Genomic DNA, 69,829 nt, shown 5'->3' with positions numbered 1-69,829 from the left:
TATATCAAATTTCAGTGTTCATAAATAAAGTCATGTTCATTCATTTATGTATTATCTGGTGATCCAAAGGCAGAGTTAGTGTTTGTGACAGACTGTGTGTCCACAAAGCCTAAAATGTTTTTCTTTACAGTTAAGTCTAAACCCACAAAAATATACACAAAAAATAGTATATTTTACTTATGTAAAAATTTTAAGGTGAATTTTAAAATGTGAAATTATAGATGCCTACATTGAATTACTACAAGCTGTACTAAAACACACTCCTTTCTATAAATGTGCTTGTCTTTTCTGATGCTCCTTATAGAGCACAAATAGTAAATAATAGGAATTCATTCCTGGCTGGGTTCTGATGTGAAAGTTTCCTGTATAAAAAAATCATACGCAACATCTCTGACCATGAAGAATCTCATTCAGGCTCCTGGACACAGGGACAGTTCTCTGGACAAGACATCTGTGGTGAAGCAGCTAATACCCCATGCACTTGTCATCAGATCAGTGACAGGGTCTGACTGGGTTTCTCTGACCGTGACTGCCCATGAACTGTATGGGGCATTTATCACACTGTCTCGGACAGACCAGCTGACCATCATGCACATGGGCCTAGGAGCCTGCCAATTAGCTCTTGTCCATTAGCCCCTGTCCAAACACTTAAATGCCCTGGCCCTAAACTGTAGTCATGATATCAGTCCCTTCAGACCCTGAAAGCGTGATCAGGCATGAGCTCCCTGTCTCCTACCATCCCTCATCTCCACTTGGACAAACTTTCAGTTAATTAATTAGCTAATGTGGGTAAAAATGCTTGAAGCTGAAGAATGGTCAGCTGGGCTATTAAAATAATCATCTGCTGAGTCCTCTCCCTTCAGTTCCTGCCCCTCCAAAGTCAGCCCACAGGAGTGTCGGTGGGAAAACTCCACAGGAAGTGGCTGAGTAGTCGTTCATGTTCCAGGCCGGAACCCCATCCCCCAGTCTCCCAATATTGATGTTCTGCATTCAGCCAACTAGTATTGTAAATCCTGAAGTCCAGAGTCTGGATTGGCTTTCTTCTTTTAGAGGAATTGGCAGCACGGCAGGTCTGGGTTCCCCCAAAGTATCAAATTTTGGCTATCTTTGATTACTTTCTTCAGCTAGATAGACCATTTAGGAAGTCAGAACAGCCTTTTGAAAAGATTATGTGGGAATCACAGCATTATTTGTCCAAGATTACAGAGCTTTCAAACTGACATTCCCCAGGGCAGAAGCTCAACTCTCCATCTTTCAGTTCAAGCTGCTCTTGGGAGCCAGGAGAAATCCCTGTTCAGAAAGTTGATCCCCACAGGGCAGAGTGATGGCTAGAGTACTCCTAGCTGCTGAAGTTCCGTGCAGTTATCAAATGCCAAAACAGGAAGGTGCCCAGGGTTGACACCCATGTTACTCCTGTCCATCTCCCCTTTCTGAAAGGTATTTCCGTGGAGTAGGAGCGAAAATAGCTGACCTCAATCTCCCAAAGCCCAGTTGCAGAAGAGTTGAGAGCACAGTTTCATTGTAGTCATATTGGGGCAGTTCCTGTCTGTTCCCTGATGATCCTTGGGGAGCAGTTAAAGTATCTTATTTCACCCTGTATCCCTATCATCCATTCTCTCCATCTCCATTCCTAAGGCCTCATCATTACTCATCAGGGCAGTTCCTACAGCCTCCTCTCTGGGTACTCCCATCACCCTCTTTGTCCATGCTGACCCTCAGCTCTCCTCCTTTGCAACAAGACAGATCATTCAAAAACACAATTGTGACTGTATCATTCCCTGAAAGTATCTGACAGCGTTATAATTTACAGGGCAAGTCCAAAATTAGCAACTTAATAACCAAATCTCTTCAAAATCTTGTCCCACTTCCAACCTATTATGCTCATCCCATACCAGGCAATTTCCCCTTCCCCACCTGTGACTTGAGCATGCCAGCCTCTGTGCCCAGGCTCACACTTTTTTTCCCTTCTGGAATGGCCTCTCCACCTCATCTCCGTCCATGATAAGACTTTTCTCAAAAGACAGCCTATGGCTTCCCTGGTGGCTCAGTGGTAAAGAATCTGCCTTCCAATGCAGAGACACAGGTTCAATCCCTGGTCCAGGAAGATCCCACATGCCATAGAGCAAGTAAGCCTGTGCACCACAAGTATTGAACCTGTGCTCTAGAGCCCGGAAACTGCAACTACTGAGCCCATGAGCTGCAGCTACAGAAGCCCGTGCACTCTTGAGCTGGTGCTCTGCAACAAGAGAAGCCACCACAATGAGAAGCCCAAGCACCACAACTAGAAAGTAAGCTCCCACTTGCTACAACTATATGTCAAGGCTGTATATTGTCACCCTGCTTATTTAACTTCTATGCAGAGTACATCATGCAAAACACTGGGCTGGATGAAGCACAAGCTGGAATCAAGATTGCTGGGAGAAATATCAATAACCTCAGATATGCAGATGACATCACCCTTATGGCAGAAAGCGAAAGTGAAAGTGAAGGTCACTCAGTCGTGTCCAATTCTTTGCGACTGGAACTGTATAGTCCATGGAATTCTCCAGGCCAGAATACTGGAGTGGGTAGCCAAAAGGGGATCTTCTCAACCCAGGGATCAAACCCAGGTCTCCCACATTGCAGGCAGGTTCTTTACCAGCTGAGCCACAAGGGAATCCCAAGAATACTGGAGTGGGTAGCCTATCCCTTCTCCAGAGGATCTTCCTGACCCAGGAATAGAACCAAGGTCTCCTGCATTGCAGGTGGATTCTTTAATAACTGAGCTATGAGGGAAGCCCCTGGCAGAAAGCAAAGAGGAACTAATGAGCCTCTTGATGAGCCTCTCCTCTTAGAGAGTGAAAAAGGGCTTAAAACTCAACATTCAAAAAATGAAGATCATGGCATCCAGTCCCATCACTTCATGGCAAATATATGGGGAAACAATGCAAACGTGACAGACTTTATTTTCTTGGGCTCCAAAACCACTCCAGAGATGGTTGCCTGGCATCACTGACTTCATAGACATGAGTCTGAGCAAACTCTAGGAGATAGTGAAGGACAGGGAAGCCTGGTGTCCTGGAGTCACAAAGAGTCGACACAAGTGAGCAACTGAACAACAATTTGCCACAATTAGAAAAAGCCTGTGCAGCAACAAAGACCCAGAACAGCCAAAAATAAATACATAAATAAGGAGACAAAACTCAGCTCAAATGCCACCTCCTCCATGAAGCTTTCCGTAGCTCACCTTTGAATTCCCAGAGCACTTTGCTAGTTATTCTCTAGGGCCTGCTCTGCTTTTTAAAACTGATGTTAACATACAGATGTACTCTCCCCCATGGGACAATAGGCATCTTAAGAAAGTCTTATCATCTAGTGTGCAGCATACAGTAGGCACTGCTAATCATTAGTTATTGATGCACAAACTGCCATAGACAGATTATAGGCTAATGAGAGCATGAATCAGAAGAAGAGAACTGGGATAGAGGGGGAACCACTAATCACTACCAAAAAAGAATGGTCAACAAGGCCAAAGGTGTAACTGTCTTAATGACAACAACTTATAAGGCCTGGGCCTTGTGCTACCCATCACATTTACTCATCATATCCACTCTGTTATATAGGTACAATTCTCATCTGAATTATTTAGATGAAAAATTGAGGCTCTGGGAGGGCAAATTCTTTTTTTCAGCCACCAACCTTTTTGTTGGTCTATAAACACATCTTACAGTGCTCACTTCGGAAGCACATATACTAAAATTGGAATAATACGGAGAAGATTAACATGGCCGCTGTGCAAGGATGACATGCAAATTCGTGAAGCATTCCATATTTTTTGTATTCTAACACATATGTATGGAATCTAGAAAAATGGTACTGAAGAATTTATTTAGAGGGCAGCAATGGAGATAGAACTGTGGTGTTGGAGAAGACTCTTGAGAGTCCCTTGGACTGCAAGGAGATCCAACCAGTCCATTCTGAAGGAGATCAGCCCTGGGATTTCTTTGGAGGGAATGATGCTGAAGCTGAAACTCCAGTACTTTGGCCACCTCACTCGAAGAGCTGACTCATTGGAAAAGACTCTGATGCTGGGAGGGATTGGGGGCAGGAGGAGAAGGGGATGGCAGAGGATGAGATGGCTGGATGGCATCACTGACTCGATGGACATGAGTCTGAGTGAACTCTGGGAGTTTGTGATGGACAGGGAGGCCTGGCATGCTGCGATTCATGGGGTCGCAAAGAGTCGGACACGACTGAGCGACTGAACTGAACTGAACTGAACTGAATGGAGATAGATGGGGAAACAGTGGAAACAGTGTCAGACTTTATTTTTTGGGGCTCCAAAATCACTGCAGATGGTGATTGCAGCCATGAAATTAAAAGACGCTTAGTCCTTGAAAGGAAAGTTATGACCAACCTAGATAGCATATTCAAAAGCAGAGACATTACTTTGCCAACAAAAATCCGTCTACTCAAGGCTATGGTTTTTCCAGTGGTCATGTATGGATGGGAGAGTTGGACCTTGAAGAAAGCTGAGTGCCAAAGAATTGATGCTTTTGAACTGTGGTGTTGGAGAAGACTCTTGAGAGTCCCTTGGACTGCAAGGAAATCCAACCAGTCCATTCTAAAGGAGATCAGCCCTAGGTGTTCTTTGGAAGGAATGATGCTGAAGCTGAAACTCCAGTACTTTGGCCACCTCATGCGAAGAGTTGACTCATTGGAAAAGACTCTGATGCTGGGAGGGATTGGGGGCAAGAGGAAAAGGGGACGACGGAGGATGAGATGGCTGGATGGCATCATTGACTCAATGGACGTGAGTCTGAGTGAACTCCGGGAGTTGGTGATGGATAGGGAGGCCTGGCGTGCTGCAATTCATGGGGTCGCAAAGAGTCGGATACGACTGAGTGACTGAACTGAACTGAACTGAATGGAGAAACAGACAGAGAATAGACTTATGGACATGGGGAGAAAGGAGGAGAGGGTGAGATGTATGGAAAGAGTAACATGGAAACTTACATTACCATGTGTAAAATAGATAGCCAACAGGAATTTGTTGTATGGCTCAAGAAACTTAAACAGGGACTCTGTATCAACCTAGAGAGGTGGGGTGGGGAGAGAGATGGGAGGGAGGTTCAAAAGGGAGGGGATATATGTATACCTGTGGCTGATTAATGTTGAGGTTTGATAGAAAATAACAAAATTCTGTAAAGCAATTATCCTTCAATTAAAAAATAAATTAATTAAAAACAAAAAACACACACCTTACATACTACCTCCTCAGAGCCTTTACACTTGTTCTACCCTCACCTGAAACATTCTTCCCCCAAGTATAAACAAGGCTTGCTGCCTCCCTTCTTACAGGTCTTTTATCAAATATCACATTATTAGGCTTCCTGTCTCCACCATATAAAAAGTGGCAAATAACTAACTCCCTGGCATTTCATCTCCCTCTCACTTGCTTTACCACCATATCACTTATTTCTATCCCTCATATTACATATTTTATTTTATTTTATTTTGTCTTATTGGCCACTCCCTGAGGCATGTGGGATCTTAGTTCCCTGACCAGGGATGGGAACTATGCCCCCTCTGCAGTGGAAGTATGGAATCTTCACCAGGGAAGTCCCTACATATTTTATTTATTTGGATATTTTCAATCTCTCCCCACTAGATTATAAATTTCAGTCACACTGGTCAGGGGCAAAGCCCAGATTCAAATCCAGTTCTGAATCCAAAACCAGATGACAAAATTATAGTCTTATGAGGTAAAGAAAACAGCTTTGGTCTTTATGGCCCTCAAAGACAAATGCCTTTGATCACAGAGGAAGCATTAAGGAGGCTGATTTCATCTTAATATGAGTACATAGTTGTTATCTGGAGTTCTCTCTACCTCTTAAGAACCAAATAAGGGAATTCCCTGGCCATCCAGTGGTTAGGACCCCATGCTTTCATTGCTGAGGGTCCAGGTTTAATCCCTTGTCAGGGAACTAAAATTCCACAGCCAACTAGCATAGTCAAAAAAGCAGAACAAACATACAAACAAACAAAAAAGAACAGATAATATTAGTCAAACCCTCATTCCCCCAAATTCCCGGAAACATTCCCAAACATTATTGGAAATCCCCAGGGCAATTACATTGCCGTAATAACCTGTCTCTGCATTCCTGCTTCCACTGTCTGAATTTAGCTTATGGATTGCCTCACATCCCCTGTGTGTTATCCTTGTCCTGCACCTGGTCCTCAATCCTTTGTCATCAAAAACAATCGCTTGCTCCAATGCTTTGTGACCAAACTTTACTGAAGATTCACGGGACAGAGAGAACTTAGCACGACTGCAGAAGACCTTTGAAATTTAGTATTAGAAATTATTGTTCTTAAAAGCCTTTCTGGTACTATGCCGTATTATTTGACTTTCCTTTCTCTTCTTTCTCTCCAGCCTTCTCTTCCTGGCCCCTTCAAATTCTCAAAAGCAAAAACAAACAAACAAAATGCCCCTTATCTTATTCACATCATTTAAGCTCCTTCCTGCCCCCAACCTCAGGTGTCTTTAACCTCTTTACTTTTTTGTTTTGACTGTGCTGGGTCTTTGTTATGGCACATGGGCTCTGCATTGCCACATGTGGGCTACTCTCCAGCTGCACTGACTGGGGAGTACTCTCCCCTCGTGGTACACAGGCTTTTTGTTACAGTGGGTTCTCTTGTTGCAGAGCATGGGCTCTAGGGCACACCAGCTCAGTAGTTCTGGCCCATAGGCTTACTTGCCCCACAGCATATGGGTTCTTAGTTCCTGGACCAGGGATCAAATCAGGGACCCCTGCATCGGCAGGCAAATTCTTAACCACTTGGCCCTCAAGGAAGTCCCTAACCTCTTCCTTTCTAAAGCCATGGATTTGGCCAAAATACTTGTGAAACCATTTACCTTAGATTGGAACTTGAACCCACAGGCTGGGACTCAAACTAGGCCAAAACCTTGCTTGGGACTTGAACCCAGCCAAAACCCACAGTCCTCCAACAGAGATCACAGACCTAGTTTCAGAACCTAATGAAGTTCAGGTTCTTGATGTCTCATCGCAGAAAAAATTCAGTGAACGACAAAATGATAGGCAAGAAGTAGCTATATTGAGAAACACACTCCACAGAGTGTGGGCCATCACAGAGAGTGAGGGTGACAGCCCCCAAATGTAGCATGGTTAGTTTTTATGGGCTGGGTAATTTCATAGGCTAGTGAGTGGGAGGATGATTTCAACTATTTTGGGGAAGGGGTGGAAATTTCCAGGAATTCGGCCACCACCAACTTTTTGATCTTTTGATGGTGCCTTAGAACTGTCATGGACTTCTCTAGTGGCTCAGAAGATAAAGAATCTGCCTGCAATGCAGGAGACCTGGGTTCGATCCCTGGGTTGGGAAAATCCCCTGGAGAAGGGAATGGCTACCCTCTTCAGTATTCTTACCTGGAGAACCCCATGGACAGAGGAGCCTGGCAGGCTACAGTCCATAGGGTCACACGCGGAGTTAGACATGATTGAACTACTAACACTTTCTTTTACTTCTTTCTTTGGAACTGTCATAGTGCCTCTGGGTGTATCATTTAGCTTGCTGATTGAGGATCAAGGTCTAGTCGAAGCTGACATGTCTGCCATCTTGGACCCATCTGATTCAAATCAGTTTATGTTTTGTCTTCAGGATATGTCATTCTTTCAAAAGTTGTCCTCTGCCCCCTTCCCTCCTGTTTCACTTGGGTCATCCGATTAGAATCTTCCCATCTTTTGTTTTAGTTTCAGTCAAAGGGAGTAATTTAGTTCTTCCAATTCATGAGAAAAAAAACTTCCCTTTGATTTTGACTCTCCAGTGATGGTGATCTTCGGTGGCCTCAGCCTACAGTGGCTTGAAGCAGGATCTCAGTTTCCCAGCCAGAGACTAAAGTCAGGCCCCAGCAATAAGAGCACTGAACCCTATCTCTAGACCATGAGGGTCAATGACAAGATCTTGGCTTGTCTGATTTGCAGAAATAAATTTCAACAAAGAGACAAGTTGTAGTGAAACAAATAAAGGCCTTATTGGGGGAAAAATTATGTGTGCATAAATATGTCACCGGATATGCAGATGACACCACCCTTATGGCAGAAAGTGAAGAAGAACTAAAGAGCCTCTTGATGAAAGTTAAAGAGGAGTGTGAAAAAATTGGCTTAAAACTCGACATTCAGAAAACTAAGATTATGGCATCTGGTCCCATCACTTCATGGCAAATAGATGGGGAAACAGTGGAAACAGTGACAGACTTTATTTTGGGGGGCTCCAAAATCACTGTAGATGGTGACTGCAGCCATGAAAGACACTTGCTTCTTGGAAGATAAAGCTATGACAAACCTAGACAGCATATTAAAAAGCAGAGACATTACTTTCCCAACAAAGGTCCGTCTAGTCAAAGCTATGGTTTTTCCAGTAGTCATGCATGGTTGTGAGAGCTGGGCTATATAGAAAGCTGAGCACCGAAGAATTGATGCTTTTGAACTGTGGTGTTGGAGAAGACTCTTGAGAGTCCCTTGGACTGCTAGGAGATCAAACCAGTCAATCCAAAAGGAAATTAGTCCTGAATATTCATTGGGAGGACTGATGCTGAAGCTGAAGCTCCAATACTTTGGCCACCTGATGCGAAGAACTGACTCATTAGAAAAGACCCTGATGCTGGGAAAGGTTGAAGGCGGGAGGAGAAAGGGACAACAGAGGATGAGGTGGTTGGATGGCATCACCGACTCAATGGACACGGGTTTGGGTGGACTCCAGGAGTTGGTGATGGACAGGGAAGCCTGGCGTGCTGCAGTCCATGGAGTCACAAAGTGTCAAACACGACTGAGTGACTGAACTGAACTGAGACCGATGTGGGTGGGTTCAGATAGAGAGTCATGCCTTTGTGGTAGTTTCAATCACTCATATGAGGTATTTCTTCTGTTTCCTCTGGCCAGTCATCGTGCTTTGCCTGGGTCTGAGTCTGTATCTGGTATATTTCTCAGTGTCCTTGCCTATGTGTACAAGTCTCTCTTAGCCAAGATGGATTCTAGCACAGAGGTGTGACATCATCTACTATGGGGTGGTGCCCCCTCCCTTTCTCGCCCCTGAGGAGACATTCTGTGCATGTGTAGTCAGGAAGGTCTTCTTGACCTCAGGAATGAGAAATATGTGGTCTCTTTTTTTTTGCTGTTCTTCTTACTAGGTTTTTTTTTTTTTTCTCTTTTACTTTTTTCTTTTTTTTAATTGGAGGAAAATGCTCCACAACACTGAATTGCTCCTTTGTCTTTTATCTCAGCTCATGCCACTATCTTATCTTGGAGTATCTGCCCACAGGGAACACATCTATCTCCCATCTCAATGGCAGATTACTTCTATAGGTAGTGAGTACCCCATCCTTGGAATTACCCAAGCAAAGGCCTGATTCAAATACTTGGAAGATTTATATTATAGAACATGAATGAAGAACACTGTAAAGATCCTTTAAATTTCAGAACCTATGATTCTGTAACAATTTGGCACTTTTTTCTGAACACCATGCAAAACCATATGACTTTTTCAATTGCATATAACAGAGAACTAGTTCAAAGTGGCTTTAAAGTGGGGAGGGGTGGATTCATTACCTCATGTAAAGTAAGGTAGCTGAATCCAAGTGCTCAAAGTCTTCAGTATATCTTCCCCATTTCTTGGCACCACTTAACTAGTCTTGGCTTCTGTCTTACATGGACTCTCCCTTGATTGGCAAAAGCCACCAGTCAGTTCCAGGCCTGCATTCTTTAGCTTCACTGCCTCTATTCCCAACTCCCTAACAGGAGAGATGGCCTCTGCCTCCCAGTTGTTCCAGTGAAAGGTTTTCATTGCCCCACTTGGATGAATTGCCCACCACTAAACCAATTCCCGCAAAATGATTGACTATGCCAGGGTCTTAATGCCCATCCCTGGAATTCAGAGGTGGACATGGCTCATTTGAATCACACTGAAACAGGAGGGAAAGGGGACAGGGCACAACCTTTAAAAGAATTAAAACTGTTTACCTCAGACTGGGTCTTGAACCTAGGTGCTGGGACTCAAACCAGGTCAAAACCCAGTTTGGGACTCTAACCCATGTGGCTGGGACTGGAACCCACAGTATTGGTTTCAGGACCTAATGAAGCTCAGGTTCTTGATGTCTCATCCCAGAAAGAATTCGGTGAGAAACAAAGTGATAGTTAAGAAGTGGATTTCTTCAGAAATACACTTCATAGACAGAATGTGGGCCATGAAGGAGGATAAGTGTGGCAGCCTTGAAATGAGGTGTGGCTAGCTTTTATGGGCTCAGTAATTTCATAGACTAATGAGTGGGAGGATTATTCCAACTATCTTGGCGAGTTCAGTTCAGCTCAGTCACTCAGTTATGTCTGACTCTTTGCAACCCCATGGACTGCAGCATGTTAGGCTTCCTTGTCCATCAACACTCCTGGAGCTTGCTCAAACTCATGTCCATTGATTTGGTGATGTCACCCAACCATCTCATCCTCTGTCATCCCCTTCTCCTCCCGCCTTCAATCTTTCCCAGCATCAGAGTCTTTTCTAGTAAGTTCTTCAAACCAAGTGGCCAAACTAATGGAGTTTCAGCTTTAGTATCAGTCCTTCCAATGAATATTCAGGACTGATTTCCTTTTGAATTGATTGGTTTGATCTCCTAGCAGTCCAAGGGACTCTCAAGAGTCTTCTCCAACACCACAGTTCAAAAGCATCAATTCTTTGGTGCTCAGCTTTCTCTATACTCCAACTCTCAAAACCATGCATGACTACTGGAAAAACCATAGCTTGGCAAAGTAATGTCTCTGCTTTTTAACATGCTGTCTAGGTTTGTCATAGCTTTTCTTCCAATGAGCAAGCGTCTTTTAATTTCATGGCCACAGTCACTATCTACAGTGATTTTGGAGCCCCCCAAAATAAAGTTTCTCATTGTTTCCATTATTTCCCCATCTATTTCCCATGAAGTGATGGGACCAGATGCCATGATCTTTGTTTTCTGAATGTTGAGCTTTAAGCCAACTTTTTCACTCTCCACTTTCACTTTCATCAAGAGGGTCTTTAGTTCCTCTTCACTTTCTGCCATAAGGGGTGGTGTCATCTGCATATCTGAGGTTATTGATATTTCTCCCAGCAATCTTGATTCCAGCTTATGCTTCATCCAGCCCAGCATTTCACATGATGTACTCTGCATATATGTTAAATAAGCAGAGTGACAATATACAGTCTTGACACACTCCTTTCCCAATTTGGAACCAGTCTGTTGTTCCATGTTCAGTTCTAACTGTTGCTTCCTGACCTGCATACAGATTTCTCAGGAGGCAGGTCAGGTGGTCTGATAGTCCCATCTCTTGAAGAACTTTCTGCAGTTTGTTGTGATCCACACAGTCAAAGGCTTTGGCATAATCAATAAAGCAGAAGTAGATGTTTTTCTGGAATTCTCGTGCTTTTTTGATGATCCAGTGGATGTTGGCAATTTGATCTCTGGTTCCTCTGCCATTTCTAAATCCAGTTTGAACATCTGGAAGTTCACAGTTCACATATTGCTGAAGCCTGGCTTGGAGAATTTTGAGCATTACCTTGCTAGCGTGTGAGATGAGTGAAATTGTACAGTAGTTTGAATATTCTTTGGCATTGCCTTTCCTTGGGATTTGAAAGAAAACTGACCTTTTCTAGTCCTGTGGCCACTGCTGAGTTTTCCAAATTTGTTGGCATATTGAGTGCAGCACTTTCACAGCATCATCCTTTAGCATTTGAAATAGCTTAACAGGAATTCCATCACCTCCACTAGCTTTGTTCCTAGTGATGCTTCCTAAGGCCCACTTGACTTCGCACTCCAGGATGTCTGGCTCTAGATGGCCTTACAAATAGCTGAGATAAGAACAGAAGCTAGAGGCAAAGGAGAAAAAGAAAGATATACCCATTTGAATGCAGAGTTCCAAAGGATAGCACGGAGAGATAAGAAAGCCTTTCTCAGTGATCAATGTAAAGAAATAGAGGAAAATAGAATGGGAAAGACTAGAGATCTCTTCAAGAAAATTAGAGATACCAAGGGAACATTTCATGCAAAGATGGGCACAATTAAGGACAGAAATGGTATGGACCTAATGGAAAGAGAAGATATTAAGAAGAGGTGGCAAGAATGCACAGAAGAACTATACAGAAAAGGTCTTCACGACCCAGATAACCACAATGGTGTGATCACTCACCTAGAGCCAGACATCCTGGAGTGTGAAGTCAAGTGGACATTAGGAAGCATCTTGGGGAAGGAGTGGAGATTTCCAGGAACTGGGCCACTCCCACTTTTTGGTCTTTTGATGGTGCCTTGGAACTGTCATCAGAGAAGGCGATGGCACCCCACTCTAGTACTCTTGCCTGGAAAATCCCATGGATGGAGGAGCCTGGTAGGCTGCAGTCCATGGAGTCGCTAAGAGTCGGACACGACTGAGCGACTTCACTTTCATTTTTCACTTTCATGCATTGGAGAAGGAAATGGCAACCCACTCCAGTGCTCTTGCCTGGAGAATCCCAGGGATGGGGGAGCCTGGTGGGCTGCCGTCTATGGGGTCGCACAGAGTCGGACACGACTGAAGCGACTTAGCAGCAGCAGGAACTGTCATGAAGGCTCTGGTTGTGTCATTTAGCTTGCTGATGAGGAAAAAGCTAACCCAAAATACAGACAAAGATATATGTACAAAGATTTTCATCACAGCATTTTTATAATAAAAAAGAAAGAAAGAGGGACTTCTCTGAAGGTCCGGTGGTTAAGAATCCACCTTCCATTGCAGGGGACATGAGTTTGATCCCTGGTCAGGGAACTAGGATCCCACATGCCATGGGGCAACTAAGCCCTCGTGACTTGACTAGACAGAAGCCTACAGGCTGCAGTGGATGGTCTTGTGTGCTGAAGCTAAGACCTGACATAACCAAAAAGATAATAAAAAATTAGTAAATATTTTAGGAAAGAAAGGAGGGAAGGAAGGGAAGAAAGAAAAGGCCTGTATGTCTAAGGATGGGAGAGTGGTAAATATATATATATACATGGTAACTCCATATACTAGAAGATTATGCAGTCATTTAAAATTTTTTTAATGGTTTTAAATCAAGAAATAGTTCTTACAATTTTATTGAATAAGAAAGCAAGACACAAAATTGTCTATGCAGTGTATTAACCATGTAAAAGAAAACTACATATGCCCAGAAATGGAAAAAAGGAAATACTTTAAAATGTTAGCAGTATTTCTCTCTTGATGGATGCTTGATCTTTTTCTTTTTTTATTTGCTTGTGTTATCTACAATTACCAAATATTATTTAAACATTTGTTTTCTTTTTTAAACTACCCCTTCTCAGCTCCTAAATTTGGCCATCCCTTACCACGGCAAGTTATTTGGACACCTGGAAAAAAAAACACTTGGTAAGTGACAGATGAAGGTTAGCAACATTTTTTTTGTGTATCTTTTTTTTTTTTTTTTTTTTATGAGGTGATATTTCATTGTGATTTTCACTTTCATTTTCTGATGATTAGTGATGTTGAACACCTTTTCATTTACTGGTTGGCCATTTGTATGTCTTCTTTGAAGAAATGTCTGTTCAGGTCCTCTACCCATTTTTTAACTGAGATTTATTTCTTTTTCTTGGTTGCTGTTGACTTGCAGGAGTTTCTTGTATATTTTAGATATTAACCCAGTATCAGATATGTGGTTTGTAAATATCTTCTCCCATTCTTTAGGTTGACTTCTCACTTTGTTTCTTTTTTCATGCAGAAGCTTTTCAGTTTGATATAGTTTCACTTTTATGTTTTTGTTGTCTGCATCAAACCCAAGAAATCATTGCCAAGACCAATGTCACAATGTTTCTCTCTCTCTTTTCTTTTAGGAGTCTTATAGCTTCAGGTCTTATATTTAAGTCTTATCCACTTTGAGTTGACTTTTTTGTTTGGTGTAAGATAAGGATCAAATTTCATTCTTTTGCATTCAGATATTCAATTTTCCCAACACCATTTGTTGAAGGGACTAGTCTTTCCTTCCTTGTGTATTTTTGGCTTTTATCAAATCAGTTGGCTTTTTACATCTGACTTTATTTGTAGACTTTGTATTCTGCTCCCTTGGTCTATATGTCTGTTTTTATGCTATACTGTTTAAGTACTGTAGCTTTTTCATTTAAAATCAGGAAGTGTGAGGCCTATACGAGGCTTCCAGCTTTGTTCTTCTTTCTTAAGATCTCTTTAGCTACTCTGAGACATTTGTGGTTCCTAATGAGTTTTAGAATTATTAAAAATTTTTGTAAAAAAGTGCTTTTGACTTCTTGATGGGAATAGCATTGAATCTGTAGATTGCTTGGGTAGAATGGACGTTTTAATAATATTGATTCTTCCAACCCATGAAGACAGATATTTTTCCACTGATTTGTGTCTTTTTCGATTTATTTCATCCATGTTTTACAACTTTCAGTGTATAAGTCTTTCACATCTTTGGTTGAGTTTATTTCTAAGTATTTTATTATGTGGTTGTAAATGGAATTGTTTTCTTAATTTCCTTTTCAGATAGTCTGTTATTAGTGTAGAGAAAAACAACTGATTTTTATTTATTTTTTTTTTCACCCTGCTTATTTATTTATTTAATTTTTTTTTCCTGAAAAATTTCACAATATAATGTTGATAGTTTACCATGAAGAAATTAAGAAAAGAGAATAGTTTCTAATGTTTATCCATGTATTGACTGTTCGTAGTGCTCTTTACTCCTTCCTGTATTTCCAAGTTTTGTTTTGATATTATCATCATTCATAAAGGACTTTATCATTTTTTATAGCTCGTGCATGCTTCCTTAGCTTTCATTTCTCTGAAGGTGTTTTCCCCCCCATTTCAAAAGATACTTTCAATGAATATCTATTACAGAATTGACAGCTTTAATTTTTCAGCACTTTATTTTTTTTTTTATTTGATAAATTTAACGCCTTTTATTGCCATACCTCATTTTACTGTGCTTTGCTTTAGTGAACTTTATAGATACATGTTTTTTTTTTTTTTTCCTTGTTAATTTTCTGTTTAGTTGATCTATCCATATTGTGTGTATCTTAAAAATTCTCCCCAACCATTCACAGAAAGATCAGGGTTTTTTTAATAGTCAGTCCTTCCTTAGAAAGAATTCATCACTTCATCACAAGAGGTTTTTTTTTAAGTAAAACAAAACCTGGGAACAGAACAGAAACTTGTGCTGAACCCTGATATGAAAATGAACAGGCTAACTAGGATTCCAGCGGCCAGTGAAGTACCAGTGCAGAAAGGATGCTCAGGTTGATGGATGCCAGAGATCGAGGTAGAAGTACCTCCATCTCAGGCCTGAAATGCCTGAAGGAATTCCAGCCTGCCAGTTTTGGGGCTCTGTGGACACATTCTGCCTAAAGGCCCCTCAGATGACAAGGTCTCCCTCACCGCAGGCAGTGGCTGATTGCCAATGACCACTGGCTGGAAAGACAGACAAGATTATGCTTCTATGACCTCACATATTGTACCATCTCCAGGAAGTTTCCCTGCCTCCTTCCTGAGTCCCCAGAACCCCTCTAGATTGCATTTCTTTCTCAAGGAGCCATGGCTGTGGTGCTTTTCCATACCCTCTTAGATCTAATGTCACCACTGATGATGTGGCAGCTGGAATTGTGAGAAGACATCACGCAGAACTTTGTTCACGTCCAAGCTCTGACTCTCAACTCCTGAGCCTCAGCTTCCTGAGCTATAAAATAGACACAGTAATCTCCACAGCACAGAGCACTGGCGCCCTCCGGGCATGCGTGCTAAGTCGCTTCAGTCGTGTCCAACTCTTTGCGACCCTATGGACTGTAGCCCACCAGGCTCCTCTGTCCTAGGGATTCTCTAGGCAAGAATACTGGAGTGGGTTGCCATGCCCTCCTCCAGAGGATCTTCCCAACCCAGGGATTGAACCCACATCTCTTATGTCTCTTGCATTGGCAGGCAGGTTCTTTACCACTAGGGCCACCTGGGAAGCCCACTGCCCCCCTCCAGGGACTCTCTATGGGAACCATTTGACAACTCAATCCTCACGTTCCTATAACATGATTGTGCCCAAAGAAACTGCTGAGCAGTCCAGAACCACAAAGGAATGCCCACTGGTAGCAGCACCCCCAACCCAGCCTCCCCACCCAGATCTCTACCCAGTTCTAGCCAAGGAACAGCCAGCCAGTAGTGCTGGAGACACCCCTCCCATCTTATGGACAGAGTAATTGCCGGGTGGGACAACAGGACCTCAATTATTGAGGGTCTGTTCAGAGGTCAAAGGCATGCTGAAAACTGAACTCAGATTCCCCTTAAATGTGTTACTCTTTCTGATCCCTTGATCTCTGTCTCAGAGAACAGCAGCACCCTGGGGACCCAAGTTAGAAATCAAGATCTGCCTCTTATTCAATCTCTCAAACCCATCCACTTCTTCCCACCCCACCGGTGCCGCATAGTTCAAGCCATTACCCTTCTCCTCACAGGTCTCCTTGCCTCCACACTGCCCCACTAGGAACCTATCTCCTCCTGCCTTTGCTGAAAACTCCTCAACAGCTCTTAAAAAGGAAACCAGCCTCAGGAACTGAGCCTCCACCTTGAACATCTGGCCCCAGCTTACCTTTCTAATCTCATCTCTTTCCACTCCCCGCCTCACACCTCCTTATTTCCCCCAAATTCACTCTCACGTTTCTCACCCACCTGCTCCTCCTCCTGCTGTCTGCTCGGTCATTAACATTCTTCCCTTCTTCCTCTTTCACCAACAAGCTGCTACTCATATTCTAAGACTCCGCTCTGATTTCCACTCTTCCAGAAGACTTTTTGCTCCCCATCCTCACCCCCAAACTAGGCTATGTTTTCACTGCTACAACTTGCTGAACACTGTTCCAAGCACCTTTGCTGTCCCAACTCATTTAATCCTCAAATCCACGGACCCTGGCCTAGGTTTTCTTCTTTTTCTTCTTGTTTTTTTAAATCTATTTGGCTGCATCAGATCTTAGTTGCAGCATGTAGGATTTTGTTGTGGCTCATGGGCTTAGTTCATGTAACTCATGTAGCTCATGCCCTGTGGCATGTGGGATCTTAGTTCCCCCACCAGGGATGACACCTGAGTCCCATGCATTGCAAGGCAGATTCTCAACCACTGGACCACAGGGAAGTCCCTGTTATTCTTAATTTTACAGATAAGAAAACTGAGGCTTGTAGAAGTTAAAGCAAATTTTCCAAGGCCAAACAGTAAGTAGGCTTTGTACGGCTGAAAACTAGGTCTACTGTTTTTTGTTTTTTAAATAAAAAGAGCTGTATTGTCCTTTTCTGATTATAAAAGTAACAAGAAAAAAGCAAACACACTCCTCTTTTTGTCAATGTGTTGAGTATCCTTGGTCAAGGATGCAGTAGTCATTCAGTAAATGCCTCTCCTTATACCTATACATACATGCTGATTTGTATGGACAGCATTTCCTATAAACTGCTCATACCATTCTGCAGGTCTGTTTCCTTAAGTTGGAGCCCAAGCACCAGGCACCCCCCACCCGCCTTGTCCTCTCTTCTGTCCTCCCCCTAGCAGTCTCAGACTCTCAAGCCTCAGATGCTTGTAACTCCAGCTTTGGTTTCCCTGCGGAACAGTGATAATTCAAATTTGGTCTTGGTGTCCAAACCACGTCTGTACCGAGACCAAGCCACGCTCAGGCTTGGGGCTGCCCCTCACAGGCCACTCACATACCCACCACGATCTCCACGGCTACACATGGTCCCGAGTCCAACACCTTCAAATCTCTCCAAAACCTCAGGCGCGGACCTGAGTTCCAGCTGCCCACCCTCCACACTCCTAGCTGGGTTCTTGGTGGTGTTCCAGACCACTGCTTCCGGCTCCACATCAGGCGTTCCGGCGCGTTAATTACAGCCCTGCTCCCACCCGCCCCCCATCCCACCCCGGGCTCCCACCGCCACCTTTATCCCAGGGCTGCCGCGGAAGGCACCCCACCCACACCCCACCCCGTTCTAGGCCCTGGCGTCCCCGGCTCAGGGCCGAGGGAGACACTCCAGTCCAGCTCTGGCGCCGGGTGCGTCCCGCTTTACGGAAGAAAGTCCGGGAATAATCCAGAGCGGATTTGCATCACAGCAACACTGGATAGGCTCACAGCCTCCAAACCCCTAAGGCCGAGAAAGTCCCTCTCCCGTCACCGCCCAGTGGCCGGATCGGAGGCTGTGAGGAAGTGCAAAGGAAGCTGCTGAAGGGAGGAGGTGTGCACACTGGCCGGGAAAGGTGTAATCGCTTCCCCTTTGCTGGGCCGGACCTCAGACTGGGCCTGGGTCCTGTCGAGGCTAGGATTAAAGGAAAAGCTGGCGCCCTGGGGTGGCGACAGTCTAGCGGCCCCCACCCCTTACTGCTAAGAGTCTCCCAGCCCTGGTCTCCTCAGATTGGCCCGCCAGCTGCTTCTGGGCCCTGTATCCCTGTGGCCTCCACCTCTGTGACTGCGCACAGAACACAAACAGCCCTGAGCCTTGTATCACTGGGCATCAGATTTCTCTTCCTCGTGGGATAATTCATTCATCCCAGGTGGCCAATCGGTGCCCCCTCCAGAGGCTGCTCTTACTTTTTCTCAACCAGGAATGTCTTTTACCCCTTTGCATCAGCTAAAACGTTGTCCTTTCTTTAAGTCCACCTTTAAAACCACCTATACTTTTTCTTTGGAGAAGGCAATGGCACCCCACTCCAGTACTCTTGCCTGGAAAATCCCATGGATGGAAGAGCCTGGTGGGCTGCAGTCCATGGAGTCGATAAGAGTCGGACACGACTGAACGACTTCACTTTCACTTTTCACTTTCATGCATTGGAGAAGGAAATGGCAACCCACTCCAGTGTTCTTGCCTGGAGAATTCCAGGGACGGGGGAGCCTGGTGGGCTGCCGTCTATGGGGTCGCACAGAGTCAGACACGACTGAAGTGACTTAGCAGCAGCAGCAGCATACCTTTTCTTTCTTTATAAATATTTAATTGGCTGCACTGGATCTTTGTTGCTGCATGCAGGATCTTTGATCTTCACTGTGGCATGTGGGATCTTCAGTTACAGCATGGAAAATTTTAGTTGTGGCATGCAGGATATAGTTCCCTATCCAAGGATCCAGCCTGGGCCCCTTGCATTGGGAGCATGGAGTGGTAGCCACTGGACATCCAGGGAAGTCCCCCACCTATATATTTTCCATGAGGCCTGTAGAGGTCTGTGCCCTGCCTCTGTAAGCTCCCAGTATACAAAATCTGAAGCTTTTAGTCCTGACATCTCTGTCGGTGTATCCACCAAGCAATCTTTGGCAAGTCCTGTTCCCTTTCTGGACCTCAAACTCTATCCTCACCCTTACAGTGAAGGATCTTTTAGATGACTACCCCCACCCCAACCAGGTGCCCCTAGTCCTGACCCTATGAATCAGTGACTTCCTTATTTCTCAGCCCCTGATGATGACCCATCTTTGGACAGACCAGGGGTAGGTATCTATCTGAAATCCTTCCACCTCCTTTGAGTCAGTTACCTGATGCAGTTGTGCACATTGCTGAGTCTTGGGGATCCAAAAAGTATTGGGATTCTCAAGGTAGTGAGACTAGTGCCAACATGTCATGATGCCATCCCAGCTGGAAAGTCCCATGCCCCAAGCCCTGGAGGCCTATCAGTCAGCTCCAGCTTCAGCGGGCAGAGACTAGCCCATCCCAGAAAGTCAAGAAGCCTCCATTCACAGCCCCTCCCCAACATATACACACTATCTCCAGGAACAGTGACAGCAGCCTCTCAACCAGGACCACTCTCCAACCCAACCTCCTCACATTCAACCCAGTTCAGCTAGCTCCAATCTGAGCTGGAGCATACCCAGAGTTCCCAAGACAAGGAGTCTCAGTTCAGCTTTTTCACAGTATGAGCTGTCAGTCCTGGCTGCAAACTTTTCTAAGTGGAACCTGTCACCTTTCAGAGCTGGCTGGAGAGACTACTTCTCCCTGAAACTCCGATCCATGGACTTCCATTTTACCAAATGAAGCCGCATGAAATAATGCTAATCTGAAATCACAGCGCTCAGAATTAAGACAGACCTAGTTGAGATTCCACTCCTATTGCTCTCTAGCTGAATAATTTGAGGTTATGTTATTTACCCTCCCTGAACCTCAGTTCCTTCATCTATAAAATGGGAGCAATGATTTATATACACAGGGTGTTTGTGGGCATTGCGTAAGATGCCCAGTGATGAGTGTTATAAAAACACTCATCATGGACACTGACACATGTAGCATGTCAAACGTGAGCACTATTTCTATTCCCTCTTCCCTGCCTCCTCCCTGAAGCTGCCAGACACTTTCTCTGGAAGCTGAGAATGGAGCTATCTGAAGCTGAAACTGCTCTGGATGAAAGCAGGACTATAAAATACTAAAAGCTGCACTTAGGACCCAATTACAGACTTCAAAAAAAGAGCAAAGGAGGTTTGGGGCCTAGAGAGGGAACAACATTTACCAAAGAACACACAGCAGGTGTAGGTAGGTAGAGCAGCAGGCAAGCAGGGAGAGGGAGGCAAGTGGGAGTGTGGGTAGAGGTCAAGGCTGAATCCAAGGACAGGCAGCTGAGCAGGAGGATCTCCATCGGACATTGCCCCATTTCCCATGCCCAGAAGGGCCTGGCATTTGCCTTTCTCTGGAGCCACTCCTTCTGGGTTCCTGAGTTTGCAGTAGTTTCCCAGAAATGCTAGGTAAATATCCCTGTTGTTTACTGAGTAACCAACCCCATAATCAGACAAGGGTCCCCATACAAAATGTTGCCTCAAACTTGGCTCCTTCCATAGAGATGCCCGCCCCCAACAGGCACCATCCCAGACAGACGCCCTCTACAAGGTCCCCTATCAGGGCCTTGCTGGGGGCTGTGAGCCCCACCCTACAAAGTGGCTTTGGTGTACATCATGTTGCTCCAAGATCAGCATCTCTTTAGAAAGGGATTGCTCCTGCCAGCAGCCCCAAGAAAAATGTAGGATACGGACTATTTTCTGTTTGGTACCTTTCTGGCAAAAAACAAAAAACACCAGCCATGGGTCACCCATTCCAATGCGGTAAATAGTCTTACTAACCTTTGAAAATGTCCTGAGCTGATATTCACCCCAATCCTGGAGAAGCTGAAGGCATTAGGGCCAGTGTATTTTGCTACTTGATCTTTCTTTAGGTTGTATTTTCTTTGTTTATATAGTTCCCCCTCTCTTCTCACTGCCACTTCACTCCCCTCACCCTCAGGAACCAGGAATGTGTCCTTATGAAAGAGGTCTGTCTTCTGTCTGGTTTATTGCAGGTGTGTTACCTCACCCTAACTAAACTCATGTGTCCCGAGCTCTGCCTCCTCCTTCAAGTTCATGTGAGAACTACTGTGCGCATCCTCCGTGGGGAATTCCCAGATTTAGACCTCCACCCTTTACTAATTGACTTCTCAAGACTTCCATCTCAAGGATACTTTAGCCTTGTCATCTGGGACTCACTGATGCCAGAATTCTGTGTTTCTAAGATGCTGTTACTTGCATTGCACCATGCTAGAATTCTGTGATACTAAGATTCTGTGACTATGGAGTCTATGCATCCAGAATTTTGTGATTTTTGTTTCATAAATTTGTCATTGACATGATGACAACAATCAGAAGTCACTTGGCATGAGTTTCTTGTGTTTGTCCTCCAGAGAATGCAAATATCTGCTCTAGGTCTGCTCTAGGTTCTTATCTCTGAATTCGCTGAAGGCAGAGGAAGAAGCCAGCTGGATGGGTCAAGGGTAGCATTCCTACTTCACCTGGGGCTGCCAGGTATGAGACATGCCCTGGGAAGCTCAGTCTTAGGCCCATGCACTCAGTCCACCCGCCTCCCCCAAGCCTCTCAAAGAAGGCTGAGCACTGAAGAACTGATGCTTTTGAACTGTGGTGTTGGGGAAGACTCTTGAGAGTCCCTTGGGCTGCAAGGAGATCAAACTAGTCAATCCTAAAGGAAATCAACCCTGAATATTCATTGGAAGGACTGATTCCGAAGCTGAAGCTCCAATACTTTGGCCACCTGATGTGCCAACTTATTGGAAAAGACCCTGATGCTGTGAAAGATTGAGGGCAAGAGGAGAAGGGGATGACAGAGGATGAGACTGTTGGATGGCATCACCAATTCAATGGACATGAGTTTGAGCAAACTCTGGGAGATGGTAAAAGACAGGGAAGCCTGGCGTGCTACAGCTCATGGCGTTGTGGAGTCGGACATGACTTAGCAACTGAACAACAACATCTGAGGGCAGGAGGAAAAGCAGGCTCCTTTACAGCCCTCCCACCCAGCTTCCTTTCCTCCCTGGACTGCCTACAGGTCCAGGAAAAGAAAGTTTACTGGGAGACTGGCCTGCCCAAATGGGCAGAGAGGGAGGGTTAAGCACAGGGCAGGGAGCCAGTGGAGGAGATATGGGAGATCCCCAAGGGAGCCCTGCAGCTTTCCCTGAAGATGAGGAAGGAACAGAGGCCGGAAGTGGGGGTGTGGATGAGGGCACTGGTAAGGGTGGGGTGACCGGTATTGCATTGTGGGGCTGGAGCTGGGCTTCCGGCCATTGACCCACTGGTGACAAGGGACCTCCATCCTGGCGCCCTAGGGGCTGTCTGGTCAGCCCTAACCCACTGGCTTTGTGCTCCTGTGCCTGAGTCAGACTCCCAGGAAACAGGAGTTGCCCTCCCCCGAGGGCAGGAGTTGAAAGTGGAGAAACTGATCCTCCAGAGCAACTTTCTGGGAGGGGCCATTGAGGCCAAGAAAGGGGCAGGAGTTTCTAAGTGTCACACCAGAGAATGGAAACTCTGGGCTCCTGAATTCAGCCCACACTCTCCAAAGGGTCCCAGTATTATAAAACGCTCCCCCAATGAGACCATTTGGCCACACTCCATGCTAGAAGATAGGCCCGCCTCCAGGCCTCCTCCCTGTGGTCTAGACCTCTCCTCCAGCCCTGCAGCCCAGCTGAAGCTGCCAAACCCGATTTTCCAGTGGTTGCCCCAGGCTGGGTAAAGCAGGAAGCCCTCCTCCAGGCGTGAGTCCTTCAGACCACAGGCATCCCCTCCCCCACCTCCTGATGGCATCCCCTCCCCCACCTCCTGATGGCATCCCCTCCCCCACCTCCTGATGGCATCCCCTGCTTCTTCTACAGCAGTGCCACCGCCGCTTCCTCCTCCACCTGCCTGCCATCTCCCCTGAGCTGCTCCCTGAGCAGGGGCATGTGTGATCCGGCACTACCCCTCTCTGGGCCTTCAGTTTTCTCATCTACAGATGGGGAACACTGCACTGCCTCCCAGGGATCAACTGTGGGGAAGCTCCAAAGGAAAGAATAGCAGTGGACCTCCATGTGGATGGTGGGCTGGTACAGTGTTGGGAGCACAGAATGGGGTGTGAGAAGGAAGCAGGGCTTGGTGGAATTCTGGAGGTGCAGTGGTTGGGGTGAGAGGTATAAGGTAAAGGGAGTGTGTCCTTCTGGTTTCCTCAGGTCCCCTCTATGAGAGACAGACCATCATCCCAGCCTGAATGCCTCGTTACCAACTCAGAGCCCTTGCTGCAGCTCAGGGCTGCACCTGTGTGCTCTGTTTAATGTCTGTCTCCCACCGAGCTGCAACTCTAACCAGGAAGAACTCCCACGGTCCTGCTCACTGCTCTATCCCCAGAACTTGGCATCTTCCCTGGCACATAGCAGGCACTACTGACCGAAACATAATTTCAGATTGAAAAGCAGAAGGAGAGGCACCCTAGGGGCTGGAGACCAGCCAGGTCAGCTCACCTAACCCAGGCCCCTTCTCCGGGCTGCCATACTGCCCAAGCCTCCTCCTCTGGCCTGGGAGCCCAGTGTTCTCAGCTTCCAGGGAGCCATGACTGGGGTGGGAGAGAGTGAACCAGATTAGCGATCCAGGGAGTCACCTAGACTAGGATGAGGGGGACCATTGGCTGTGGCTGTCTCTGGGAGCTTGAAGGGGAAGGAGAGTTGGGAACCTGGCGGGGGAGGGGCAGTGAAGGAGCCGTCATTGCAGAGGAAGCTAAAAATAGCCAGAAGAGATGATGTCATCGGGTTCCCACAGCTAAGCAACCCCCTCTCTCTCTCACACACACACACACATCCACTCATGCGTGCACACACACACATCCACACACAATCTCACAGCCCCAGATACACATAGACACAAGTGTGGGCAGGCACACACACACCCCCATACACGCGCTGTCTCACATAGGGGAAGGGAGGCTTCTGGGTCCCAGGGCCACAGGGGCAGGGAAGTCTGCTGAGTGTGTTTGCATGAGTGTGTGCCTATGTTGGCGTGAGCAGGATTGCAGATGTCAGTCTATATGCTCGTGTGCTGTAACCAGGTGCATGCATGTTTGCGTGTGTGTGCTCATTTGTAGGCATGTGTGTGTGTTACCTGTCTCAGGTGGAAAGGTTTATATATATTTGTGTCAGTACATACATCTATTTATAGGGGTGTACTTGGCGTGTACTTGCATGCAGGTGTGAATTTGTTACCTTGTTTATCTGTATCAGTTGTGTTTATATGTCTGCATGTGTTCCTGGACTGTGTCACATGTCTTTATATGTGTGGGCATCCTTGCGGGCTTTGGGCACTAGCTAGTCAGCCTCCAGCTCTGACTGGGGGTTCAGCACCTTCCCCCAAACCCTGAGAAGCCTCATCCTCCACCAGTGCAGTCTGGGCACGATGTGTCAGTGAATTCTCTGCCCCGGTCCTCCTCTCAGGTCCCGGTCTCTGGCAAGCCTTAGAGTGGAGGAAAGCAGACACAATTCATTTTCTCCTCACAGGCTGCCCAGGGGGCCAGGCCAGAGGTCTCACAGTCCACTCCCACCCCCGCCCTCCTGGAACTGGAGCCAGACCTCGGGACACTGGGACACTCACTCACTTGTGCATGAAATGACACATGACAGACAGTCCCTCACAGTGTTTCCTGCCTCTGAGACACAAACTCCACGGAGACACACCCCACAGAAACCCAGTTACACCCGATGACACATGGGCGCACACGCAGAAATCCAAATGGAAAATCCCCAGGCCTGAGTGCTTAGCACCCTCCCCCTTCCTGGACGCTCACTCAGTCTCGCCCCACCCCCAAACGCCCCAGCTCAGCTGTTAGTCCGGGAAAATACCGACCTCAGAGAACGGCTGTGGGGGCTGAGGGTGGTGCACCCCCTTGGAAGCTAACCCTTTCCTACTTCTGGGTGACCCCATCCCCCTCCTGGTGGAGCAGATGACTGCCTCCCTGGCCTATTCATACCCTCACACACACACACACCTTGACACACAGCTGGCCACAGAGACACACTCATCTCAAAGGCACACTCAGCCACGTCTGCTTCAAACTCCATTCTCTCTGTCTCACTCACACTAACCCTCACAGGCACACAGAGGCACATACATCTCACACTCAGACACTCATTACGCTGGAGCAGTGCAATCTGTCTTTCATGCCATCTTTTTCTGATTTATGCCTCTACCCTTCTCCCCAGTGACCCAGGTCCCTATACCTTCCAATATGTCTATGGAGACCCTTTTCCCTGTTCTGATGGGAGTGCAAGGCAGGAAGGACCCCCACCTCACAGGCCAGAGCAAAAGCTGAGGCCAAAGATGGTATGTGTTGCTGACCTTGTTCTGTCCTTCCAATGTCTTCCTGTGATGCCTGCTGCTGCTGCTGAAGCCTGTCCCTGGGAGCATTCAGCCCTAGCCCTGCCCTCATACCCTCCATAGTCAGCTGGAAGCACCTGGGAGTGGAGGAAAGCAGTTGGAGCAGAAAGGACTGTATTTGTCTGCTATTCACCACTCGTGGCCCTGAGGAGATGAAGGTCCGGAGGCAGCCAAGCTTCTGGACTAGTTTCTGGATGTTTCAGAGGATCAGAAAGCTGCCAGGTTGACAGAGGTGTCTGAGAACTGAGGAGAGAAGGGAGAGGAAAACAGTGTGAGGAAGCTCCACTGCTCTTAGACTCTCCCATTTCCCCAAGCCGTCCACTTCAGCTAACACGTCCTCCTCCATTACGGCGCTCAGACTCTGGGGTGCTAGAGTGCCTGCACAGGGCTCATGTGGGTAGGACTTCAGTGGCCCTGTTCTTCTCCCCCACCCCACCCCACCCTACCCGGGCTCAGGCCCTCAGCCTACCTTGCGGTGCAAGGATCAACACCCTGGTGGTGGCAGTTTGGGTGTCGTTGATATCCGTGGCCACACTGGCAAGATTGGTGGTTACAGTGGTGCCAGCTGGGCCTTGCCGTTTCTGCCGGTACCTTCTGCGGCTACACTTGAACATCTTGGGAAAGCGGGCCCGAGGCCAACCCACGCCTGGCCTGCGGTAAGGGGAAATTAAGCCCCGGGGCCGAGGGGCACGGACAAGCTGAGAAGGCCCCATGGGTGCAGTGAGCTTCTGTAAGGTGCCTGATGGTGCTACTGGCCAGGGCAACGCGGCTTCTGTGACATACAGAGCTTGTGTAGGGGTGATGCTCTTTATTACAGAGCCTGGTGCCCAGCCCCTCCCTAAGGGTTTGACTCCGTCACAATTCCCTCCAGGGATCCAGCCCCAGAGACAGAAAACTTCAGTTTAGCCCCTTGGGAAAGGAACTCTGAGTAAAAAATTCACTCCCTCACCTTTTCACTCATCCAATGTTAATAATATTAACATTGTTTACTGAGCACTTACTATGTGCCAAATATGGTGCCAAGTCCTTCACAAACATTACCTCATCTAATCCCACAACAACCCCACAACAAGGAGATTCTATCATTATTCCTATTTCACATACAGTCGATTATCATTATTTGTGGTTCAGTTCAATTCAATCGCTCAGTCGTGTCCAACTCTTTGTGACTCCATGAACTGCAGCACGCCAGGCCTCGCTCTCCAACTCCCAGAGTTTACTCAAACTCATGTCCATTGAGTCGGTGATGCCATCCAACCATCTCATCCTCTGTCATCCCCTTCTCCTCCTGCCTTCAATCTTTCCCAGCATCAGGGTCTTTTCCAATGAGTCAGTTCTTTGCATCAGATGGCCAAATTATTGGAGTTTCAGCTTTAGCATCAGTACTTCCAATGAATATTCAGGACTGATTTCCTTTAGGATGGACTGGTTGGATCTCCTTGTAGTCCAAGGGACTCTCAAGAGTCTTCTCCAACACCACAGTTCAAAAGCATTAATTCTTCGGTGCTCAGCTTTCTTTATAGTCCAACTCTCACATCCACACATGACTTATGTAAAAGCCATAGCTTTGACTAGACAGACCTTTGTTGACAAAGCAATGTCTCTGCTTTTTAATATGCTGTCTAGGTTGGTCATAATTTTTCTTCCAAGGAGCAAACGTCTTCTAATTTCATTATTTGTGGTAGTTATGTTCCAATAAAGTCACCACAATCATGGTATTAGCAAATATTTAGCCAGTGCTTTCAGGAGAAATACAGGATTAGATTCATACCAAGCTCTGGTCACAATATCTTGTCAACTCACCAATAACCTAATTTATGTGTGTTTCTATTAAAGGTGCTTCATTTAAAATATATTGATGTCATTAACATTGAATTCGTAGCCAATAGCACTATAACACGTACCTGAATAAAGTTTATCCAACACAAGTATTTTCTTCATAAGGCACATGACAGTCTTCTTGTACTTAGGAACACTAAAGAGCACTTCAGTGTTATGCTAGAGGGGGGTATTTAATAGCAAAATCACCAACAAAAAGCACATAAGTGCAAAAAAGTGACAGACAACAAGTAGGCCACAAAAAGAACACTTGTTTATGAGAGTCGAAACAAGAAAGCAGAGCATCCCCTTGTTCAACCTCATCTGAGAACAAGCGTGTTGGACAACTTGAATTTTTTTGCTGCTCTACATGTGTACATGAATGACCACTAAAATGCCGTGAGTGTGCTCTGGACTTACAGGTCATTTTATGAGTGGGTAAATTCACAGATGTGAAATCCATGAACGATGAAAACAGACTGTACAAGGAAACCGAGGCTTAGCTGAGTGAAGTCACACAACTAGAGGCAGGCAAGGATTCAAATCTGGGATGGCCAAGGTCCAAAGCCCAGACATTTAACTCCTGCTCTTCTGCAGTCAAAGCTTCCCAAGTGGCTCAGTGGTAAAGAATCCGCCTGTCTTTGCAGGAGACACTGGGTTCAATCCCTGGGTTGGGAAGATCCCCTGGAGGAGGAAATGGCAACCCACTCCAGTATTCTTGCCTGGAGAATCCCAAGGACAGAGGAGCCCGGTGGGCTACAACCCAGGGGGTCACAAACAGTTGGATACAACTGAGCAACTGACCACACAGCACATTCTGCATTTATTCATTCATTCAGAAATGTGCACTTAACTTTCTGTATCTCTCTTTCCCCATATTCAAAAAGCAGATGAAAAGAGAATCTTATAGGATTATTGTGAAAGGTAAAAAAAAAAGCCTACGATATAAGTTACACATTGAAAACATGATCTGTACAAATATTCATGTTAACAGCCTTCCTCTCTTTCCTGTCTCTTCAGCTGCCTCCTCCCATTATAAAAACAAATTAAAAATCTTCCACCCCACACCCCCTCTGGCTGTGACTCTCCTTGTTCTGAACTTTTCACTCTGTGGTCATTCGTTTATGTCCCAGAATGGGAAGAAAAATCTCATTTTTAATCTCATCTTAAAACCCTGTAACTATTGTGTTATACAGACCAGGAAATAGAGGCTCAAACTCAAGCCTAAGAAATGCCCCCAGGGTCACACAGCTAATAAGCAACAGAACCAGGATTGGAGCACTTGGCCTGAGTGACTTAAAAGCCAGAACTTTCCCAGCAGCTCAACATCAGCAGCCGGGAAAGGACTCGTGAAGATGGGTATAACAGAGCTGAAGAACTTTCAGGGGAGGGCAGTGCTTTTGTGGGACCATGGTGCCCTCTGCTGGCAGGAAGGGAGGGGTGTATACAGAATGCTAAGAGGACTGAGGAGAGAAAAAGTGTGGGGAGGGAGGAGAGGGAGGAAAGACTCAGGGAGGGAAAAGATGGGTTGAAGTTTCCTGGAGGGAGAAAAAGGAAGAGTCGTTTGTTTGCCTCTCAGAGGAGGGGAAGAAAATGCCAAGCCTGGGTCACTTCCTTGAAAGCATGTGTGGGCAGGCCTGCATGAGTTTGTGTGTGTGTGTGTGTGTGTGTGTGTGTGTGTGTATGAGCGTTTCAGTATGCACCTCAGATGTTGCTCTGGATTGTTGCTAGGAGTCAGCCCACACAGAGTTCACAGGTGTGTGTGCCTGTGCAAGTGTGCATTCGAGAGCACTAGGAGGAGTTGATGTGTGTATGTGGGTGTGAATACACAGCCTGGGCAGGTGTGTGTACCTGCGAGCATGTGGGATGTGTCCGGCCATCTCGGCAGGTGCAGGTTAGGAAGCAGCTGTGCCTTGCTGTGGAAGGCACACGGTTCTGGGGGGCGCTCACCTCAGCCACAGACAGCTAGCTGTCTTACTCAGATCAGGAGGGGCGTTGCTGTGGTTGGGTTGCCAGGCGGAGGCCAGAGGCTGCTGGAGCTGTGGGGAGGGAGCGGCAAGCAGCAGGGGGCAGCAGGGGCAGGCCGACCGGGTGCGGGGGGGCGGGGGGTGGGCGGGCAGAAGGAGCCTTTAAAGCTCCTGCCCCGCCCACAGGTGAGCAGTGCCGTGAGAGCCCGCGCTGTCTCCCGCTTGCCCACTCAGTGGCAGTTCTCCTGGAGCTGTGGTCCTCTCTGGAGCCTCAGCAGATCCCTCTTACAGAACTTACTACCAGGACCCCTGACCAGGTGATGGCATAGGATAGAGACTCTCCTGTGAAAAGAGAGCAATCTGGAAACAGGTTTGGGGAGCTGGGAGGGCCACGGGGAGGGTCCTGGAAGAGCCTAGGATTGGTTTGGGGTGGGGGGAGTGGAAAGTCCAGGATAAGCAGGAGCCAGGTAAGGACATGGAGTGACCCTGAAGTGGGGGAATCAGGCTCAGGGTGCCTGTGGGATGGACGCACGTGGGATGTTAGAATTTCAAAGTGTCAGGTGTTAGTAGAGGGCCTGGGCAGTACAGAGGGTTAGGGGTATCAGGATGGGAACTGGGGAAAGTCCTGACGCTTCAGAGTCCAGAGACATCAGAGTCCAGAGGCAGGAGAAGCTTGGTAATTATGTGAGTCCAGGATGCTGGAGTCTGGTATGTCAGTCCAGGCTGGGGGAAGCGGTCAGGGAGCGAGATCCTAATTCCCACATGTCTGCCTCCCAGGAGCCACCATGGGGTGCTTCAACTTCATTAAGGTCATGATGATCCTCTTCAATATGCTCATCTTTGTAAGTATGGGGGTTATGGGTTATTTAGGGTTCCCTACAGGAGTGGGTCTTAACCTGAGTAGAGCCCCAACTGGGGAATAAGAGATTGCTATGTCCACTCTTCCTGAAAGTTTCCCCTGATGATGAGATGTGGAAGTCTCCCCGAAGACTGAGTCTTGGCTCCAGGAGCAAACTAGCTGCCACACAACTTGGGGTGGAGAAGTTTAGGGGCATCCTCTCCTTCCAGGAAGTTTCAGGTTTAGAGCAGGGCAGGGTAGGCTAACAGGCTAGGGCCTCAGGGAGGGGCAGGGGTTTGCCCAAGATCACCTAGCGTGGAAGGAAATTCAGTGGCCTGTGTATGGTGGGGAGCCAAAAGCCGAGAAGGTCCGGAGATATGAGAGTAAGAGTTTCAGCTGCAAGCGGAATTTGTTGTATTTTTTCAACAAACACTGCCTAAGACTCTGTGCCCTCAGGGATCTCGGGTCCAACAGGCCAGATAGGCAACCAGTTTTCCACAGTATGTGTGGTCTGATCACAGGGTGCATTGAAGGGGCTTGAACCCTGCCTAGTCAGAGAAGACTTCTAGAAGGAAATAGCTGAGGCTAGGAATTTGCACATAGTGAGGGGGTTGGTAAAGCATGCAAAAAGGCCCAGAGGCAATGAAATCAGATATTGTTCAGAAAACCAGGAACAGACTATATAGGGCATGTTTGAGGAAGCTGAGCAATGAGGCATGAATCTAGAGATGGTGGTAAAATTGGGGAGAAATAGACAACATGAACAAAGGACAAAGCCCTTGGATGGTGGCTGAGGATGGAGGAAGGGGCAAGCAAGACAGAGGTCTTGGAGATGATGACCACATCTCCTCTCTGCTGAGAGCAAACCTGGTGGGTACTTCATCAGCAGCCATGTACCCAGTGGACTTGCAGCTCAGGATATTTGGAAGTCATGTGCCCGTAGGTGGTCATTGAAGCCATGGGTAGGGTGAGCACACACAGGGAGAGTGAACTCCAGGAAACTCAATTTGTAAGGGATAAACAGAGAAAAGGCTGCTGCTGCTGCTGCTAAGTCGCTTCAGTCGTGTCCGACTCTGTGCGACCCCAGAGATGGCAGCCCACCAAGGCTCCCCCGTCCCTGGGATTCTCCAAGCAAGAACACTGGAGTGGGTTGCCATTTCCTTTTCCAATGCATGAAAGTGAAAAGGGAAAGTGAAATCGCTCAGTCATGTCCGACTCCTAGCGACCCCATGGACTGCAGCCTACCAGGCTCCTCCATCCATGGGATTTTCCAGGCAAGAGTACTGGAGTGGGGTGCCATTGCCTTCTCCGAGGAAAGGCTACCAGGAAGCAAATAGAGAAAGAGCATAAGGAAGCAAAGCAGGAGAGCAAGGTGTCAGAAAGTCAAGGAGGATACACCCATGGCTGAGCACAGGTTGTCACCAGAGACCTCAAAGCCACAGGAGACTGGGTGAGAGTGAGCAAAGGATGAGGAAGTGGAGACATGAAGTGTAGGTGAATTTGGAGGAATTGGGCTAGGGGTGAGGACAGTCTCTGTTGATGGTGTGGCCTGTGCCTTGGGCTTCTTCTCCTTTCAGGGAACTAGCCTTTATCCCTGTATCTGAAGAAGGCAGCAGGATTGCAGGGATCTGGAGCACAGGGGTTCTGGCCCAAGGGGGTTAAAGGCAAATCCGGTTTGGTTTCTGGCCTCTGTTGCCCAGGCCTTGCCAGACTGGGCAGGGCTGGCCTCCGACTCCTTGAAATCTGACCCCACAGGCTAGAAGCCCAGTCTTGTGTCCTTGGGCAAACATGCCTGGGATCCACCCACAACCTGCCACCTCGCTCCTGGTTCCAGCCTCAGTTTCCATAGCCGGAAAGTGGGGACTGGACACCTGGGTGGTGTCAGGCTGATTCATCCACTGAAGCACTGGGTCAGCGAGGCTTTGCTCTAAGAGCTGTGGGAACTGGGCAGGGCCCTCCTTTCCAGTCTTGGCCTCAGGATCACCTCTGAGGTGGGGTAGAGCCTCTCAGAGCTCTGGCTGTACTCCATCTCTGGTGCCTCAATTTCCACTTGTGTGGCAAGGAGAGGTCTAAGCTGGTCCTGGAAGAGACCCAAATGGGGGGCCTTAGGGTGGGTGTCCCTTCTTACCATTGCCCTCTCCAAGGTTGGAAGCAGGTGTTAAACCTCAGCCACACCTCTGTTGCTATAGTGACTGTTGAACCTGCTCAATGCTACCACCCTCCTCTTTCTGCCTATCAGAGAACCAAGGTGTTCCAGGCACCTATAACCCAGAAGCCAAATGGGGGGGAGGTGGCTGCTGGCCGGGGGTGGGGGGTGGGGGGGAGGGGCAGGTGTTCACCTGCTTGTTTGCACTTCAAGCTATGTGGCAGGACCCTGGCAGTGGTAAGGGAAAGCTTTGCCCCTCCCCCACACCATGGCTATTTCTGGAATCCCTGGTCCCATTTACATCTGCCTAGATGTGCAGCCTGCTGCTGACTGCAGATGTCCCAGCTCCCATCTTTTTAGCTCTAAAGATGAGTCACAACTCCCTACAGGATGAGTTTTTGGACTCCATACCCAATAAATGGGAAAGTTTCTCATCTCCCATCTTCCTAACTGAGCTGTGTGATAGGGAGCTGCCTGACAGCACTCTTTCAAAGTCTGCCTCTCTGTCCCCAGCTATGTGGTGCAGCCCTGTTGGCAGTGGGCATCTGGGTGTCGGTTGATGGACCATCCTTTGTGAAGATCTTTGGGCCGATGTCATCCAGTGCCATGCAGTTCGTCAACGTGGGCTACTTCCTCATTGCAGCCGGTGCTGTGCTCTTCGCTCTTGGTTTCCTGGGCTGCTACGGTGCCCAAACTGAGAGCAAGTGTGCCCTCATGACGGTGTGTCAAACCCAGCTCCACAGGCCCATGACCAAAGCCCAGGGTCCCCTCACCCTTGACACTAGGCCCTGGGGATCCCCAAACCCTGCTCTGGATTCCAAGGGTCTCAGCAAACGGGGCCCCTGCCTTGTTTTCATGGTGGGGTGGGAGGGCAGAGCACGATTAGGGTAAGGAAGGCATGAGAGGCTCTCTCTCCCTAAAACTCAGATCCCTGTTCTCCACTCAGTTCTTCTTCATCCTCCTCCTCATCTTCATTGCTGAGGTTGCAGCTGCTGTGGTCGCCTTAGTGTATACTACATTGGTGAGGAACAGGGATGAGGCAAAGGGGTACCACTGGGTAAGCCCTGAGAGAGGGCCACACCCTCCCCACCAGGCTGTAAACACTGGCCTTCCGCACCCAGGCTGAGAACTTCCTGACGGCGGTGGTGGTGCCTAATATCAAAAAAGAGTACGGTTCCCAAAAAGACTTCACTCAAGTGTGGAACTCCACCATGGCAGGGGTAAGGTGGGCTGAGGGAGACTTGGGGGTGGGGAGAAATAAGCAAGGCCCCTCTGATCATCTTCTCTTCATCTCCAGCTTAAGTGCTGTGGCTTCACCAACTACACAGATTTTGAGGGGTCACCCTATGTAAGAAAGAACGGTACCTTTCCCCCATACTGTTGCTATGACAGTGTCAATAACTCGTTCATGGAACCCTGCAACAATTTCACCGCCCATAACATGAGTGTACAGGTAAAGGTTGGCCTAGGAGGTTGGGATGCTTTAACGACCTCAGGGTGCTGAATGAGAATGGGAGCAGCTGCTGACTATAGATGCTCTCTCCCCTCCCCCAAGGGATGCTTCAAACAGCTTCTGTATGACATCCGAACCAATGCAGTCACTGTGGGTGGTGTGGCAGCCGGAATTGGGGGCTTGGAGGTAAGGAGAGGAGCTTGGGGCAGGATATCCCCCACCCTGGTTCAGGGCTGCTTGACCCACCTCTGAGGCCTCTCTGGAAGAGACAGACTTCTAACAAAGCTTCATGATCAGTGTCTGGTGGGACAGGGGACTACAGTTTAAGGACCCTGATATGTCTCTTCATCTCTCCCTATTCCTTTCCCACCAGCTGGCTGCCATGATTGTGTCCATGTATCTGTACTGCAATCTGGAATAAGTTGGCTTCTCCTTCCACCACTGCTGCTGTCGTATGAGAACTGTGAAGAGGCGATGATCAGGGTGGGGACAGGATCTAACAGTGTCTCTTGGGCCGGAGTTGACCTAACTTTGTTCCTCTGGACTCGGGGCCAAATGGACACCACCCCCTTCAACTGGAGCCTGACATTTCCTTCTATTGGTGGGTTTGGGGTCCTCCTATTCCAGAGCCCCTAAGGTAGCCAATCCTCTTACCCATTCCTCCAGTCTGTCCCTTAAACACTTGATACCCTCTCAGAGCAAGGCGGGGGGGTGCTCTTGGGGATCCCAGTACTCCACAGGGGGGATTAGAGAAAGGCAGCCCATAGCATGAGCATATACAAAATCAGCAGTTACAGAGCGGATGTGTAGAAGGCATTTCAGAACTCATAAACCCATTAAAATGTTTATCTGGACTCTGTGTATCCTTGGGGAGAGGGACCTCAAACTTGTCTACACTGGCCTCAAACGCCTGTGGGGTTGTTGACTCAGTGGCTCCTGGGAAGGCAGCAGAAGGGAAGTGGCATGGAGGCGGGCCGCTATTTCTCACCTTCATTTGGATTGCAGACTTGGAAGGGAGCTTAACAAGAATGCCCAAGAGGTCATTGAAGGAGGTGGCAGGGGCTGAGCCAGTCTGCAGCCCTATAATGTGGGAGGACTTTGGCCTGAAACTACCCCTTCCTGGGTAGAGGCACTGGACTGGAAAACTATGAAAATAACAAGCTTGTGCCCAAATAGGGGGCAGGGAGACTAAAAATACTGCCAGGGCAATGGAGGAGGGTCATTCCTTAAGTTCTGGGAAGCCCTCCAGAAGCCCCCACCAGGGCACCCAAGCTGCCTACCCTTCCCAGGCAGGCAGAGCCCCACACCTGTCCCTGCTTTGGGGACATCAGAAAGAATTTCATTTACTCTCTTTCTTGGTCACCCAGTGCTCTATAGATCTGATCTCTTATTTAGTCTTAACTACCCCATGTTCCAGAAACTGGGCCTAGAGAGCCCAAGTGACTTGTTCCAGGCCCACAACCTCCTATGAAAAGCTGGGCCTGGATTTGGGTCCAGCCCATCTGACTCCAGAGCCAGGTGGGGTCCTGGCTGACATGGTGGCATGATTCACTTTTAAGTCACAACATCCCAGACAACCATCTGATCACTGCTGCAGAAGAAAGAGCACTAAGGTGGGAGGCCGTGGCCAGAGGGTATGGTGTCTACCTCCAAGCCAAGCCCAGCCTGGCAAACCAGGCCCCCTTGCCTCCCTTTCACCCTTCGATCCTTCTTCCCAGGCTTTACTAGGACAAGCCAGAACCATCACTTGCCCTGAGTCCAAAAAAGAACTGCAACCTTGCCAGTGCAACACGGTCCAAGAGCTAGTCTTCACGGCCCAGATCAGGAGTCTGCTGGGGAATGGGCAGGTGGAGTACTCGGAACCCATCCCACCTTTCTATGCCTCATACCGCCCAACCCCCAGTTGCATACATAGAGGCTGCAAGGGATTTGTTTGCCCTGGGCGGGCCTCGTCCACCTCATTACAGGTTAATTGCTCCTCAACCTGGCTTTTGTGGCACCTCGAACACTATCTCTACCTCCGGCAAACACTGAAGGCGTCATGGTGGCGAGAAATGCTGGAGCCACATACCATCCCTGCCATTACTGAGCAGGGCTCCAGGCACCAGTGGAGAGGCAGGGGCAGAGAGCTGATGACAGGGCGGAGTTCCTGCCAGTTCCTGCCTCCTTGGCCAAAAAGCTCCATACAAGGAGCTCATCCAGCTCACTTTACAAGGGCTCTGCAGGCAGACCCCTTCTCAAACTGTCCTATACACACTTTCATGAACTTAAGTCCTTCACAGATTCCCCAGTTGCCATGCCTTGGGCTGTATCAACTACTCCTCTGGATAATATCTTCCATCTTCTGGCAGGCTTGCATGATTTACATCTTCTCTGGATCACTGGTTGGGTAGGAATCTGATGAAAATGATAGCTTTTCCCCAGAAAAACGCTCAGATACGGAATCTGTATACAAAGTACCCTAAGGGCCACAGGCATCCTTGTTCTTGCGTCTCCATCTGCAGTGCACTCCTCACTTCCTGCATGAGGGACATTCAGCTCTGTCTTGCCCACTTCCTTCCCACATGCACTATCCTCACCTGCTCCCCATCACCTCCTCATCCCCACCTATTCCATTTTGCTCTCTCTTGCTCCATTTCTGGGGACAGGTCCTCTGGCCCAGATGAACTTGGCAGGAAACAGTAGGATGGTTAATTGAACAGTGGGAACGGGGCGTGGGGTGGCTGCTCTGAGTTCAGGCCCAAGTAGCGGGCAAAGGTCAGGCTCAGTTGTTCTAGGGTGGACCTTAAGTAAAAATCTTGGAGTTTGAGACTCGGGCATCCCCTGGTGGCCAAAAGGCACTAGTGAAAGTCGCTCAGATGTGTCTGACTCTTTGTGACCCCGTGGACTATACAGTCCCTGGAATTCTCCAGGCCAGAATACTGGAGTAGGTAGCTTTTCCCTTCTCCAGGGGATCATCCCAACCCAGGGATCGAACCCAAGTCTCCCACTTTGGAGGTGGATTCTTTACCAGCTGAGCCACAGGGAAGCCCAAGTGGAAAATAACCCTGTGGAGGATAGTAAAGAAAACTCACCATCTATCATCACCATTCTCTCTCCCACCCATCCGTGTGTGTGTGTGTGTCTCTCTCTCATACACACACAGTCACGAGACACATCCCCAGAGCTTTTCTCCTTTTTTAATCAATGACCACCTTATCCAGCTTTGGAAATCTGGACAAAGAGGAGGCTGAGAAGAGGCCTGGTTCAGTGTCTGAGGGTCTCTGAGTGAGTCTGCATCAGCAGGTGGGCCCCAGGTGGGCCTGTCCATGGGTTGGGCACAGCAGTTTCCTGAGTAAGAGCCTGCCCCACCCTCAGGGCAGCACCCCAGTCCAAGAAAAAAAAAAAAAAAGAATCAAGGCCCTCCAGGCTTCAGCTGTTTCCAAGGTCCTCAGGACAGTCAATAAATATGTTAGATTCTGAGTCAGGCCTGGGAGGAGGGAGTATGCAAAGGGCAGGATGGGCTGCCCAGGGATCCCAGTGATTCCCAGGTACTCTCCTGCCCTTTCCCGACAAGGAAGTAAATAAATAGACCTCCAACTCAGGAACAGGGGTGTTGGAGCAGAGGAACCCTCCCCTGGGAGTTAGTAATTAAGTCTCATGTTAAAAACAAACCAGACCCAGCCCCTGCCAGTGTCTACAAAATCCTACAGGATTGGGTAAAGGGCTAGCCTGCCTGGGGGTACACAGTACCCAGCCCTGCAGGTTCCTGGAGGAGGTCTCATGTCTGTTCTGCAGCTCCTGGGCCTCCCTCCTCCTTTGGGGGTGACTCCAAGAAAATTGGGGTGATTGATGGTGGCTTCTTCATCCTGAGAAGAGAATAGGAATGTGGACAGAGAAGCGGTCACTAGCTACATCCCCTAATCCCATCAGTCTTCCATTTCCCAGGACAGGATAGGGTCACTCACGAGTACGGGGAGGCTGGGACCCCCACCACCAGGAAGTGGTTCTTCTTCCGAAACAGTCTCCACAGGCCCCGGTGGTTGCCACGCACATCCAGGTCCCAGATTCGGAGGCACTGGGGGTGGGGGAGGGGGGCCGACAAAGGCATAGGTCAGAGAGCTGTGGTGAGGGCCCGCAGCGCCACCCTCCTCAGCAGCCTTCTCAATTTGCAAGAGACAGCATCTTCAAGACTATGAATTTGTGACAGGGGCTAGAAGAGAGGCTCTGAGAATATGAAGAGAAGGTTCTGAAGTAGAGGAGTCCAGAAAGGCTCCCTGTATCTTGGGGAGGGGTATTCCTGGGGGAGGTGTGGTATTGGAGCACCTTGGCAAGCTGAGTCCAGGTGGTGAAGTCATCGTCCTTCTCCATCCGGATAAAGGCCACGTAGGTGTGGCCCTCTGTGTCTGGCAGGAAAGAGTCTTCACAAGGGTTCTTGCTGTGGTCCAGAACCTCTGCTTCGCTGCAGCAGGGGGCGGGGGAGAAAGGCCAAGACAAGGCCCACCTCGTGACTGTGTCACACAGGCCCTTGCTTTTAATGCTCTACTGTGGCTATCTTGAACTTCTTAATAATTTTTGAACAAGGGACCCTGGTTTTCATTTTGCACTGGACTCCAAACTCTGGGGCCAAGACTCCCAGTATGTGACATCTCCTCACTCCCTGACACATCCCTCACTGCCCTCAGCCATACCTGAGCAGCCTGTGAACTTCCACTTCATAAGCATCCTTCTTCAGACTGAAGGAGAGGAAGAACTGAGTCGGGGGGGAGAAATCAGTGCAGGGGAGGGGTAGCCCCTTAAGGGACCACATGTGGGTCGGGGGCAACAGGGCTGGGGTAAATACACAAGCCCCAGGGTGGAAAGGGCCTGTCAAGTACTGGTCATCAAGGCTCCTAGACCTCCCCTTTGCTGTCCGCAGCCTCTACCTGTCCACGTTCCTGAGCTGGACACCTGGAACCGTGTTGAACTTGTGCTTCTTGAAGTAGGCCTCCTGGAATGGATGTGAAGGTAAGAAGCAGGGCCTTATCTTGGCTGGCCTACACCTGCTGCAGACCCACCACACACCCACAAGACCCACAGATGAAGTCCTAGACCTATAAAAGCCTCTCTAATTTCCTCGTCTTCCCCATCCTCTCGGCAGTATGCTACGAGCTTTAATCTGGCTCCACCATTGCCAGACAGTTCACACTGGCATCTCATGCTACTGGCCCCTGAGCTAGTCCTTATCTCCAGCGGTTCTCCCTGGGCCTGCTGTTCTAAGGCCACAGAAGCTGGGAATGAGGCCTGCAAAGCGACAGGTTGGACTGGGAGGGAGGGAACTTTATGACTAAGGAGCTGAGGGTGAGGGAAATGAGGTCACTCCCTGTTCCTCTCAGAGATGAGTGGGGGTCTTATAGTAACCAGCCTCTGAAGGCCCTCTTGGCTTCTAAGAGGTCCCAAAGTGGAAGCTGTCCATTCCTTCACACTGGGTTTTCTCAAGGTCTCCCTGGCTATAACTGGGGAGTGGCCTTTTGGACACAGCCATGAAGGGGTGGGGACTGGGGCCCTCCCTGTTCACTTCAGGCTGAGGCTTCAGCCTCAGCACTTATAAGGATAGGAGAGAGCACAATTTGCAGGGCTGGACGAGTGCGTGGCAGCAGAAATACCCTCCCCACACCCACAGTCTAGTGCTAAGAATAGCAATAATAAAAATAATACCAGCTGACCCTTATATAATGTTTACAGTCCAAAGCATATTACGCATACTAACTTCTTTAAGCTTCACAACCCTATGAGGTAGGTGGTATTTTTATCCTCCTTTCTCAAATAAAGAAACTAATGCAAAAGGCAGTTACTAACAATTTCCCAAGGCTAACTGGCTAGTGAGTGGCAGAGCTGAGCCCATGTTCTTGCCCCATCTACCACACTGTACTCCCCGCCCCAACACCCGTGCCTCCCACTCACATGGAAGTAGCCATTCATGTTGAGGCCAACGATGCCGAAGTGGTAGGATCGGGACACGTCAGGGATAATGCATTCTCGGCCTCGGCGTTGTTCCGGCATCCGCATCCACATGTCCCAGTCCCAGAGCTGGCAGTGTGGAAGACAATGAGAGTTTAGAGGTTCGAGCTGGCAGGGGATTCCAAGCCTACCCACCCTCCCCCGCCAGGGCACCTTTTCTGGTGTGGGCCACTTGGGTTCAAGCTCCTCCTTGTACAAGGACTTCCTGAGCACCCAGCCCAGCCCAGGCATGGTCTCCACACGGTATAGCAGTGCTGGGTCCTCTGCCGTGTGCTCATAGCCCTGTGGACAGGCGGCCACGAGAGGAGGTCTTAGCTTGGGGCCTCTGCCCATCCCTCAGCTGACCCCTGGCCGCTCAGCCTACCTGGTCATTCCAGGCAGAGATACAGTACAAGCTGTCGTCCTCCTCCAGCAGGTGGATGGATTGGCTCAGGAAACTGAGAGGCAGGGTCCAGGGGTTCAGAGAGGGGCAAGGACAAACCCAGTCACACAGTGATGCTGGAAGAGCTGGAGATGGGACTCAGGAGTCATGCCTCCTTCCACCTTCCCCTCAAACCCCATTCATCCCTTCCGTTTCCATTCATCCTTTCTGCTCTCTCCTGCTGCCCCAACACCGGCCAGCCTACCTTTGCCCAGGCATTCCCCCCCACTTTGGAGACTGGTTCCTCCAGAAAGCTTTCTAAGAGCCCCCACTGGAGTTGGGGGCTTCTTCCCTGGAGACCCAGTCAAGCAAAGAGGCCCCATGCAGCTTGGAGCTGCATGGAGGAGGATCCCTCTCACCTGAAAAAATCCACAGCAATGTCCAGGTCCTCTTCCAGAACCACAGCAAACTTGGCTTCCTAAAGCGGGTGGGGGACAACATGAGCCCTAGGGAGCTTTCTCATCCCATGTCTCTCCCACCTCCATCCACTTCTCAGGCCACACTGCCCCCATTTTTCATATCAGGAGGATGAGGCCCAGGGAGAGGAAGAGCTTGCTATATGGTAAGACCAGACTTATGCTCACTTTCCCCATCTAGGTCCAAGAGTTTTGTCCTTACTACTCACCGGAAACAGGTTGAAAGTGGCAGTGAGGCTGGCCTTGTAGTGCTGGGTGGGGAGTAGGAAGAGGGCACGTGAGCTTTGGGGTGGACAGTGGGGCCAGATGTCCACCCCTTCCATCCTTGCCCAGGTGGTACCTGAGACACACGGGCGTTCTTGATGCTGATGGGAGTGTGCTGGATGCCCCTCAGACCAAACAGCGCCACCACATCCATCGGCTCCTAAGGGGCACAGCCATCATGTGAGCCCCCCACCTCAACTCCACCCCCTGCCCACCTCTGCAGGTTCTGTCTCGTCAAGCCCTGCATGTTTCACAGCCCTTGCCTGGGCTGTCTCCCCTGCCAGGCCTCTGTGATCATTGCTACTCAGTACCTGCAACCCTGCACTCTGCTCTGCCCAAAGCCCCCAAGCCCCACTCACCTCATAGTAGCCATCGATGAAAACTGTTATCATCTGGGGAGACACCCCCTGGGCTGAGAGTAGAGAGCGCAGCATCCTGGGGAGCCCAGGGATGGATTAGACCTCTTTGTCCCCCCAAAATCAGGACTCCTCTATACTTACAGATGGGCCCCAACTCCCCATGTTCACCCACATAAGTGAATGGACCCATAATCTGTTGCCTTTCCACCCACCTCAAGCATTCTTCCTGCAGATACATGAGCCTGGGGTTCCCACCACTAGCAACCTCCTGTTCGGTGCTAGATACAGCCACTCCCGGGCTCACCTGTACAGGTAATTGGGCCGGTTCCCTGCAATGACAGCCACAGGCACATTGAGGACCTTGTTGTCTGGGAGCTGAGGGAGAAAGAGTGTTCAGCTCTTGCCTTGTTTTCTCTTCAGACTGGGATTCCCCACCTGGGGAAGAGTCTTGAGGGAGAGGGGGGACTCAAGGGAAAAGGCAGAGGGCTTCCCTGTCTTGGCCCCTCCACACACTCAGCTCAACTCCATCTCCAGGCCTTTGCTCACATGGTCTGCTCCTTCCCCCCAACCGGGATCCCCCATCTTTCAGAGTCCAGTATAAATCAGCTCCTGGTTCCCTCCAGGCTGGGGCAGGAAAAGCCCAACCGGGACCTTTCCTGGGGCCTCTTGCCTAGCTGGGGAAGAGTCCGGGACTCACTGCCTAAAGCCCCACTCACTGGGTCAGGGCTGAACTCGATGGGTGTGGGGTCCTTGCAGCTGCACACGCTCCCATAGCCCTCAACTTTGCTGCAGAAGCGGCGGCGGCGACGGTTCAGCTCTGTGTCTGCCCAGTGGCACTCTGCCTCTGAGGTGGGGGGAAAGATGAGGTCAACAGGATGGGAGAATGAGGCCAGTGTGGTTTGGAGAACACCAGACACGCAGTTGAGAATGCAGGCCTGTAAAGAGAACCCAGATGCCCACCCCCAGCCCAGACACTGCCCTGGAGCCCAGCCCCCACTGACCCCACCTTCAGCTGAGCTCAGCGGCACATCTGTCTTCAGCAGAACTGGATCCCCCCAGGAGGAGAGGGCAGGTGACTTAGAATGTTTCTCCCCGAGCACAGGACCTGGCAGGGGGCAGAAATGAGGGGCAATGGGGGCCCTAGATCCAGGCTCTAGTGCTGGATCTTCTTCCCATCTCCTGGCCCAGCTTCATCCAGCCCACCAGCACCAGCTCTGCTCGGACCCCTATCCCACCCCATCTCCTGGAGTTCTGCTCCTCCCAGGCCCTGAATACTACAGGGTGGATGCCTATGGTGCTGGCACCTCCTTTTCGTCCCACGAAGGCCCAGGTGTCTCTCCAGCCCAGGGCAGGGCCAGCCTGGCTGCCTAGGCTCCTCAGCAGAGCCTTGGCGGTGTCCTTGAGGTGGAAGGAGCCCTCGTCCTAGGAGACCAGAGAAGGTGATCAACCTGACTGGCACAGCTCCAGGAGACCTGGCCTCAGGGAATACTAACCACAGGTCAAGCACCATGTAAAATCTTTACTTAAATCAGCTCACTGAATTATCACATCCCAGAAAACTGAAGGCTTAGATTCTGAGACTCACCCAAGGTCACCAGGCTAAGCAGTCGTTACCATGGTCCCACACGGTACCCACCTCTGTCCCCTGCCACCTCCCTGCCCTCCCCCATCCTGCTCCATCTCCACTGGCAGCCTTGTTCCGCAAGCATGCCAAGCACCTTTCCAATTAGGGGTCTTTGTGCTTGCCTTTCCATCTAGAATGCTCTTTCTCCAGATATTCACAGGGCTCACTTCTCACTACTTCCAGCTTTCTGTGCACAGGTCATTTCCTTATAGAGGCCTTCCCTTTCTAAAACACACTCCATCACCCTGTCTCCCTTGCTTAATTTTCTTCTTCATATAAGTTTTCGTTTCCTGACATTATAGATTTATCTGGCTGCTTTCTGTTGATCTTGCCCTGTGGGTATAAACTCCATAAGGGTAGGGACTCTGTTGTGCTCTCCACTGACAAGTCTGGGATTGGAACCTGGTCACCTTCCTCCAGAGGCTTTTGCCACTCTGCCATATTAGGGGCACGAACCCAGGGCCACAAGCAGAGTTGAATTAGGGGCACTGGGAATGGGGCCAAGGCCGAGTCACTGACCTTGACGGTGCAGATGAGCACTCGGCCAGGTGCCACCATGTTGAGGAACAGCACCATGGCCTCATCCTCATGAGGTGAATAGGTGTCAAACACTCGCTTTGCCATCACATGGCCCTGGCAGGAGACACAGCTCCTGTGAGTTAGTGTCACCAGCAAGGAGGGCTTAGCTACGGCCCTCTAGGTCCCCTACCCTGAGAACCTCACCGTGGCCTGGTTGAGGACGATGACGTGGATGCCCCGGCCCTGCTCCTGGGCCTCATCCTCCAGCACCTGCAGAGTAGTGTAGACAAGGACAAACTCTTCATTCTGGCATCTGAGGTCTCTCTGTCTTACGGGCACTTACAGAAACCGCTGCATGAAACAAAACCTCCCCTCCTTCCTCTGCCTCTGGTCACATAGTTCTCTTCAGACCCAGCTTGAAGCCCAGCTCTTCAGGAAGTCTCCATAGTTCTCCCATGAAAAGAGATCCCATCTTTCTACTCCCGCTGTCATGACTTTTAGAGCCCTTGACTATCTCTGCCTCATGCTGGAGCTATCACAGTTTATCTGACTGAACCCCTCAAAGTAGAGGCCAGGTCTGGTTACCTCTGGATTCCCAGTGTCCAGACCAAGGCCAAGATCAAAGAAGGCAGCAGGAAGTAGTTACAAAATAAATAAATCAATAAAGTAACTGCCTACTAATATTAATTATCACTTTTGATAATACCCGCTGCTGCTGCTGCTGCTGCTAAGTCGCTTCAGTTGTGTCCGACTCTGTGCGACCCCATAGACGGCAGCCCGCCAGGCTTCCCCGTCCCTGGGATTCTCCAGGCAAGAAGACTGGAGTGGGTTGCCATTTCCTTTTCCAATGCATGAAAGTGAAAAGTGAAAGTGAAATCGCTCAGTCGTGTCCGACTGTAGCGACCCCATGGACTGCAGCCTACCAGGCTCCTCCGTCCATGGGATTTTCCAGGCAAAAGTATTGGAGTGGGGTTCCATTGCCTTCTCCGTAATACCCGCTACATATGATATATTTCATATACTTTACACCAGGCACCAGCCCACTCACCGTGGTGCCGTCCACTGCCACATACACTTTGCTGCGGCTTGAGTATACCTCCACATCCAGGACACGTCGGGGACCACTGCCTCTGCGCCGTGGAGGCTCCAATCGGCCCAGGGCCTCATCTGTTGGGGTGTGACAGGTCTTAGAGATGGTCCCTCCAGCAAAATCTGGGATCTGCCTGCCATTTCAGTCTTAGGATCCCAGGGGACCTCCCTCCACCGCCAATCCCAGCCTCAGTCTGGCCCTACCATAGTCTTGTTCTGGCTCCAGGTCTTCACTGGCCTCGCTGATAGCTCGTCGTGTGTCCAGGATCAACTTGATGTTGACAATGACGGTCACCAGTAGGAAAAGCACGGCTCCTGTCTGAGGGGATGGGTGGGGATGATAAAGAGGTGTACCCCCTCCAGATCACTGAGGGTCTTCCTGAAGTGAGGGCTCTGGCTGAAGTAATGACATGGGGAGAACCTGGGTTTGCCTGTCCTCTCTCTGTATGACCAGTTCTACTCCCCCAGACCAGGGTCCAGTTTCATAACCACCTCCTTCAGAGGCCCACCCCTTCCATGAGGGCGCTCCCTACCCAGAACTCCTGTATTCTTCCATTGGAGGCCTTGAGTTCCTTGGTCCCCTCCACAATTAGTTCCTAGAGATGGAGCCAGTCCCAGAGAACCACACAGGGAATTGGAAGACCTGGGTCCTAGCCCTGCCTGTCTGACAGGTGTGTACCCTGGGCAAAGCCTTCCTGATCCAACTTCAGCTTTGTCAGAAGCCTAGGAGGTTGTACTTGGGTTCTGATTCCAGAACTCTGGGCCTGAACCACTACCTGGTAGGGACAGGAGACAAAGAGGTTTCCCCTCTAGGAAGCTGCTGCCTCTTTCTGGGGTGGGGCCAGCCAAGGTAGGTCCCGGGCCCATAGTCTAGGCTGGGGGCAAAGCTGAGAGGGAGCCCCTGGGAGTTTGGGGACACCTCTATACCTGACAGAACCTCCGCAGGGCCCGCTGGTTGGTCAGTTTATACTTCCAGGTAAGATACCAGCTCCGCTTTTTTCGCGCCCCAAAGGGCTTGATGAGGGGGCTGGGCTTCCAGTCGTCCATGTCGTATGGGGGGGTCACCACTGTCCTGGCCAACCCATGCCTGCAGCAATCTGAGGAGACCAGAGGGTCACATGGGGTAAGGTGTTCTTCCCAGAGTCTGATGTTTTCTCCGGGAGATGAGGGAGGACCTCCCAGTAATTATTCCCTGCAGACATCCATGTTCTGTGACCCAGAGAAAGTAGCTCAACTACTCTGGAAAGGAAACCTTCGAAGGGGTCAGAACACCTGCAAACTCCCCTGTGGCTGGAGAAACTGACAGGACTGCTCACGGTCCCGGGGGTGGAAGCCAAATAATCGGCTCTCAGGCTCATCAGTCCCTAAAAGAACAAAGCCCCAGACCTTCCTAATGCTCGGGTGAGCAAAGGGCAGCGAACTCCCAACATCACCATTCTCTATCCGCTTCGGCCCTCGCCCCCTCCGATCTGGCCTTGCTTTCTTCCTCCCGGGGCTCGGGGCTGCCCAAGCAGTCGGGGGATCCGCCCGGGCCACGCCACCCTTCCTGGACCCCCGTCCAGAGACACTCACATCTCAAGGAGCCCTGGCCCCGTTCGAGCCCCACTCGGGCCCGCACAGCTCGGCCCGGAGCACCGCGGCCTCCGCCTCCTCCATGCCGCTCGCGGCCCCGCCCCGGCCCGGCCGGCCCGCCTCCCCGCTTCCGCCGCCGCAGCCGCCGCGGGGTGAGAGGGCGGCGGGCGGCGCTTAGGGCGGCGGCCAGTGTCTGCTGCCCGCGAGTCCTGCTAGTGTTCGGTCCCTCGGCTGCTTTGCAGCCGGCTGGCCGGGTGGGCGGCTGCGGGGAGCCACTTCCCGGCCCCCAGTACCGCGTGATGGCAAACCCGATTCGAGTCGGAGTCCTGGAGCCTTGGACTAGACCGCGTTGCGCGCCAGAGTCAGAAGGGCGACAGGCCTGGAACACAGACACCCACCTCTTTTTGCTTGGGCGAGGCTGCACCTAGGTCTAGTGTATGTGAGGCCATTGAAGACTACGGGGAATTAAAACCTGGTTATACCACTCTCCTAGACCTTGGGCAGGTCATTTCACGTCTCAGCATAGGTTTCCTTCTCTGTGAAATGAGGATGCCTTTACACGATGCATACTGCATGGCAGTCACTGTTCTAAGTAAGCACCGCACTATATTAACTCATCTAATTCCACAACAACTCCAAGAGGTAGGAACTATTACTATCCCAATCATAGAGACAAAGAAAATGAAGCTCAATATCACGAAGTTGGTAGAGCTAGAATTCAAACCCAGGCAGTCTGGTTCCAGATTCCTCTTAACCCCTCACTATACTGATAATAGCTTAATAAAGTTCAGCAGGTGTGAAGCATTTAGCTTAACACAGTGGTTCTCAAACTTCAGCTTGAATTAGAATCACTTGGAGGGGTTATTAAAACAGATTGCTGTGCCCCATTCTTAGAGTTTTTGATTTAGGAGTCTGGAGGGCAAAGCAGAATACTGCATTTCTAAAAAGTTTCTAGGGGATGGTGCTGCTTATTTGAAATGAGTGGGTGGCCATGGCACGGTTTTAGGCAGGAGCAATATAATCCAATTCAGGAGAAAATATACTGTCCTGTGGACAGTGGATTAAAAGGACACAGAGGAAGCCAGTAGATTAGATTTTTTTGAGCTCTCCATATTCCATCTGCTTCTTAAAATGGTGAGATGGTATCCTCAAAATGTTAACAGGGCTTGTCTTAGTAGTTGAGGCAATCTCAACTACTTCTAAGTAGTGACTGAGTGACTTCTAATAAGTAAGTATGTGTTGAAGTGAAGTGAAGTCGCTCAGTCATGTCCGACTCTTTGTGACCCCATGGACTGTAGCCTACCAGGCTCCTCAGTCCATGGGATTTTCCAGGCAAGATTACTGGAGTGGGTTGCCATTTCCTTCTCCAGGGGATCTTCCCAACCCAGGAATCAAACCCGGGTCTCCCACATGGTAGGCAGACGCTTTACCGTCTGAGCTACCAGGGAAGCCCAAGTATGTGTTAGAACAGAATAAATCCCAACATATTTTAAAAAGGTGTCCCTTGGGGTTCCCCTCCCCACCCTCTTCTCTCCTCAAACTCACTCTTCATAGAAGATCTCATCCACTCTCATGAGCTCTCTGACCATCAAGATTTCTAAACGCATTCCTGCAGACTTTCTCCTGAGCTCCAGGCAGACCCATGTTCAACTACTGTGTGAATGTTCTCATAGGCCCCTCCAGTCCAACATGACTCCTGCAAGAACCATCTCTCTTCAATCCCAGTCTTCTTGGGTTCCCTTCCTTGGTGCATAGCATCAGGTCAAACAGCTGGGAGTCACCCTCAATTCCCTGTGTCTCTCTAGCTATCAGGCCAGATCTGTTTGCTCACCATTATATTCTTTGTACCACATACCATGGCTAGAACATAGGAGATTCTCCATAATATTTTTTGAAATCATTTGGTTTCTGAACAAATACTTATTGAATGACAGTATAGATAAACGAATGTTACTAGTTATCAAGTCTTGTCCATCATACCTTCTAAAGATTCCTCCTCCATTCAGGTCTAATTCTTTTCCAACTTCACAACCAGCCCCTGTCCAGGACATTTTAGTTTCTTGCCTTCTACATTGTCTCCTTGACTTCAGATATTCACCCCTTTAATTCTCCTTGCAAAATCCAGAGTATTTTTTTCAAAAAGGCAAATCTATTTTGTCTGTCTCTGATTTAAAACCCTTTCATGGATCAAGGCATACTAAAGAAAAGTATGTTACTTAAATTTACAAAGGTAACAAGCTGAAAAATAATGATAGAAATAGGGCCAGTGGAAGGAGGGAAGTATAGAATGTGCAGTAAATCTTATGTATTATAACAGGAAGTCAGTAGACAATGTTTAAAATCAGGAGATGGTGATAAAAGCCTATTGTGGAGCTATGAATATAAACACCAGGAAAAAATAGCTAAAAGTGGTTGCCTCTGGGAAGTGGAACTAGATGTGGGAAAGGATAGGTCAGGGTAACTATCTTTTCATAATAAACCTTCCTGATGCCATGGACTAGAATTACTTGGATTAAAAACCAAAATCAAGCCAGAGCATAAAAAGTTTTTTTATGGATCCTCATTGCCCATAGAATAAAATCCAAGCATTTTAGAACCATCTTTTATAACCCTGTTACTCAAAATGTGGTCCCTGGACCAGCCGCATGGCCATCAGCAGGGAGCTTGTTAGAAATGCAGAATCTCTGGCCGTACCCTAGATTTACAGAATCATAACCTGCATTTTAACAAGATTCCCAGATAATCCATATATGTACAGTCAAGTATAAGAAGCATTAGCTTCAATATTGGTTTCTCCTCACTGCCCAGAAGAACTTGACTTCCTCTCCTTTAGTCTAAATTTAGTGGCTACACTGGGGGGGGGGGGGGGGTGGTGTGTGTGTGTGTGTGTGTGTGTGTGTGTGTGTGTATCAGTGGCTAAATTCCAACCACTGTTTTAGACCCAGCTCCTCTACTCCAGGGGCTTCCCTGGTGGCTCAGACGGTAAAGAATATACTCCAAGAAGGCTTCCAAAACCCTCTGTAGCTCTGTTAGCACTCCTCCTTAAAATCCCACTTCCCTAACTGAGGGTGCTTAACCTTCCTTCAGCAAACATTCATTGGGCGCCTGCTGAGTGCCTGGCTGGACTCAGCGCCACAGTCGGGAGAAGGCGCTGAGTTTCCTTCAGGTGCATACTCAGCATCACCCAGCCTCACCCATTCCGGAGCCAGAGGTGTATGCGCAGCACCCGAAGATCCACACTCACGCACACACATACCGAGCTCTGCGCCGCTTTTCTGAGTGTTACGGCGCCCTCCTCCCTCCGCGACAGAGTGCGGGCGGGGACCCACCGGTTCCGCCCGGCACTAGCAGCCGAAAAAGGAGGACCCCCCCTCCCCCGGGAGCGGGATCCCGGCGTCCGGTTGCCCAACCCCGTTCAGGCTTAGGCCCGCATGGAGGGGACTGCGGAGTCCCAGACGCCTGACCTGCGAGACGTGGAGGGCAAGGTGGGCAGGAAGACCCCTGAAGGGCTGCTCCGCGGGCTGCGAGGCGAGTGGGAGCCGGGAACCTCTGAGGCTGTGCTGCTCTCGGGGGCGCCTAGCACGGGCCACAGCCTGGGGGACAAGATCATGGCGCTGAGGATGGAGCTGGTGAGTGTGGGCTGCACGGGCCGGGGGGGGGGGGGGGGTCGAGTCCCCAGCGTGGGGCCGGAAAGGATGGACTCGCGTACCCAGAGTTGGGCTGGGGAGGAGAGAGTTAAAACCACCTGCCCAACTCCTCAGGATTCCTACCAGATCAGTCTTTAATCCTTGGGGTCCATTAATTGCCTTCCCCACCAAGGGTGAGTGGAGTACTCACTCCCTCCGGGTGGGAGGTGCAGGATTTGGTAAGCTTTTTTTTTTTTTTTTTGCCAAATAATTGGGAGGGGAGAGGTGAGGGTTGGGAAGCCTTGAGAACCTAGGACGGGACAAATCTAGCTCCTCCTTTCCCCCTAGCCACCATTACAGGGCAACAGTTTTTTTCTCCTCCTCCAAATTGGGCCCGGGGTTTGTTCCTCTGTGGCTCCAGTATCCACCCCAACACTCTGCACAGTAGAGATTTGCGTGAAAACTGCCTGGACTAGGGCCACTAAAAACATCCTCTTTCCCCAGCATCCCCCACACCTACGGACAATATTTGAAAGTTCCTAGGAGCTTAGCAGACACGGAGGAGCAGCACCAGCATGTTGGCCTCACCTCCTCAGACCCCGTCTCCTTCCTGCCAGCCCCCAAGTACACTGGAGATTTGCATCTCTCCCGCACTTCCTTGGGGAGAAGAGGAGGAAACCAGCACCCAGCCCCTTCCCTGTTGCTGCTGCTCTAGATTCAGAGCCAAAAGGGCAGCTGGGGCCTCCCAGGCTCCCTAGGGCCCTGGTTCTGGTGAAGGGGGTGATCTACACCTGCCACCACTTTGCAACCAATTCTAGGGAACTGAGGAATTGCCAGCTACTTTCTGGCCTAGAACCAGGAGTCCACAGTGAGTGTGTCAGCTAATAGGTCTTCCTGGAGCCCCACTGTGCCCAGTTCTGTGCCCTGCTGAAGTGTGATGTGTGTGTGTGTGTGTGTAGGGAGATGTTGGGAGGGAGGTCTTGGGGCTTCCTGAAAGGATGGGAGGAGAGTTTTCTGGGCAAAGCAGTCAGGGAAGGCTCCCTGGGGGAAGGATTTGAATGCCATGTGTGCATTTGGCCTTGAAGATTGGAAGCTATTGCCAGATTCTCCCCAGTAGGGCTGTAACTGTGCCCACCTAAGGGAGGGGTCTGGCTTTGCCTCACGGTACAAACTTTAGCTGAGAGCAGAGAAAGAGCTAACTTAGAATGTCTTGCTTTGGAAACTAACTTTCACCAAGTGCATGTGCCAGGAATCATGCTGAACATTTTACAAGATAGTCTCCTAGTTCTCACGGAAACTTACTAGGCAAGGGATATTTTATAGATGAAGAAACTGAGGCACAGAGAGGCTAAGTAGCTGCCCAAAGTCAGACAAAAAGTAAAAAGTATAGCCAAGTTTTGAATTCAGATGATTTGCCTGCACTTTACATTTTCAGTATTGAGACTTGCTTTGTGCCAGATGCATTAAATGTCTTTTATGTCACTGGAGGGAGAAAAGCAGTTATCCTGTCTCACAGAGGAAACAGGCTTGCAGGTGCTGAGGGGCTTGCCTGAGCTCACACGGGGAGGAGCCATGGCTGCTCTCTCTAGCTTTAACTCTTTCCTGTCTTTGGTGGAGATTGCGTGTGTGCTAAGTTACCTCAGTCCTGTCCGACTCTTTGTGACCCCATGGACTGTAGCCTGCCAGCCTCCTCTGTCCATGGGATTCTCCAGGCAAGAATACTGGAGTGGGTTGCCATGCCCTCCTCCAGGAGATCTTTCTGACCCAGGGATCGAACCCGGGACTCCTCAGTCTCCTGCATTGCCAGGTGGATTCTTTATCACTGGCACCACCTGGGAAGCCCTGGTGGAGATTACCTATTGGTAAACTTGAAAGGATACGTTTCATTTTTGTTTGGATCTTTCTGCATTTCGGACCCAGCCTGGCCTGGGGCCCAGGGCTACCTATGAAAGACACAAGGGAGGGAGCTTTCTGGTCCTGCTCAGGGAGAGGTTCCCTAAGTGCCCTACTCCATTCCTTTCTCCCTCCTCTGCAAAGGTGCCTTTGGTCTCTTTTATGCACTCTGCTCTGGGGAGGACAAGGGGTGGGGCATTGGGGCGGTTCCCCTGGAGCCACTTGTGGCAGAACTAGCCCAAGCCCTGTAGTAGTGTCCTTCAACTGCCCCTCACCCAGCTTTCCTGCAGGGAGTGGGCAGGCCTGCCCTTGAGGCCAAGGTCATCCCTGTTTCTTGGCCACTTCCCTCCCCTACTCAAAAGTTGAGTGAACCAGACAGACTCTGGGATCTGTGGGAAGGGAAAACAATGGCAACCTCCCATTCTTAATCCTCCCACCCACAGAACTGTTGCTATGGCAACCCACCCCCACAGAACAGTTTGAGAAAAAGCTTTAAGCAGGGAGAGAGAAGGCATGGGTTCAAGTCCTGGCTCTGCTCCTAAATCCTTTTGTGATTTTGAGCAGAGCCCTGACTCTCTTTGGCCTCAGTTTTTCTACTTCTAGAGGGAGGGTAGGGGGGCAGGGGAGGGTAACAATAGTCTAGGAATCTCAGTCTCAAACCAGGGAGCTGAGACTCAGATCTCTGGGTTTTTGTGCCCAGACTTGATTTAGATTGAGCCTGTGAGTGAGCTGTACTTGTGACCTTAGGGCTGGTCAGAGCGTCTGATGTATGCTTGTTAAGGGAGGAACGGGGAACCTGAATTCCCCTGGGAAGAGAATTGGGTTGGAGTGGCCTCTGATGCTGCATCTTTTCTGCGCTGTTTATCCCCTTGCCAGAGAGATTGGTGTGAAATGAGTGTTTCTTTTTCTGGCAAGAAAGCTTTGCTTTCTTCTATTCTGAGCAGTTGTGCTGTCACAGTCAGGGAATCCCACTGTCACAGGACTATAAGATCTGCTGCTCAGATTCATTTCTCACCAATGTGATAAAACCCAGCCCCCAAACCCTGAGACCAGCAAAGACACCAAAGAAAATAAAGGCCAGAGAATCATAGCACTGAAGCCGACCTACCCAATCCTAGTCTAAGCACCATAAATGAACTGGGTGGGACCTGCTACCCTCAGGTAGCTCACAGTCCAGGTTAGGGGAGAAACAGACTAGCCACTGTGGCACAGGTGCTGGAACCCACAGAGTACTTCCAGGAAGAGTCTTCACTGTAGAGTGACATGGTCAGATTTGTGTTCTGGAAAGGCACGAATGAGTTGGAGACGCAAGCTATTTCCTCTGGTTAGAATGACTCTCCATTGCTTTGTCTGGCTAACACTCACTTGACTTTCAAGTCTCAGCTCCTGTCCTTCATTCTAGGAAGCATTTCCTTACTCCCCTGGTTAGGTTGTAGTCCTCTGGGTACCCACAGCTCTCTGTGCAGCATTTATGTCCCCTGGCATTTCCTGCTCTGAATTTTAAGTGCTTGTATCTTTGTCTTATCTACTAGACTGTGAACTCCGAAGGCAAGAAATGGTGTCTTTTCTTGCTTTAGCTACAAAATGCCATGCCTATAAAAAACACTCAATAAATACTGTTCCACGACCGAATGGCTTAATTTCATCTTGAAGAAGTATGGGGAAGACTTTCTAGAGGAGGCAACATTTGAGTTGGGCCTTGAATATAGTCAATGGGAATTCCAGTTCAAGATGGCACATTAAACACATGCATTTACTTCCATTCCCTCTTGAAATTCCACTAAAAGCTAGTAAAGAGCTTATTTTTAAAGCCATGAAGCCATTAGGACAAGAATAGGAGAGAAGGTGATAGAAATAAAATCTGGAAGCTGAAAGCAGAAGGAAGACTAGTAACTAAGTAGACTTGAAAGAAGCTGAATTCCAAGCCAGCAATGAAAAAAGCAGAAAAGCAATCCATTTTACACCTCAAAGGTCTCAGGAGCTATTCTCAGATATTTCTGGAACTGAGGGTACAAATGGAGCTGAACACAAATGGGTTGATGAATGTCTATCTAAGAATCATACTCTTTAAGATTCCCTTCACAACTGGGCAACTAATTGCCCACTACTCCTTTATCATCGCAGAAGACTGGAAATGCACATTTTGGAAAGAAGGGAACAGAAGGAAGGGAGGAAGGGCAAGGGCAGAAGGCTGGAAGGCAGGAAGAAAGGGAAGGAGAGAGGGATGGAAGAAGGGAGGAAAGAGGAAGGAAGGGAGGAGAAAATAAAGCAGGAGAAGCATTTTTAGTATGAGAAGTTTTGTTTAATGCATTTAGTTTGGTCATGGACTAAATGGTTTTACCTTTAATCTATTTGTCCCCAGCATAAAATAATTGAATATAATCTCTTTTATCTTGTATCATTAATAGTCTGTATAGTCTATGGTACTTCAGTTATTTATGTCCAGATCTCCGTATTGAAACTGTAAGATTCTGTTAAGTAGGGAGAGTTTTTCCATTATCTTTGTTTTCAGTTCAGTTTAGTCGCTCAGTTGTGGCCAACTCTTTGTGACCTCATGGACTGCAGCACACCAGGCCTCCCTGTTCATCATCAACTCCTGGAGTTTACTCAAACTCATGTCCATTGAGTCAGTGATGCCATCCAACCATCTCATCCTCTGTTGTCCCCTTCTCCTCCCGCCTTCAGTCTTTCCCAGCATCAGGGTCTTTTCAAATGAGTTAGTTCTTCGCATCGTGACCAAAGTATTGGAACTTTGGCTTCAGCATCAGTCCTTCCAATGAGCATTCAGGACTGATTTCCTTTAGGATGGACTGATTGGATCATCTTGCAGTCCAAGAAGACTCTCAAGAGTCTTCTCCAACACCACAGTTCAAAACCATCAGTTCTTCGGTGCTCAGCTTTCTTCATAATCCAAATCTCACATCTATACATGACTACTGGAAAAACCATAACTTTGACTAGACGGACCTTTGTTGGCAAAGTAATGTCTCTGCTTTTTAATATGCTGTCTAGGTTGTCTTTGTGTAATTACTAGAAGATCCAGGTACCCAATAATCATTTGTTTAATTGAATTCACGTTGGGATATTCTTCCAAAAACACAAATAATTTCAGGTACAAAATTTTCTGTGCTTATGCCATAGTAGATAAGTTAATTATAATAATAGGCATGCTGCTACTGCTGCTGCTGCTAAGTCACTTCAGTCGTGTCCGACTCTGTGCAACCCCAGAGATGGCAGCCCACCAGGCTCCCCCGTCCCTGGGATTCTCCAGGCAAGAACACTGGAATGGGGTGCCACTTCCTTCTCCAATGCATGAAAGTGAAAGTAAAGTCGCTCAGTCGTGTCTGACTCTTCGCAACCCCATGGATTGAAGCCCACCAGGCTCCTCCGCCCATGGGATTTTCCAGGCAAGAGTACTGGAGTGGGTTGCCATTGCCTTCTCCAGGCATAACTACCTTTTATTGATTAGTGAATACTTGTCAGACAGTATGCCATGCCTGTGACTGTTCCTTCTACTTCTTAATAAACCTTTAGAGAGTATTCTCTTTTACCATGAAGAAATGATGGCTTAAAGGAAAAGTATATTCCCATTTCATATGGCTCATTAGTGGCAAAACCAGAATTTGAATCTAGGACTGTTTAATTCCAGTGGCTATATTTTTCTCAGTGTACAAATACTCGGTCTTATTTCTGGCTTATCATTGTTGGTTTGAGTGAAGCATTTATTTCCTGAATAGTTTAATAAACACTTATCAAGTAATATATATTTAAAACATAATAAAACCAAAGATCTCCAGATTGGGAGATACGAAGCAGAGTCTGAGAGCAAGAAGGATTAAATTAAAATATACCAAATGTTATGTAATACCCCTCTTAGCCTTTCCCTTACTTGGCTCCCAGAATAATGGCAGCTTTGCTTACATTATATTCTCTAAATGGGTATAATATAGTGAATCTTATGAACCCAAGAGAAACACACACTCATACACACAAACAAAAGATACTACCTACGTTACCCAATTGAACAGCCTCACTGAATAACTCTTAGTGAGGTTCAGGGTTGGCAAGCCTCAGGCACCGACTTTACAATCAGCTTTTTTAGAGACCAGTCTGAAGTGTGAGCAGCAGCTTAAGATTATAAGACTGATGAAACCCTTTAACTATATAGACTTAAACGGAAAAAAGAAAAAACTTGAATAGAGATATTCAGAGAGATAAGAACTTAAATAATCGTTAATTATATCCTTAAAGAGATGAGATAATATTGCAGTCATGAACAAAAATGTAAAGTTATAAAAGGAAACATGTAAGGACTTCCCTGGTGGTTCAGTGGCTAAGACTCTGCACTCCTAATGCAGAGGACTAGGGTTCAATCCCTGGTCAGGGAACTAGATCCCACTAAACATTCTGCACACCACATCTAAAGATTCTGCATGCTGCAAGTAAAAGATCCTGCATGCCACAACTAAAAAGAAGAAGAAGAAGAAATCCAAGATCTAGAAACAACTCTTGAAAATAGAAACATGATAGGAAAAAATGAAAAAGTCAATAGAAGAGTTGATAATGTTGAAATATTTCACAAACTAGAATACACATAGGAAGAGGAGGAAGAGAGAAAAAATAGAGGATCCATTCAGGGTACCTTCTATCCAAATAAAGATATTTCCAGGAAGAACAAAAATGTGTGTGTGTGTGTGTGTGTGTGTATAGGTAGACAGGCTTAGACAATTAAGAATCTGCCTGCAATGTGGGAGACCCAGGTTTGATCCCTGGTTTGGGAAGATCCCCTGGTGAAGGAAATGGCAACCCAGTCCAGTACTCTTGCCTGGAGAATTGCATGGACAGAGGAACCTGGCAGGCTACAGTCTATGGGGTCGCAAAGAGTCAGACATAACTGAGCAACTAAACACTTGCACGCTTTCATATATATGTATTTTTCATATATATATATATATATATATATATAAAATCATCAATGAAATAATTAAAATCTCCCAGAACTGGAGGACATGAGCCTACAGATTAAAAGTGCCCAACAAATGACCAGTTCAGTGGATGAAAGCAAAATCACACAATGGTAAATCATTATGATAATTTAGGACACTGGGGATCATGAGAAGATCCTAAAAACTTCTAGAAAGAGTGGGAAGGTGGTCACATACAATAAATCAGAATGGCATCAGACTTTTTAAATGTAGCACTGAAAATTAGAAGACGATGGAAAAATGCTTTAAATTCTGACAAAAAATTATTTTCAACCTAGATTTCTATGCTCAGCTAATCAGTCAATAGTGTGAGGAATGAATAACAATGTTTTAAAACATGTGAAGCTTCAACAAATATACCTCCTATGCAGGTATAGTCTATGCAGACTTTTCTTGGGAAGCTACTGGAGGAAAAGCACCACACATACATTAAGGAGTAAATCAATAAAAAAGATGTGGGATCCAGGAATTGGGATCCAACTCAAGAGAGAGGCAAAGGGAATCCCCAAGGTGATAGTGAAGGGAGATAGATCTCTGGAGGATAGTTGTGCAGCAGGGACAGATTGGAGCAGGTCAGAAACTGCCTCGAAGAAGAGGGAATAGATAGAACATGTGATATGTTTAAAAGTCTTGGGGAGGGTGGAATGAATTGGGAGAGTAGTACTGATATATATAAAAGATGCTTACTCCTTGGAAGGAAAGTTATGACCAACCTAGATAGCATATTCAAAAGCAGAGACAATCCTTTGTCAACAAAGGTCTGTCTAGTCAAGGCTATGGTTTTTCCAGTGGTCATGTATGGATGTGAGAGTTGGACTGTGAAGAAAGCTGAGCGCCGAAGAATTGATGCTTTTGAACTGTGGTGTTGGAGAAGACTCTTGAGAGTCCCCTGGACTGCAAGGAGACCCAACCAGTCCATCCTAAAGGAGATCAGTCCTGGGTGTTCATTGGAAGGACTGATGTTGAAGCTGAAACTCTAATACTTTGGCCACCTGATGCAAAGAACTGACTTATTTGAAAAGACCCTGATGCTGGGAAGGATTGAAGGCAGGAGAAGGGGACAATAGAGGATGAGATGGTTGGATGGCATCACTGACTCAATGGACATGGGTTTGGGTGGACTCCAAGAGTTGGTGATGGACAGGGAGGCCTGGCATGCTACAGTTCATGGGGTCACAAAGAGTCGGACATGACTGAGCAACTGAACTGAACTGATATATATACACTATAATGTGTCTAATAGATAGCCAGTGGGAAGGTGCTGTATATCACAAGGAGCTCAACTCAGTGCTCTATGATGACCTAGAGGGATGGGGTTGGGGGTGGGAGGGGGGCTCAAGAGGAAGGGGATCTATGTATACATATAGCTGTTTTACTTTGTTGTACAGTGGAAGCTTACACAACATTGTAAAGCAATTATACTTCAATAAAAAAAAAAAAAATAAAGCTTTGAGAGGGAAATTCAGACTCCTGGGAGAGAGTTTAAGGATGACTTACTGATAACAATATACCAAACTAAGCAAAACAGTTGTGGTAGTAGTAGTAATAATAAGGATAATAATTATTATCTAAAAAGTAAAACTTACAGTTGTAAAAAAAGGAAAAGTAGCCACAGTAAACCACATGGCTTAGCTGTGAGTAGCATTTCCAAATTCTAACAAGGTAAATGCTGAATGATTGATTTTATTACATATGTTGTAATAAAATGGGGAGGGTGTGAGTATGGCAGAGATAGAGGGAGTAGGATGAAAGAGTTAAATCCTTAACCTTCTATTATATACAAAGTCAATAGAAAATACTTAAAAATCAGTAAGCAGTTATTTAGAAATTAGAAGGTAAGTACCAAAATAAATGGGCTTCCCTGGTGGCTCAGCAGGAAAGAAACCACCTGCCATGCAGGAGACATGGGAGACATGGGTTTGATCCCTGGGTTGGGAAGATCCCTTGGAGGAAGGCATGGCAACCCACTCTAGTATTCTTGTCTGGAGGATCCCATGGACAGGGGAGCCTGGCTACATTCCATAGGGTCGCACAGAGTTGGATACAACTGAAGTGACTGGGCACACACACAACAAAATAAACAGCTAAAAAATTAATAGTAGTTGTCTTTGGCAAGTGGGATTTAGGATGGGGAAACTTCCTTTTCTTAACAAAGCTTACAGAACTATTTGCTTCTTTATGTACATCTACTACTTTCATTAAAAGTGAAACTAAATGAAATGAAATTTTAAAAGTTATGTGTGGCAGGACCTGAATTCCCATGGAAATATGGTAGAGATGAAGTTAGAGGGATGAGCACGAGCCATATTATGACAGGCTTTTGAATACCTGCTGCTAAAATATTCCAATATTCTGTTTTCTGAGAGCAGTGCAAAGCCCTTAAAGGTTCTTGAGCAAGGGAAGGACGAGTTCAGACTTGTGCTTGGGGAAGATAACTCAGTGCATCTGAGCTGGAAAGGACCGTAGAGATTACCCAATAAGTCACACTGGCACTCAGTGCAGACAGGGAGACTGGTGTATAGAAGAGGGAAGCCCCAAATCCCCAGCCAGGAGGATTCTGACCCTTGGAAGCTCTAGCCAACCCTTCCCTCCCCACAGCGCCTACTGCCACCCCCCAAAGGGACTGGGGGGCCAGGTTAGCCTCCTCTTTGTGCCACGCCCCCAGCTCATGCCTCCGTTTGGCCCAATCTGTTTCCCAATTAACACTTGGTCCCCTCTAAGGCAACTTTTTGGATGACTGCTTCTAAGTCTTACTGGTGAATCTGGACTGGTTCAGTAGTAAATATCCTATCTGTGAAGTTTCGATCTCAGTAGGATTGGATTTTAATATTATTTACTGAGATCTTACTCTATACCAGGTACAGTGGTCCATACTTAATAGACAACATCTCAAAACTCTCCCAACCACGCTGTGAGGTGAGTCATTTAAACCTATTTCACAGACAAGGAAACCCAGGCCCAGCAAAGGCAAGAAAGTTGCCCACAGTCATAAAGCTGATCAGTTGTAGAGCTGAGATTTTAAGCAGCAATCTCTCTGCTTCTAAAGCCTACAGTCCAAACCATTCTATTTACATGGTTCTTGAAAGTCAAGCATAGTTGGTTGGATTACGAGGTAGAGGCCTCTAGAAACACTGGGGAAACCCATGGCCCAGAACCTGGGACTGATTTCTTCTCCCACTCCCCTAGGCTTACCTGAGAGCCATCGACGTGAAGATCCTGCAGCAACTGGTGACCTTGAATGAGGGCATTGAGGCGGTGCGCTGGCTGTTGGAGGAGAGGGGGACATTGACCAGCCACTGCAGCAGCCTCACCAGCAGCCAATATAGCCTGACAGGCGGGAGCCCAGGCCGCTCAAGGCGAGGCAGCTGGGACAGCCTGCCAGACACAAGCTCCACTGACCGGCTGGACAGTGTCTCCATCGGCAGCTTCCTGGACACAGTGGCGCCCAGCGAGCTGGATGAACATGGCCCGCCTGGGGCTCCCCGTCCCGAGATGGACTGGGCGAAGGTTATACCTGGTGGGGAGAGGGCCAGGACTGAGGTGGACCTGACAGCCACCAGGCTAGGGAGCTTGAGGGCCGTGTGGAAACCCCCAGGGGAGGGGCTGCAAGGTGCATCTCCTGAGCCGCCAGAGGATGAGAGTGCCAAGCTGGGCTTTGAGACCCACTGGTACTGGGGCCAGTGCCAGGATGATGTGACCTTCCTGTAACAACTCTTCCACTCTTTTGGTTCTTTACTCACTGGGCCCTGGTCTCCCTTGAATTTGTTCTCCCTCTGTCTGGAATTAGGAAGAGGCTACATTGAAATCAGTTACCATGAAACCTGGCCTTACCATCCCTCTGGTCCCTGCGGAGGCTCTGCCTTTAACCTTCAATTAATGGGTCCCTAGAGCTATTTCCATAGATACGTGGACTCTAGAGGCTTGACCTGTGGCTCCAGGTGTGATAGTATCTCTTCTCCTTTCCCCACAACTAGGTAAGGATTTGAGGGTTTAGCATCCCTATGAAATCACTGATGAAGGGACTGGGATTTGATTACCTCACCCACTTCTAGGAGCCTTAGCCCCACTTTTGGCCAATATGGAGGACTATGGAGGGACATGGACATTCAGGGCCAAACCTCCATGGATTGGCCCTCCCAGAAGCCTTTGGGGTTGGTAGGGCCACCCCTTCCTGTCTGGTGAGTGATGTCATTTCCTGCCAGGATGGATTAGCCTTTCCTTTGTACCAGTCTTTTAGTGATGATAGATATAGGGGTATTTGAGCCCCTGCTGCTAAGTGAGACCATGTTATTTATTCTCCCTACCATTCCTTCTTGTGAATGGGAGTATACTACCCTCCTGGCAGGAAAGTTTCTCAGTCAGATGTTTGCACTTCTCAGAAAGGTTCTTTCTATTTAAACAGGGAGTTCTCATTTTATTCCAGGGATTCTCACTTCTTCTCTGACACCTGCCTGTCTGGTGCCTGCACTCCTGTTTCTCTGCTTTTAGGGAGGAAACTGGCAGGGGCCTCCACCTACAGATCTCAACAGTCTATTTGGCCTGCCCTGCCATAGTCCCCTGTCTTATTCTGTCCCTGGTTTGCCCCCATTCTTGTATTCTGGCTCCAAATCTGTCTGCCAGAAGGTTCAGCCTTTGTGTCTCCACACCTTCTCAGTTTCTACTCTGAGCCTCAGGCCTTTAATATGCAGATGAGTCCTTCAACTTCTGATGGGAGCCAGAGGGAGAAGCTTGGGGTGTAGCAGAATCTCCAAAAGGGGGAGATATCTTCTCAGATCCTGTGATTCCCCTTCCCCCATCCTGCCCCAGACCTCCCATCATTTGGACACTAAAATGCTGGCCTGGGGCTGGGACACAAGGAATCCCCTTGTCTGGGTTACAATGCGGGGCGTGGCAGAGAAAGACTGAGGCTCTTTGGTCTTAGGGCCCGCATCCTGGGAGGGGGAGAGTGGGAGGGAAAGACTGCTTTCCTTCCTCTCTTAGAACAAGCTCTAGACTCCTGGGACTGCAGAGGAAGCGGGGCACTGGCTCTGGTCCTGGGTCCCAGGGCCCTAGTGAGTTACACCAAAGAAGGGACTCAGGGAAGCTGCCAACCTGGGGCTCAGGGAGGGGACAGGCCCAGGGCGAGGGTGGAGATGAGGGCTATGACTGATGTCAGAGTATGTTTGGCCTTGGAAATTAACCCTGGGAACCCCAGGTACTGCCCCTATGTTGGTCCCTGTCTTTCCTGGGCCCTGAAACTATTAATAGATTATTGGAAGGCAAAAAGGAGAAAAAAAGGATGTCAGGTGATCCTTGCCTATTTGCTGTGCCCTCCTGAGTTGAGAAGATCCTCTGAAGAAGGAAATGGCAACCCACTCCAGTATTCTTGCCTGGGAAATCCCATGGACAGAGGAGGCAGGCAGACTGCAGTTCATGGGGTCGCAAAGTTGGACACGACTAAGCGACTTCACTTCCTGATTTGAGGAATCTTCAAATCCTAGAATAACCCCTGCAGTTTCTCTACTTTTCATTCTATGCTAGGGAAGGGACAGAAGCCAAGTTGTTCATCTCTAGTTCCCATAAACTGCTCAAGTCTTATCCTGAAACCCCCACCCAGATCCTTTTCGGGCAATACATTTGATTTGTGGCTGTCCTCTAAAGACCATGTTTCCTCCTCTCAAAGGGATTGAAATCTCTAAAGAATATAGGTAAGTCTCTTCTTTGCTGCCCACCAGCAAAATATACAAATATACGTTAAGTCTCTTCTTAAAAATATAAGTAACTCTCACTTACAAATATAAGTAAGTCTCTTCTTCTCCTTACCATCCCTCTTGGTCTCGGGGCTGCTGACTTCCTTTAGGCTGGGAATTCAAGTACCCTTTCCCAGTACCCTGACCCTGTTGCCATTTTGTGGTAACTTTGGGTAACTACCTTTCTGCTTGAAACCCTTGTGTTCCTTTTTTAAGCTTGCTGGTTCATTTAATCTACAAACTTCTAAGCTGAAGAGGTTGTCCGCCCTCTTGTGGCTATTATGCACCATTGCTGGAGTAGCTGGGTGAAACCTTCAGGCTCAAAAGAGCCTTAATGAAGACCAGCCCTCTGATTGCACAGACATGTTAGAGAGACAGGCCTAGAGAAGGCAGAGAGTACCCCAGATTTGCCTGTGGTAACTCTGAGGATCCTCAGGTTAAAGAACCCGGATCACCTGCCTACCTGCCTATCCACCAAAGTTCTATCACTTGACCAGACCATTCCCCCACCGCACCCTGTCAACATCATCCAAGCCCAGAGGATCTGAAAGCAATTTTCTCCCTGTTTTAACATTCAGGTTCTTACCTTGTCCTAGAAAGGCAGCTTGGTGTTTGCAGAAAGAGCCACAGACTCTGAGGAAAGAGACTCTTGGACCAGAATTGGGTAAAGGGTGCATTAATCCAGACCAGGGATACAAGGAAAATCAGTCCTGGACCAAATATTTTTCTGGGAAGGCAGGGTGAGAAGGCCCAACATCATGGGATCAGAACTCAACATTACAGACCTAGACATTAGAAGAAGGGGATAGGGATGGGAGATGAGAGAGAAATTCAAATGGATCCCGAGGAGTTGAAAGCTTCAAAGTCAAGGGATTTATCTCAGTTTGGATAGGCATCTGAGGGTGAGAGGCTAGAGAGGTGGGTGAGTGGGGCTGCCTGGGAACTCCAGGTAACCTGGATATCCCGTCTCAGTACCTTAGATTTCATTTCACTCCCAGAGAAGCTGGTAAACACACACCCTTGGTCCCTTCTACCTGCTTCTGTACTGGCTGTTTAAGGCTTAGCTCTCCTGTTAGTTTAGACCTTTCCAGGTTATGAAGAGGACCTGTTTAGGAGCTCAAAGAAGAAAACATGAAAAGGGAGAGAGATGCAGAAAGACAAAAAAGAATGAGATGAAAAGGGAGTCTTGAAAATATGATCAGAGGGAGCATACTATCCTCTAAGTGGGCTGCAGACTTTTGTCAGGGTCAGGGTAAAGGCAGAGGCCAGACTGCTCTTGGTAGCTGTGGAAGCAGCATCTGAGAGGGTAAGAGGTGATGCTGCTGGGATGAGTCCATCAAGGAGACGTGAGACCATGTGAATGCTCAGGTATGAGAGCCTGCATTTAGGATGGGGCAATGAACTTGAGCCCTGGACTGAGCGGGAGCTCAGCGGCAGCTTAGGTGAGAAGTGTTTGGAGTTTGCAGTGGACTCAGGCTCGCTCTGTGCGTGGTGCCAGCCACGTACTGGGTGTTCAGTAGCAACCAGAGTAGAAGAATAAATGTGTGTAAACCCAGGAAGAGACGTGGCTTATAATTTAAAAAGTGGTTAATTAGGAATAGGAAATTTAAAGTATTATTCCATTCTCAGCAACACTATAAATAATGCATTATTAACAGATAGATTATAAATGAACTATGCTATGAACCTAGGTCAGTCTGCTGCAGAGGCTTCCAGGAAATCTTCCCTGATTCCCCATTCCCTTCTCACAGACCTTACTCTCCTAGGAGAACAGGTTATGCGGCCCAGCAGCAGGGCCAGTGTACACGTTTTCTATGGCTGCTGTGACAAACTGTCACAAACTTAATGGCTTAAAACAACACAAATGTGTTATCTTACAGTTCTGGAGGTCACAGGTCTGAAATCAATTTCATTGGGTTAAGTTAAAAAGTGTCGGTAACCTCTTCTGGAGACTCTAGGGGGCAGTCCATTTATTTGCCTTTTCTAGCTTCTAGAGGCTGCTTGTGTTCCTTGACTCATGGCCCCTTCCTCCATCGTCAAAGCCAGCAACATAGTTTCCGCCTTTCTGACCTCTACTTCCATTCTACATCTTTCTCTGATTCTCCCGTCTCCTACCAGGAGGATTACATTGTGATTATATATCCCTGTGCTTGTATTGGGCCCACTGTGATAACAGAATCATCTCCCCATCTCAAGATCCCTGCTTTAACCGTATCTTCCCAGTCATTTTTGCCACAGAAGGTAAACTATTCCTAGATTATGGAGATTAGGACTTGAACATCTTTGGAGGAAGGACCATTATTCAGTCCTCCTCAAGCAGAGATGGAGGGTGGGCAGGAAGATGTACCCAGGCCCAGAACAAGCCTCTCAGCTGTAGCAAGCCTCCTTCAGCCTGGAGTGAGAGGTGGTGCCAAGGGGAGTTAGCCAGCCCAGGCCCCATGTCTAGAGAATGGCAAATGCCTCCTGCATCACTACCAAAGAGAGCTGAGAGTGAAGGTCATACTTGGGAGAAAGTCTCAGTTTAGGGAACCTTTCAGACCTGAGACTTCCCTGGTGAATGTCATGGAGGGTTCCAACAGGCTGTGTCTTCAACATTGCCTCCTCTCCAGAATCATACCTTGTTCCTCCTCAAGGTAGAAGATAATTACTGGCTAACACTAGCCTGAGCTCTCTCTACAAAGAGTAGATTAGTTGTCTCTCTTTTAAATTATTATTTTTTTATTCCTTGTTAAACCATGCTTGGCGGAGCATGGTGACTTTTTGTTTGATTTTATTCTTTTAATCCCTGATCCCTGTTCTCATTCCTCTCCCTGACCCAGACACACACTTCAATGTGTTCAGTATGTGTTTGGATATGTATGTATCTTTGAAATACAATTATGTGCTTATGTGTTTTAATATATATAAATGATATACTTCTAAAGTAAGCACCTTTATAATGAATTAACCCATATTACAGTGATTTAACACAATAAAGATTTATTTTTCACTTACACAGCAGCACAGGTGTTCTTGGTTGGACAGCTCTCCTTCACTGCCCACTTCATGCCCTAGGCTCCTTCCATTTTCAGGTGGTGATGGGCTGACCCTGTATCATAAGGTTCTCTATCAATTCTTCACCAAATTGTTTTACCATCCATTTATAACCATTTTATAAATTGGGTATTTCACTAGCAATTACAAAATGATTATTCTCTAATGCTATTATTTTTCCTTCTATTAGTCATAATTCTCTACAGAAAAACTTTTTTTACATCCTTCAGGACCATTTGGTTACCTTGAAATAAAGTTCATACCAGAATGGCAAGATAAGTGTTTAAATCGCTGCCCTTATTTATCCCTTTCAAATGGTAAGTTGATGTCCTAGCAACTTGGTGTTCAATGATTTTGTTTTGTTTTACTTTCTTTTTAAATTATTGTTGTGAACTTATTGTTTTATATATTTAATGTCTTTTAATCTTTTTGTAGTTATTTTTTGTTTTATAGTATGAAAAATCTTGAGAGTAAACAATAGTAGAGAAAATAGTATAATGAATTTCCATGAATCCATCACCCAGCTTCAATAATTATCAACTCTGGTCAATCTTGGTTTATTTATTCCCTCAACTACTCTTCCCCTAACCAAGATTATTTTGAAGCAAAACTAGATATGATCCCACTTTATTTATAATGTTTTATTATGTACCTCTAAAATATAAGGACTTTTATTATGATTATTGTACCTAAAATTAATACTTCCTCAATATAATGAAATATAGCTATTTAATTTTCTGATAAACTTTTGTTTAAGTTTTACTATTTCAGGATTATCCTGGCCTCTTAAAAGAAGTTAGGAAGTGTTTCTTTCTCCTTTGTTTTCTGAAAACATTTTTGTAACTTTGGCAGCATTATTCAGTATTTGATAGACTTCATCAGTGAAATAATCTGGGCTTGGAATTTTCTTTGTGGGGGAGGGTTTTGATAAATTCAATTTCTGTGATACATATAGAGGTATTCCAACTTTTAATTTCATTTTGAGTTAGTTTTGGTAAGTTGTGTTTTTCAAATATTTTGTTTCAATTAAGTTGTTGAATTTATTGGCATAAAATTGTTTATAACACTGCCTTGTTATTCTTTTTAAAAAACTATTCGTTGGAAAATAAAGCACAAGTGTAGAAAACACACAAAATAAATATAGGACTTAATGAATTATTAAACACTCCTATAACTACTGGCATGTCAAGAACTAGAACCTACCTAGAAGTCCTGTATATATGCCCCATCCCAATTATAATCCTCTTCTGCTGCCAAGCACTGCATAAGAACATTATAAATTTTTAATTTTCTAGTGTCCCCCTTACATAATTGTTGATATGGAGATGATCTGTATTGTATACGTAATATTTAAATCATGAATAATGTTGATAATGTTATTTATCATGCTTTAAAAATAGTCCACAAAAATGTTGTCTCCTTACTTATTTATACCTCTCATACAGAGAGTGACCATATGCAGCTTTTTTTGCTTAGATGCCACATTCAAAGACTCATGGCAGTATGTTACATGACAGGTTAAAGCAAAATCAAACACACAAACAAGAAACTTGTGAATTTAATTTGAAAGTGTATATGGTATTATTTACTTGCTAAGAATTTGGTATTTAGAGAGAAGAAAAGACAGTCGGCCCTACATATTTGCATATCCGTGGATTCAATCGAAGGATGGAAAATATTTGGGAAAAAAATTCCATGAAATTCCAAAAAACAAAACTTGAATTTGCCACTCATCTTCAACTATTTACATAGCACTTACATTATATCTGGGCTTCCCTGGTGGCTTAGACAGTAAAGAATCTGCCTGCAATGCAGGAGACAGTTTTGATCCGTGGGTTGGGAAGATCCCCGGGAGAAGGAAATGGCCTCCCACTCCAGTATTCTTGCCTGGAGAATTCCATGAACAGAGGAGCCGACTGGTTGGCTACAGTCCATGGGATCGAAAAGAATCGGACATGACTGAGCAACTAACACTACTCTGCTGCCAATAAGCAACCATTTCCTGACTACAGTATTAACTTCTTTGTGTCTTTTATATAGTTTTATCATCCAAATGTACATCTGTAGATACTATATAGTCTTGTCCATTTGAAAACATTTGATGTCTTTTTATTTTATTGGAGTGTAGTTGATTTACAATGTTGTATAAGTTTCAGGTGTACAGCAAAATGATTCAGTTATACATATCATATATTGATTATTTTCTCATTTAGGTTATCACAGAATATTGAGTAGAGTTCCCTGTGCTATGCAGTGAGTCCCTATTGGTTGTCAATCTTATTGATTGCAGTAGAGTGTATATGTTAATCCAAAGCTTCTGATTTATCCTTGCCTCACACATTTCCCCTTTGGTAACCATACATTTGCTTTCAATATCTGTAAGTCTATTTCTGTTTTATAAATAAGTTCACTTGTATCATTTAAAAAAAAATTAGATTCCACATGAGTGATATCATGATATTTGTCTTTCTCTGACTTACTTCATTTAGTACATTTGATGTCTTTTTAAGTCTCCTAATCTAATCTAAAAGATCTTCATGACCCAGATAATCACAACGGTGTTATCACTCACCTAGAGCCAGACATCCTGGAATGTGAAGTCAAGTGGGCCTTAGAAAGTATCATTATGAACAAAGCCAGTGGAGGTGATAGAATTCCAGTTGAGCTATTTCAAGTCCTAAAAGGTGATGCTGTGAAAGTGCTGCACTCAATATGCCAGCAAATTTGGAAAACTCAGCAGTGGCCACAGGACTGGGAAAGGTCAGTTTTCATTCCAGTCCCTAAAAAGGCAATGCCAAAGAATGCTCAAACTGCCACACAATTGCGCTCATCTCATACGCTAGCAAAGTAATGCTTAAAATTCTCCAAGCCAGGCTTCAGCAATACATGAACCGTGAACTTCCAGATGTTCAAGCTGGTTTTAGAAAAGGCAGAGGAACCAGAGATCAAATTGCCAACATCCGCTGGATCATGGAAAAAGCAAGAGAGTTCCAGAAAAACATCTATTTCTGCTTTATTGACTATGCCAAAGCCTTTGACTGTGTGGATCACAATAAACTGTGGAAAATTCTGAAAGAGATGGGAATACCAGACCACCTGACCTACTTCTTGAGAAATTTGTATGCAGGTCAGGAAGCAATAGTTAGAACTGGACATGGAACAACAGACTGGTTCCAAATAGGAAAAGGAGTACGTCAAGGCTGTGTATTGTCACCCTGCTTATTTAACTTCTATGCAGAGTACATCATGAGAAACTCTGGGCTGGAGGAAGCACAAGCTGGAATTAAGATTGCCTAGAGAAATACAATAACCTCAGATATGCAGATGACACCACCCTTATGGCAGAAAGTGAAGAGGAGCTAAAGAGCCTCTTGATGAAAGTGAAAGAGGAGAGTGAAAAGGTTGGCTTAAAGCTCAATATTCAGAAAATGAAGATCATGGCATCTGGTCCCATCACTTCATGGGAAGTAGATGGGGAAACAATGAAAGCAGTGTCAGACTTTTTTTTTGGGGGGGGGAGGTGCTCCAAAATCCTGGTAGGCTACAGTCCATGGGGTCGCTAAGAGTTGGACACAACTGAGCGACTTCACTTTCACTTTTCACTTTCATGCATTGGAGAAGGAAATGGCAACCCACTCCAGTGTTCTTGCCTGGAGAATCCCAGGGATGGGGAAGCCTGGTGGGCTGCCGTCTATGGGGTCGCTGGAGTCGGACACGACTGAAGCGATTTAGCAGCAGCAGCAGCAGCTCCAAAATCACTGCAGATGGTGACTGCAGCCATGAAATTAAAAGATGCTTACTCCTTGGAAGGAAAGTTATAACCAACCTAGATAACACATTCAAAAGCAGAGACATTACTTTGCCAACAAAGGTCCGTCTAGTCAAGGCTATGGTTTTTCCAGTGGTCATGTCTGGATGTGAGAGTTGGACTGTGAAGAAAGCTGAGCACCAAAGAATTGATGCTTTTGAACTGTGGTGTTGGAGAAGACTCTTGAGAGTCCCTTGAACTGCAAGGAGATCCAACCAGTCCATCATAAAGGAAATCAGTCCTGAATGTTCACTGGAAGGACTGATGTTGAAGCTGAAACTCCAGTACTTTGGCCACCTGATGTGAAGAGCTGACTCATTTGAAAAGACCCTGATGCTGAGAAAGATTGAAGAAGGCAGGAGGAGAAGGGGACGACAGAGAATTAGATGGTTTGGTGGCATCACCAACTCAATGGATATGAGTTTGAGTAAACTCCGGGAGTTGGTGATGGACAGGGAGGCCTGGCATGCTGCAGTCCATGGGGTTGCAAAGAGTCGGACACGACTGAGCGACTGAACGTAACTGAACCTAAAGTCCCCCATTCATCCCTTTCTTGATTCCATACAATTTATTTGTTTAACAACTTGGGCC

The 69,829-nt window shown here is 47.6% G+C and overlaps 4 protein-coding genes and 2 non-coding genes across 9 annotated transcripts; 4 read left to right on the top strand and 2 right to left on the bottom strand.

Moving 5' to 3' along the window:
- The first annotated feature begins 3,708 nt into the window (after positions 1-3,708).
- LOC112446064 (U6 spliceosomal RNA) lies at positions 3,709-3,815 on the top strand. The gene has a single exon (XR_003034142.1). It is a non-coding gene; the product is annotated as a U6 spliceosomal RNA (small nuclear RNA).
- Positions 3,816-25,796: 21,981 nt separating this feature from the next.
- On the bottom strand, positions 25,797-26,485 carry P3R3URF (PIK3R3 upstream open reading frame). Its single transcript, XM_024990154.2, has 2 exons — positions 26,169-26,485; positions 25,797-25,942 (listed from the first exon to the last, which is right to left on the bottom strand). The coding sequence occupies exons 1-2, from the start codon at positions 26,410-26,412 to the stop codon at positions 25,899-25,901; spliced, it is 288 nt and encodes a 95-aa protein (XP_024845922.1). The 5' UTR covers positions 26,413-26,485; the 3' UTR covers positions 25,797-25,898.
- A 3,191-nt stretch (positions 26,486-29,676) lies between these two features.
- TSPAN1 (tetraspanin 1) lies at positions 29,677-34,767 on the top strand. The gene is given in 8 exon segments (NM_001034270.1): positions 29,677-29,801; positions 30,262-30,326; positions 32,982-33,188; positions 33,415-33,489; positions 33,590-33,688; positions 33,766-33,921; positions 34,024-34,107; positions 34,295-34,767. Coding segments are annotated over 7 exon segments (726 nt in total). The 5' UTR covers positions 29,677-29,801; positions 30,262-30,269; the 3' UTR covers positions 34,343-34,767.
- Positions 34,768-37,080: 2,313 nt separating this feature from the next.
- Positions 37,081-60,812, bottom strand: POMGNT1 (protein O-linked mannose N-acetylglucosaminyltransferase 1 (beta 1,2-)). 4 transcript variants are annotated; one of them, NM_001024485.2, is given in 23 exon segments: positions 37,085-37,769; positions 37,869-37,978; positions 38,227-38,362; positions 38,592-38,636; positions 38,826-38,890; positions 39,844-39,969; positions 40,054-40,182; positions 40,265-40,337; positions 40,681-40,739; positions 40,947-40,988; positions 41,078-41,161; positions 41,361-41,436; positions 41,665-41,735; positions 42,077-42,204; positions 42,367-42,465; positions 42,665-42,782; positions 43,504-43,617; positions 43,708-43,773; positions 44,552-44,670; positions 44,797-44,911; positions 45,520-45,689; positions 59,861-59,932; positions 60,706-60,812. In NM_001024485.2, coding segments are annotated over 21 exon segments (1,983 nt in total). In that variant the 5' UTR covers positions 45,640-45,689; positions 59,861-59,932; positions 60,706-60,812; the 3' UTR covers positions 37,085-37,681.
- Positions 49,066-66,593, top strand: LURAP1 (leucine rich adaptor protein 1). The gene is made up of 2 exons (XM_010803737.4): positions 49,066-49,793; positions 59,855-66,593. Exons 1-2 carry the CDS (start codon positions 49,596-49,598, stop codon positions 60,374-60,376), a joined length of 720 nt encoding a protein of 239 aa, XP_010802039.1. The 5' UTR covers positions 49,066-49,595; the 3' UTR covers positions 60,377-66,593.
- TRNAR-CCU (transfer RNA arginine (anticodon CCU)) lies at positions 55,999-56,071 on the top strand. The gene has a single exon. It is a non-coding gene; the product is annotated as a tRNA-Arg (tRNA).
- Positions 66,594-69,829: the final 3,236 nt, after the last annotated feature.

Source organism: Bos taurus, chromosome 3 (assembly GCF_002263795.3).
Source record: "Bos taurus isolate L1 Dominette 01449 registration number 42190680 breed Hereford chromosome 3, ARS-UCD2.0, whole genome shotgun sequence".
NCBI lineage: Eukaryota > Metazoa > Chordata > Mammalia > Artiodactyla > Bovidae > Bos > Bos taurus.
The sequence above is the reverse complement of the archived record's forward strand: the minus strand, read 5'-3'. Positions and strand labels throughout refer to the sequence as shown.

Excerpts from the sequence above, each read along its gene's own strand:
- P3R3URF (XM_024990154.2), bottom strand. The coding sequence starts at position 26,412 with ATGGGGCCTTCTCAGCTTGTCCGTGCCCCTCGGCCCCGGGGCTTAATT. Across the intron at positions 25,943-26,168 it reads GTTGATCCTTGCACCGCAAG|TTCTCAGACACCTCTGTCAA; the intron begins GTAGGCTGAGGG and ends TTCTCTCCTCAG.
- POMGNT1 (XM_059882749.1), bottom strand. The coding sequence starts at position 45,639 with ATGGACGACTGGAAGCCCAGCCCCCTCATCAAGCCCTTTGGGGCGCGA. Across the intron at positions 40,338-40,680 it reads ATTGCTGTGGATTTTTTCAG|TTTCCTGAGCCAATCCATCC; the intron begins GTGAGAGGGATC and ends CCTGCCTCTCAG. Across the intron at positions 38,637-38,825 it reads CAGCTCAGGAACGTGGACAG|TCTGAAGAAGGATGCTTATG; the intron begins GTAGAGGCTGCG and ends CCTCTCCTTCAG.
- LURAP1 (XM_010803737.4), top strand. The coding sequence starts at position 49,596 with ATGGAGGGGACTGCGGAGTCCCAGACGCCTGACCTGCGAGACGTGGAG. Across the intron at positions 49,794-59,854 it reads TGGCGCTGAGGATGGAGCTG|GCTTACCTGAGAGCCATCGA; the intron begins GTGAGTGTGGGC and ends CCACTCCCCTAG.